The following is a 72,089-nucleotide window of genomic DNA, read 5'->3' as shown; positions in this document are numbered from 1 at the left end:
ACATAAGTAATCATATTTGATGTTATTCTATTTTTAGATCTTTACTTCATCCAGAGTCCAAGGTACATTTCGAAGTCATTTGGTACCAAAAGGAATAGTGGAAGAGATAATGTATCAAAAGAAGTTTCAAAAAATCAATGACAAGCATGTGTCTTCTTTTATGAACAAGAACTAGCTCGATGCAGCAAGCAATGGTGGATGAGACTGGTATCTCCAGAAAGCATATAGTATACTGTTTAAGGCACTAGCAGAGAAATGCCAAAGTACGAAGCATAAAGGTTCGTTACTTCCAAAACCAATGCAAGTAAAGTCTGCACGCCAACATGTGAACTCAGAGGTGTTTGAGAAGCTTGGTTCACCAGTACATATTGAAGCAACATTCGTTGCTAAAGACAAAGAGATACTCTTTAACCAGCGTAACAATATTTTCTTTGATCTTGAAGCTTGCAAAGGTACGAAGTTTAGTTCTTTGAGATTAGTCAAGAAGAATGTGAAGGAGTTCTAAAATTTGTTTTGAAACTGGATGAGTGTGAGATTTTAAAGAACATAAAAATGGAGAGGGTTACTATCACTCTAATGAACAAAGCCTTAGACACACAATTACAAAAGATGATGCAAGATATTTTAGTGTTCAATCGGAGAATAACATATTGCCACTTGGATCTTTTGAGGTATCTTCTTTATCATTGGAAATGACTGTGTATTACATTGAAATAATTTAAACACGGAACTTGTATTAAACATGAGCTTCTTCCTAATGACACAGGTGGATAAAGAAAACTTTGTAATTTTACATTAGGTGTTTTATCAAACTACAATTCCATCACTGAATAGTGAGCAAAGAAATGGAAGGGCCCTTCATGTGCCTGGGTTCGGTGACTATAAAGTGGAATGGCACATGGCAAGTGATTTGAAGACTCTAAAATGCATGTATAACATAAGCAAAGGTGCAAATGTAAAGAGTCCATGTCTATATTGCATGTCAAGTGCCAAAGACTTTAGATCGTGTACTATGGAACAAAGCTCCTGATGAACAGGCATTTAAAACATAAAGATTTCAAAGCAGCGCTTGATATTCCTCTATCCAGAGTGCACATATGCACATTGCATGCACTATGTAGAATTGTAGAGAAGCTGGTGTATTTGTACATATGCTTTGCATGGACATTAAAGCCTAAAAAAGAATCTTTAAAAGCAATCAAAGCAATAGAAAAAGCACTATCAGACATTGGCTTGCATGGGGGGCATGTTAAAATTGAGGAGGACGACAAGCGATCACAAGGAGGCAGCAAAGTACCAAAAAAACTATTAATAGGTGGTGTGAAAGCTAAAAGATTTTTGTCATACTGCCTCAAAGACTGTTGAGATAAAAACAAGAAAAAGATGTTTAATCGATGGAAAGATCTACATAATGCAGTAGTCAAGGACATTGGAACTGAAGGTTCAATCCAAAATCAGAAGGCAGATGTGTGAATTTCACTTGACATGATCTTTGCATTCATGGAGAAAAAGAGCTGGAGCAATAATGAGATAAAATAATTTGAAAACATATTAGAGACTTGGAGGAAGGCATTCATTGCAGGATGGAGTGATCAACATGTAACTCATTACATGGTAAGAACTTTAAAAACTACTGCAATCTCAATACTGTGAGACCAACTAATACATACAACTGATTTTTTTATGTTTTGTCATTGATTGTAGCATATACTATATAATCATACACCATATTTCGTAAAGACATACGGTTCATTGTCAATATGGTTAACTCAAGGCATGGAGAAGTCACATTACATAGCAAGAACAGGTTACTTTAAGCACACTAGACATGGTGGTGGAGGCAAGAATCGAGCCAATAGTCTTTTAGAGTTACATCAATGGACTTACACGAAATTGATTCAGAAAGCAAAACAAAAAGACACATTCAAGTCCTCATCATTGACATGTGCAATACAATTGATTAATAAAGAAAAACGACAATGCGCTTAGAATCAGTCAACTGCAAGAGAGCGCCATCAATTGTGGCATTGCTCAAGAGTTAGGGTTGGGAGAAGGTAGTCTAGATGAGGTGGGATTGATCTTCTTCAGTGGTCTTCCTTCTTCGTCTTCCTTTTCCTCTTCTTCCTCTTCATCTGTCGGGAGATCTATTTTTGGCATTTGCACCGTTGGAGACAACAGTTCCGACCGGCTTTTTCTTGTCCTTATTAGATATCTTTTTCCATATGGATGCAATGTGTCTGGGTCTGTAATTCCTACTACAATAGCATGCACTATATATGACAGGTAGTAGGGGCATCTTAGTGCTTCGCAACCATACCCTTGACCAACACCCGCAATGCAAACTGTTTCTCGACAAGCACCACCATACCCCTGACCAAACACCCGCAATGCAAACTGTTTCTCGACAAGCACCACCTTCTCTCATGAGCATTTAAAGTGTCCACCACAAAACCTGGATAGTACTTTGAATGCGAATAAAGGGAAGTTTGCATTGCCTTTTGAGAACTCCTTGTGAAATATAATGATCTGCATATTAAAATTGTAATCATCATCATGACTCATGTCACTGCTTGCTGTTGTCAATTTTAAGCAAGTGTCGTAAATTACACGTAACTTTTGATGATTCAAATGTCTTATATATTGAGCGAGAGCAACATCCTTTCGATGACCTGTTGACTTTAAAGTGGAAGCTCCGGATGATCGTGAGCCTCCTGCTCTCTTCAGGAAATCATCATATACAAAAACCTGGTACCAATGTTATATGTTTAATTGACACAATCGACAAAGTCCACGTAAATCAAATTCTTATAGTTTGAAAAATCTTCGGCTCTATTACCTGTTGATTTTCATCACCCTCAAGCATGGATCTTGTCCACAAAGGGATTGTGGACTTACTGTCTTCATGCATAGTAAGTGCCCAAAATTTGCCCATATCTACCAAACCAAGACAGTTGGCAATTACTGCAACCTCCTCCTCGGAAGGCAATTGGGTTTCATATGTCCTAGCTTCATCGAACATCTTCTTTAATATCTCCTTGCCAGGCACGTACTCAGAGTCCTGGACTGCAGAATCAGCTAGTAGATAATTGTCACTCCTTCCTCTATCCAGCCCATGTCTGCTTCACTAAAATTTGCTACTAAAATTTGCTAAGGCAGCCAAGCAATAGTCTTCACAAATATTGAAATGTTGCATAATGTATGTTAATAATACATAATCAACTTGGGCTACCATAGTAAAGCTGGGCAAGGAAGGTAGTGACAGCTCCCCCTGTTCATTCTCATTAGATTGACTGTCTTCCAATGAAATAGGTGCTGCATCGAAGGGGATAAGGGATGCATTAGCCTCAAAGGTTTCCTTTTCGGCCTCTGCCCTCTCCTATGCTGGGTCTATAGCCACCTCTTCTGCAACCCCATCATCCTCAATTGGCACTTGAGTGCTTGCCAAAGTCACTATCTCAGGCTCTGAGTCCTCAGTAAGAAGATGTAGAAAACAAAGAAAACCATAACTAAATTGGAGCAGGCGACACTTGTTTGAGTGTATTGGGCATTTCTCCTCTACTCTATTGTTGCAGTGGGAATCTTTTCAAGACAACAGCTAAGCCTCCTCTTCATCACTTTGTCTGTTGCAAAATCACATGGATGAACATATCGTTCACCATCGAACATAACGATATTGGCAGAAACACTGTCTTCATACTCCTGCTCACGGTCACCGAGAACAATCCTACAAGAATTAATGACGTTCTCAAGAGAAAGTTCCTTGTTGAACATTAAAGACAACTCATGCAAACGCTCGTGGGCTTGTGCATTGTACAAGAACATAAACAACTTTTCTCCACAAGACTCTTTTACCTCGTCATCCGATTCGTAGACAATGTCAAACCCTTTCGAAGACATGTCTAAAAAAAACATTTCAGTCAATTAGAACATGCACGGTTATTATACATGGGGTCAGTACCTGGCGATAATAAGGAGATTTGGATACACACATGCAAGCCCCCCTATCGCTTGGTACTAGCACCAAAAAAAGAGGGGTCAGTACCAAGCGGTAGAGGGCTCACGTGGAATTCACGAGCCCATCACCGCTTGGTACTGACCCCTAAATTTAAAGAGACTTAAAGGGGTCAATAAGTTTTTTTTGAGATGAAGCCTTTATATATTAAATAAAAAACATACAAGCAGCGTATTTTGTATTTTAGTTGTATTTTGTAAGCTAAAATAGTATGTCTTCCAAGCCTCAAAATTGATGGCCTGCCCTAACCTTGAACGTGAAAGCCTATAAACTTACTTGGCCTTCGTATTTACACATTTGCAAACGGATGAGGGGTCAATACCAAGCGGTAGAGGGCTCACGCGAAATTCAAAAGCTATCAGCGCTTGGTACTGACCCCTTAATTTAAAGAGACTTAAAGGGGTCAATAAGTTTTTTTTTGAGATGAAACCTTTATATATTAAATAAAAAACATACAAGCGGCATATTTTATATTTTAGTTGTATTTTGTAAGCTGAAATAGTCTGTCTTCCATGCCTGAAAATTTAAGGCCTGCCCTAAGCTTCGACTTAAAGGCCTATAAACTTACTTGGCCTTCATGTTTACACATTTGCAACCCACTACTGATCTAGAAAATTTGATTTCAATTGAAACCTTAGTTTCCATGGTGGCCTTCACCTGAAGGTTAAAATTAAAATGCCTTTGAAGGACGTTGAAGCCTTAAAATTTCAGGGCCCAATTTTTTTTTCTCCAACCATCCGAGTGGCTGGAGGTTTTTGCTTTAGTGGAGGGGGGCTCAAACCAACTCACCCCCACCTCATCGTGTGTGTGTGTGTGTGTGTGTGTGTGTGTGTGTGTGTGTGTTCCTTTTGAGTGCTTTTGAGAGAGAGAGAGAGAGAGAGAGGGAGGGAGGGAGGGAGGGAGAGAGATGGGCATACCTGCAAAGAAAATTGAAAGCTTCAGTTTTCCAAGATGAAGGGGCGATGGCGTTAACGATGTAGAGGAACGGCAATGTAGGTAACTCAACGTAAATGGGTGTCTCAGCTTATCATAGAGCCGATTAGCTTTGAGGATTTCCTATTAGACTTAAACCTAGAAGGATTTTAGCTTGCAAAGAAAATTTATGAAATAGTGTAAATTTTTAAAAATGTATGTCCCAAATTGCTTGATTTGCTGGTTTGAGAAGAGTCCAATGGGAATTGGGTACGTTTCTCAAAAATATTTTCCCCGAACACTGCTCCCAAGGGAGATTTGGGACGTTATCAACTCATACCACTTGTGCAGACATTTAAAAGGTCAGACGCATTAATGACGCGTCAATATGGTATGTACTATGCGCGTCAATATGGTATGTACTATGTGCTCACTCCTCTCCTTTCTTGCATGTGTTTATTTTTTTCACCTCTGAGTTTAACAAAATAGCAAGAGCCAAATGCCACCGCTGCTACATCCATCGTCCTTCGAGTCTCCGACTACATCAACCTCCTCAACGCCCCCCAAATTGAGCCAAATGCCATCGGCCTCTACATCCATTGCAGGTATTTTAGAGTTCTTTCAGACCCTCTATTAACGTTTTGTTGTCTGTTTTGTGAATGTTGATGTACAAAGCACTCAAAGTTTCATTGGGGTCCTTCTGGTCCCATATCGCTTAATACTAACCCCCTTGGCTCACGTTGCCCACGGGTCTAGTACCAAGCGATTAGCAAGTCTCTTGGTACTAACCCTCTTGTGGAATGTTACCCACGGGTTCAAACCCCGCAGGCACAAACCCTGCACAATGTTGGTCATGGGGTTAGTATAAAGCGATTAATAGGCTTGTGAATTTCTATTTAATTGATTCTCGCTTGGTACCAACCCCACTGTGATATCTTGTGGTCATGGGGTCAGTACTACCAAGCGATTCAAAGGCCTATGGGTTTTTGTCTATGCATATCGCTTAGTACCAACCCCACTGTGATAACGTTGGTCATGGGGTCAGTACCAAGTGATTATAAGCCCTCTAGACTCCTGTTTGTTTCATATCACTTGGTACCGACCCCATTGTCATAATGTTTTTCATGGGGTCAGTAGTACCAAGCGATCCAAAGGCCTTCGGAATTCTATCTGCTTTATATCGCTTGGTACCAACCCCATTGTGATAACATTGGTCATGGGGTCAGTAACAATGCGATTCTAAGCCCTCTGGGACTCCTGTTTGTTTCATATCGCTCGGTACCAACCCCACTGTGATAACGTTGGTCATGGGATCAGTACCAAGCAATTCGAAGCCCTTTGAAGTCGTGTTTGTTTTATATCGCTTGGTAGCGCCCATTGTCATAATGTTTTTCATGGGGTCAGTACCAAGTGATTCAAAGGCCTCCGGAAGCATGTCTGCTTTTATATCGCTTGGTACCGACCCCACTCTGATAACGTTGGTCATGGGGTCAGTACCAAGCGATTCGAAGCCCTCTGGACTCCTGTTTGTTTCATATTGCTTGGCACCGACCCCACTGTGATAACATTGGTCATGGGGTCTATAACAAGCGATTCGAAGCCCTCTGGAGTCATGTTTGTTTATATTGCTTGGTAACAACCCATTGTCATAATGTTTTTCATGGGGTCAATACCAAGCGATTCAAAGGCCTCCGGAATCATGTCTGCTTTATATCGCTTGGTACTGACCCCACTGTGATAACGTTGGTCATGGGGTCAGTAATAACAAGCGATTCTAAGCCCTCTGGACTCTTGTTTGTTTCATATCGCTTGGTTCCGACCCCATTGTCATAATGTTTTTCGTGGGGTCAGTACCAAGCGATTCAAAGCCCTCTGGAGTCTTATTTGTTTTATATCGCTTGGTGGCGACCCCATTGTCATAATGTTTTTCATGGGGTCAGTACCAAGTGTTTCAAAGGCCTCCAAAATCATGTCTGCTTTATATCATTTAGTACCGACCCCACTGTGATGACGTTGGTCATGGGGTCAGTACCAAGCGATACAATTTACTCTGGAATCCTATTTGTGTTATATCGCTTGGTACTGACTTTTTTAAATGCGTTTCTCATCACGCTTTGTTTATTTGTTTAGATGGCTCCTACCAAGGTAACTGCTTAGAGGCTTGAAAGACTTATTGAGTCACTGTAGGCGCAAGGCAGAACAAGGAGGTATGAAGCTCACAAGAAGGCAGTTTTGCAGGAGCTTCATCGCATTGAGCGACACATGCAACCTACGATATCGAGGCTCCCTTTCCAGATGATTGTGCATCAAATTTGTGAGAAATGGAGTATTGGCATGCTGTGGAAAGCATGTGCATTATTATGTCTTCAAAAAATCACTTAGGACTGGATCATCGAGTTTTTTGAAGATGCTTACTTTCTCACTGCTCATGCCCATAGGCTGACAATAATGCCGAGGGATTTTGATACCCTTCGTCGTCGATTGCGGTATAGATACGACCAGATGCTTGTTCCTGTTTCTGTAAGCGATCCTTGAATGCGGCATATCCTTACAGTCTCCTCCCTCCATCCTCGTACAAGGCCATCTGAGAGCTCCCGTGCCCTCACAAACAACAGGGACACCCGTTCACAGAATAGGTTAAGACTAGAACACCCCAATGATGATGCCCCTCAGCAGGCAGAACCTCACACACAACTAGAACCATAGGCACAACCACAACCGGAGGCTAGTGCAGCCAGAGCCATAGCCCTCCGCTGAAGTTGAATTTGTTGCAGAAGAAGAAGATGCAGACACAGGATAGAGAGGGAATTAAGTCTAATTGAAGCAGAGAATATCAGAGAATTGAGAGTTTTGGAGGCTGTTACGCCGGTTAAGCGGCATTTTCACTTCATGGCCAAAGACTTGTCAGGCATCTGGATGGATTCAATTTACGTGTTTTGAGGAATGACGCAATGGAAATCACAGATAACATCGTCAATATTTTACTATGGTATGTATAGTATATATAATGCATGATGTATATAGTATGATGCATGACTGAGCTATAAGTACCAGTGGACTAATTCTTTGCTCTTTTCATTGTTGCCTTTAGGTATTGTATATTACTACTACCAGAAGAGGTCAAAAATTGTACTACATATACTGTGGATCCTCTCATTTGCGCGGCATTACAAAATGACAGCTCATCATTTTTGATCCTTATGTCCCGGTTTGAACCAGTGAACCTTGATTTGGCAAGACTTATTTTCACGGCTTACCATGAAGAGTGAGTCTCATGTTAAGTTTTAAATTGACATCAAATATTTGGTAATCTATATGTGTTTTCTTTAATAACACCTATGTCCTCTTTGTTTTTTTAGCCGCCGACACTGGAGTTTGCTTTTGTATGACATTGAGAAAAATACGTATTATTTTACAAACTCTATTCAACAATATCATGGCCGCGTTAGAGAGAGTCCCTATTGACATTTCCCTCATCCCACAAGCATGTAGATTTATTTAAGCAGGAGGATAAGCTGATGCTTGTTTTTTTGACCTCTCAGATATGTGCTCAAAAATTTGTATATGCATTGGAACATCTCTTAATGAAGCCGAACCTTGTACAAAACATGACATATCGTAGGATAAGGGTGCCAGTCCACCAACCCAGAGATGTAAGCTATGTGGATGGAGGACGGCCCTAAATGCCTACCTTTTAATAAAGAAAATTTTTTATATTCCTAATGTAAGTGATGTTTGTAACGTAGACTTGCATAATCTAACGTAGCTATAATGTCCCTAACAAAGCTTTTCTCTGTGTACCGGAAATAATTCTGAACAAATATGCTCCCTTACACGTAAAACAATAATTTAGGACCAAAGCTGTACAAAGAATTATTTTGGCTGTCCATGATCGTGCAGAAGAAGAGATCAAGAGGGCAGACGAATTTGCAAGGGAAGCTGCAGAGAGAGTACGTCGGTGAGACAAGGAGCTGCAAAGAGAAGTCGAAGCACATGTGGCTGCTCTCAATGATTATGATAGGCTGCAAGCTGAGGTGGATGAATGGGTGGAATCCAGGAGAGGCACGTCGAGATGCAGGCAGAGAGGGAAAGAGAAGAAAGATTATGGGAAGAAATGGAAAGACTGCAAGAGGAGCAAAATTGAAGACCGCGCCTCAGTCCCAAGCACAATCGAGTTCTCAATCACGGCGTCGCTTCCGTACCCCAAAGTCTTCTGATCGACGTCAGCATCATTAGACTTTTATTTACATTTGTAACATTAACATTAATTTTGTAAGAGACCTAACATTGTTTTGTAAGAAAAAAATCTTTCTTATCTTAAATTTCTTTTGGAGTTACAATGTTTTGATTGTCATCATTCAATGACTAATCAAGTGAATAGTATGAGAGACAGATTCTTTATAGAAAGTCATTTTCTCTTTACGCCTTGGCACCTGTAAAAAAAGGATTTTGTTAGTGGTATCTTACATAATGTTCTGCACAGCATACTAAATGGTGAATGTAAATATAAATGGTTTACCTTTTTAGTATCCATTGTAAATGTATAATCTTTTGGCAATTGTTCAATCTCCTCGTATGTAAGTCTTCTCTAATTTGAGAAAGATATATTTTAGATAATGTGTTAAGCATTGTAAGCAACTGCCCTTCCAAATATATCTTCATTACTAGAGGTGTATTCTCGGGATTTGACTCCAAATCTTGATCTAATGGAACAAGGTTGCCATTAACATAATGGTATTTGGTGTAGTGAAAAGTTGCAATGAGGTTTTGAGAGCCAATAATGTAATTGCAACTATTGACTTCTTCTCCAAAACAGAAATGATGCCTTTTGTCTTTCTCCTGTCCCAACCATTGTCCAAAAAGTCCAGTGCTTTACTTGACTTGCAAATAAACATTCTTGAATTTTTTCTTATTTCTTTATCAAAGAAAAAGTCAACAAACACTTCGATAGGCATAGAAATAGTAAGCTTGACATTCTTTATGTTGCAAACAGATGCCTTAAGAGACTTTTGTATGTCGTGATACAACCTGATCCTATAACTTTCACTAGTTTGTGAAGTTGGCAATGGCTAATCTTTGCTTCCAAATAATGGGAGGGGTAATGGAGTCAAATGACCCCATCCAGAAGACATGTTTCGTTCAAAGTACTGCATATCATAGAAAAATATGCCGTGGTCGGCAAGATCTCTATGAGTTCTTCCTTTGTAAATTTGTTCTCCTACATATGTATGGAAAGCGTCAAAAATCCCACTTATACTCTCCACTGGCCTGCCAGTCTATCCTATTGGATGGATAAATATCTGCATAAAACCAAAAGATTAGACATTTTTAAAACAACAATTAGACACTTTTAAAACAATAAGGAGACAGGATTGAATGGATAAACAACTACATAATAACAACAATTAAACACTTTTAAAACAAAAGAAGATTTGACTGAGATACTACTCACAGTTGGGACGATATCGTGGAAGACCAGGATGAAATTTTTTCAACCTCAAGTCTACATGTTGGAAAACATGTTGTATTAGTACCTCTGTCACACGCTTGCTAGATTCACATACCTTGAACTCTTTAACTTGTCCCTTGAATGGCTCCACAAATTCATTAGCATTTCTCCTCTTCCTCTTCCTTCTCTATAAAAGTACCCAGCTCCTGATTGTAATTGTAGATGGTATCCATATGGTATCCATGTCCCATCGTCCGTATTATAACTATTGAATACAGTAATAGTTGAAATGCTAGTACGAGGCTTTCTACAAGTTGTCACGTTGTCATTTTGTGTAGCAAAAGACACACGGAAGAAGAAGATGAGAGCTTAATTTGGAGGAGACTTAGGAAAAGAAAGAACGACTATGTTGGATGAAGAAGATCTGAACTAGTTTTGGAGGGAAACTTAGAGATTCTCTATCATTAACTACCACTATCTTTTAGCTTACGTACAAAGATTCGGTAGTATTATTTTATTATTATTTTAAGTTGAGTAAATTTTATTTTAAGATGCATTTTGAGCATAATTTTACTTTATTTACTTGAATTCTTGCTTTAAAATATCAAATTTCTCTATTACGGAAGCCTCTTCCTCATTGGTTAAGCGCCACTCTCTCTCTAAAACTTAAAGGCCCAAAAATGAGCCCACATTTCTTCTAATGAGATGGGATGAATTGATGTAAGAATTTCACATGGAAATCTTGTATAGATGAGGAAAATAAAATGTTGTTGCCAATGCATTATCTTGGATAATGTATCAAATGAGTTTCATTATAGTCAAGAATGAGATCATTCATAGAATACATAAAGCTCAAAAGATGGATCCATATGTTCAATAGTTATGGAAAAAGGCTAACCAAGTATATGAGGAATTAGCTCTATCTGATTTATTATCTATAGTAAACGTAGAATTACCATTGAGAATGGAATTCTCAAGAGGAACGTCAAGGTATGCGTTTCGGACTCAAATAATCTGAGGGTATTAGTGACGTGAGAATGTCATGATAGTCCATTTGCTAGACACCCAAGAATAAAGAAAACAATTGAGCTCATTAAACGTTTCTACTGGTGGCCACAGTTAAAGAAACATGTTAATCATTATGTGACACATTGTTTACAGTGTTAGGTTACTAAATTTGAGCGTGCAAAGTTGCTCGGATTGTTATACTCGTTGCCTATTCCAAAGAGGAAATGGCAGAGTATTTCCATGGATTTTATTATAGGTTTGTCCAGAACCAAGAAAGGTTATAATGCTATCTTTTTCATTGTGGATAGATTATCTAAGATGGCACATTTTGTTCCTACTACAAACACGGTTGAAGCTCCACAAGTAGTGAAATTATTTATTGCCAATGTGTTTAGATTACATGGCTTGCTAGAATCCATTGTGTCAGATAGAGATTCGTTGTTTACAAGTAAATTTTATCATGTTTTTAGTAAACTTGGCATGCAATGCTACATGAGTAGCGATGAACATCCATAGACTGATGGTGGTCAGAGTGAGAGAGTTAACCAAGTCTTGGAGAATATGTTGAGAGCTTATGTTAGATAATGACAGAGTGATTGGGAAAAATATTTTCCTTTATTGAAGTTTGCGTATAATTCACACAAGCATTCCTCTACAAACTTTTCTCCATTTGAATTAAATCATGGGTATAATCCATTGATGCTAGGTACAATTGGATTACCTCAACAACCAGTGCAACTGAATTTGTGTCTAAAATGTAGTTAAATTTAGCTAGAGCTCGAGATTATGTCCGTCGGTCTATGGATCGAGAGGTTAAATATGCTAATCCTAAAAGGATAGCATGTTCTTTTAAAGAAGGGGAGAAAGTGTTTCTACTTGTTCCACAAAGAACGGAGACACTTCGTGTGGGTAAATCTATTAAGTTGTCACCTAGATATTATGGGCCATGGACAATTTTGAAACGAGTCGAAGATGTGGCTTATAAGTTAGACTTACCACAAGACTGATGTGTCCACCTAGTATTTCATGTGAGTCGATTGAAGCATTATCTTCACGACAATGATAATTTAGTTGATGGTATGATTGCTTTGTAGGAACTTGATCACAAAGCTCATGGACCATAATAGATCCTAGAACGAAGAGAAATACGATTGCAAAATCGTACGTTCCTTGTAAAATGGAAAGGACATCCTTTGATAGATGCAACTTAGGAAATGAAATTTCAGTTTCGAAAGTGTTATCCTCTAGGAATCATCGAGGACGATGATTCCTAGAAGGGGGAAAGAATGGTACCTGTCTTTTGCATGGAGATCTTACACAGTAGAGGAGATCCCTTATCTCGAGGACATGACTAGCTATATTCCAATGAAACTCGAGTTGGTTCTAGATCAACATCCTAGATAGTCTCAGCATACCATATATTCAGAGTACTTGATCAAATAGAAAGGACGGTTTGAGGTTGAGGCTACATAGGAGTCAGTGCAGTCTAAAGAGTCACTTGCTTGATTTATTGTTGAGGGAATCAATGGTTCTTAAGGGGGGAAGTATGTTATGTCCCAAGGCTAACTAGGGTTAAGACCTTCAGGTTAGGTTAACCATAGCCTATGGGCAAGGCATTTTAAGTGGGGGTAAGTAGCTATTATGAAACATGTGCTATGGTTAGGTGAACCATAGGCTATGGTTAGGTTAGCCATAGCCTATGGAGGGACAAGGCATCTTAAATGGGCCTATTATGAGACATGTGCTATATTTGGCTCCTAGTTTATTGGAGGCTTGTATAAGTCACTTCATAAGTCAGTTTGAGAGAGAGCTCCTTAGACCTGGACTCGAGGCCTTGAGACTACTCTGTGCTTACATCTGATGGGTGTGTTATTGTGGTATGGGATGCTGGTAGGGACTTTGCATGTGGAGCCATGTCTCTAATGCTACTATCCCCCTGTGCTCGGGGGTAAGCCAGAATGGCTCTACGATTGGGCAATGAGCTAGATGCCCGAGTCTTTGTGTGTTTTTCTTGTTTGTTAATGTTTAATCGAAGGGGTTGCTAGCCTTAGGGCTTTACACCTGGTCCCTGAAGGAGTATATTCAAAAGAAGTCTACTTCCAAGAATAAGATCACAAACAAACAAAATATTTGACGTAGCTATTTCGACCTTGTGTCACGTTTCCTGCATGAGTCATGTTACAAATACTTTTGTCTTATAGAAAGTTCTAAAAATTCACGTGCCCTACATGTGTGCTCTCTCAAATACCTTGACTCTGCATGAAGGCCCTCAATAGGTATTTTTTGTACCTCTCACGCCAACTTGCCGCACATGAACTCATAGGCACTTTTGGATTTCCCATAGAGAGTGATTCGCATAGCTGAGACGGAACTTGCTACCATTGGTAAAACAAGTTTGAAAAGGTTAGGACCTTCACTTATCCCTTTATGGCCAGTGGGAGATCGAACTTGGGTCTTTTGGATTTTCCATAAAGAGCAATTCGTAGTAGTCATACTCACAAGCACTTTTGTCTTGCTCATGTGAACTCATAGGCACATTCATCTTGCTTACCTAAACTCGTCGGCGACAACTACCAATTGTCCTATGGTTTTCTAAAACACCTTTGCACCTTGCACAAACTTATGTTATGATGATCAGTCCCAAAATAGTAGTTCCCAACGTCAAAAACCGTCAAATGTCTATAAGAGCTATATGGCCAAATGAAAAACACATTAAAGTCACTATACAACCCAATTTAGATCTATATGATTTGCCCAAATTTGTATGACCAAAATATTACTACCTTCTACCACCTATATGTAGCTCTACTATTGTATGTTATTTTACTACCAAGCTAATAATGGTATTAGGGTTACACAGAAGGGATCTAAGGAGGATGAAAGGCATCCATGGTGCTGGTGTCGAGTGGATGAGAGAGAGAGAGAGAGAGAGAGAGAGAGAGAGAGAGAGAGAGAGAGAGAGAGAGAGAAAGATAAAACAAGCTCAATAGAGAGAGAATATAATTGCTTGTACAATGACAAGCTTCATTGATTGATAAAAGTGAAGTTACTCACCACTTACAATGCTTTTTGTAGGTTTGCAGCCTTATCTTTTGACCCATATAAATCACACATACTAATAAGAAAGTGTCACATGGCACACTTATCTTATCTATTTATACGAGTGGGTTCACACGTGTACGTGGACACATAAAAACATATAAGCAATGGTTTACACACACAAAGCTCTAAATACCAACCAAAACCCCCTTGGAGAAAAGGTGGATATACTCATTGCGAAGACTTTCAAAATTCTCTATAATGGCCTCTAAACTATACCATATCTCTAATTAAGACATGCTCTCTATGCCAATTCAATGGCTTAAGTGTGAGCATGGCTTAGAAACTCAACCAAGTACACTAGACTTGCGTATGAGGGTGGTTTAGAAGCTGCAAGTCTAAGCATGGTTGCATAGAAACTTAGCAATCTAAGGGACAATGGCACTCACATCGTGGAGCTCGCATGCTAGGCCTAATTCGTGGTAGCTCCATCCATTAGCAGAGCAACATATATCAACGCTCAAAATACCAACGACATAAGTGTAGAGTTGCCAGCTTATCATGTCACCCATATAGCTCAACTCCACACAATGCACTCCAAGTAAGCTCCTAAATTTGTGGAGCTTCTTTGCGCCCAACGCCTTCGTGAAGATGTCACCCACCTATTCCTCTGTGCTAACATATACCAAATCTACATCACCTGCTAGAACCTTCTGACTATGACTATGCACCTGAATGTGTTCATCTTAGAACCTTCTCCCTTATAAAGTGACTATGACTATGCACCTCAGTGTGTTCATCCTACCATAGTATACTAGGTTACTGGCAAGTTGTATGCTAATAATGTTGTCATAATAAATGATAACAGTCCTATATACGAGCTCACCCATATCACCAAGTAGCTTTTGAAACCAAGCTACCAAGGCAACTATTGGTATTTTCTTACTGCCCCAACTCATAACAACACTCCAAAGAAAACATAAAGCTGTTGATGGATCTCTTGTCTTTTGTGCAATTCTAGCAACCTAATTAGCATTATATACCCATATAGATGTATCTCTGTGCCATCCTCATAGAAAAGTGTATAATCAAGTCATCATCTAGAGGATGAGATGGTAGTCGATTTGGAAATCAAAACCAAAAGCAATAACAACAAGAATATCAATCTCATATAGGTGGAAGAGGTGACTCTAGAGGTAGGGGGAGCCAGAGGGGCCGCAGCAGTGGCAGTAAAGAAATCAAAATGCAAATAACATAGATTGCTATTACCATGGAAAACCAGGACACATGGCAAGGAGTGCTATAATGATATCAAAAGTGGAAAGTTATAGCAAGGAAACTATGTATCACATCAAACAAATAGGGTGATAAAAGAAGTGAGCAACTATTTGTGATGTAGCATATGCTCAGTCCCATAACAAGAGATGTGTTAGGATCGAGAGAGATTCGGTATGTGGATTCTGGCACCTCTAACCACATGACCAATCATGGTGAGTGGTTTAGAGACATGCGAAAACTGAGTTATATAGAAATAGATAATGATACTACGCACCCCATTGTGTATCTTGGTAGAGTGTCATTGTCAATCAGGCTATGTGGAAATACGTGATGATATTATGCACCCCAATACACATGTTGGTAAAGCTCCATTATCAGTGCAGGATGGAAAAATCAAGTACTTGGTAGATATACTTCATGTTCCAAACATTACGAAGAACTTGGTTTTTGTTGGAGCAGGGTCTGCAAGTGAGGGTCAATCCTCAAGAGTGTTTTATGGAAGACCTCAAAAATCAGTGCCGCTTGGTTGTAAAGGGTAACATAAATGGTAGGATGTGAGCATGTCTAAGGTGAAGGCATTAATCCTTGTGCATGGGACATGTGTCATTAGAGATATTGACATATAACACAAACACAAACACAAACACAAACACAAACACATTGGTCATGTGATTATACAATGGTTGAAGTCTATGCATGCCACAAAATATTGTTGCAAGTTTGTTGAAGTTTAAGGTTGGTTGAGAAGGAAAAAGGCACGTAAATAAAATGCCTAAGATTAGATAGTGGGGGAGAGTATTTTTTGAACAAGTTCAATGATTTCTTGAGAAATTAGGGAATCAAGAGATAACTCATGTGTAGGTACACTCCACACAACAACAACAAAATAGTGTTGCGGAAAGGAAAAATAAGCACATTGCAAAAGTGGAACATGCCTTGATATCTAAAAAGAATATAAACAATATGCCAAATTCTTTTTGGATAGAAGTGACATCAACTGCTATTTACATTCTGAACAGGATCCCTACCACCCACTGTGGCATAGCTATTCTAGGTATGACGCTTGAACATAAGTTTATAGGTATAAAACCACATATGTCTCACTTGAAAGTGTTTGTATGTATTGCATATGTGTGTTAAATCATTCCTAGGGTTAACAAGAGCTGCCGCCATTATCTTACATCAAGGAGTCAAGGTAGATACACCAAAAGGTCACACATTCAAGATATGAAGAAATGGTGTCCAAATCTACAATTTGGACGGGCGCCCGTAATGGTGTGACGGAATACTTAAGGCGATTCCCGCGTCAAGAGCGTGTGGTAGCAAGTTAGGATGAAGTACCAAGTGATGTACTTCATGGATATATTATGAAAGTAGTCATTGTAATAGCATTAAGCCTCTTATGAGCCTAAAGTGCCAGGCCGGCCACCACAACTTAAAGTGAGTGTGAACACTTATGGCCATGTATATAAGTAAGTTTCTCTCATAATACAACATACTTTTCCATTGTACAATTGAGTCTTGTTCTTGCTAATCTCTCTCCCTAATGCATGTTAGTGAGTGTGCGTGAGTGAAGTGAGGTGAGAGGAGGGATGAGTACCCATAGTGCAATGCGGTGGTGTGACAACGCTCGTGGGAGAGGCACGGTGGAATTGTTTCTCAAGGAGTTGTAGAGCTTAGATACCTCAAGGGTTACAAGCTCGGCCATTGGAAAGATCCTCACGACAGTTGCGATTCACTAGGTAATCTCTTGTTGGATGTGTTTCAAGGGGGATTAGGGTGAGCCATAACATTTTTGGCACCACTACGGGGGAGCCATCCCTTGGCTTTTTCCATTATTTTTTCTCTAATCTACGCATTATCTATTGCCTACTATTATCTTGATGAATGGTTTCCCATGAAAAAGATATGGATTTGATGGTGATTTGTGTGTGATTTGGTGTAGAATAGCTCTCTTTTTTATTTTTGTAAAGAATGCTTTTTGCTTAATTTTTAGCTTAATTTGTTGTTTTTGTTGTTGTTAATGTGGTTTTTCATGTTCTTAGGACTTGCACATAGAGTGTATTAGGTTTAGTTTGCATCCATTGCATCAAACAATGCAACAGAATGCATTTTTTAGTGAATGTTAGCTCTCTTTAGTGTTAAACATAGAACTAAAATCATTAATTTTAACTTAATTTGTGTGTTTTTTGTTGAAATTGTTTGCATTAGAGTGTTAGCAAGCATTAGGAGTAGCTTAATCCTTCAAAAAATTTCTCAAAACCATCAAAAAATCCTTGAATTCGACTAATTTCTCTTAATGGACTGGTTTTTGTCATTAAGAGTAACTAATCCACTTCAAGAGATAATTTTTTTTAGAAAATGTGTTATTTGGGGTCTAAATTGATCATGTCAGTAGTCGAAATTAGTGTTTTGGAGTGTTTTGAGGGCATCTACATGCTTCAAAATACCTAATTACATCAATTGGAGGAATTTGACTCTCTTTGCTTAATTTTGTCTTAAAAGAAGAGACCAAAATTAAGAGTTTAATTAATTTCTTATTTTAGATTAATTTACACATTTGTTGATGCACATAGCTTTGCATTCCCTTTCTCTATCCAATGATGTGCTCAATTGTGTGAATTAATTAGGGATTAGTGGTTAATTAGAGTCCTTAATTAGTGTAAAAGAGAGAAAAATTAGTAAAAGGATTAATCTTTGATTAGTTCTTAATCACCTTTTTACATAACTCATTAAGGCTAATGAGCATTCAATGAGTAGATGCCCATGAGTTGTCAAATTGTCCATTTTGGGGATCATTTATGAAAGGGTGTAAGGGGGTGTCATAAAAAGATTGACTTTTTGATTCCCACTTACCTTTTTGGAAAAATGCCCATATCTCCTTAATTTTAAATTAAAAAATATCCCCCCCAAACAAGGAAATTCGTATTTCCTACTAGACTATAAAAAATAAAAATAAGAAAAATGGTTCATGCGTGAATCATTTTCTGCACTCTCACACCTTAAGGTCTCATGACCTAAAGGTCTACGCCCAAAAAATAAATAAAAAATAAAAATTAGTTCACGTCCTAAGTGGTTCACGACGTGAACCTGTAAGTGTTTCATGTTGTGCAGTAGTCCTCGTGCTCACAAAAAAAAATCAAATTAATTTTTCTATGAAGTCCGGTTCACGACATGAAACCCTAAGCATTTCATGGCGTGAAACACTAAATATCTCACGGCGTGAAATAGTAAAAAAAAAATCAAATTTAAATTTTTCGTGAAGTCTGGTTTACGACATGAAACAGTCCAAAAAAAATCAAATTTAATTTTTCTGTGAAGTCTGGTTCACAGTGTGAAACCCTAAGCATTTCACGACGTGAAACACTAAATATCTCACGGCGTGAAACAAAAATTTGATAAAATCCATGAAGTCCGCTTCACGTCGTGAACTACATCCTGTGCTAGTTCAGGACATGAAACGGGGGTCCATTTGGAAAACACTCATGTTTGGAGGCTTGATCTCCTAAATCGTGAATCCGATGAAGGCGCTATGGTGCTCATCGGAAAGCCAACATCGAGCTCTTCAATTTGGTCTAGCCGTCCGAAGTCAAAATCGATCGTTTTGGCCTTCGACCAGCAGCCTCAAAATTCGACCCAAAATTCGAGGCAAAAAACAGTCTGAAATGTACTAAAAATCACAAAAAACAGTGCGAGAACGACTTCGAATCATATTCGGGCTACTTTCTGAGGGTCTAAACAATAAAATCACGAACAACTGAGAGAAACAAAGTTGTAGTACTCCAAAAATACTACAACTCTGTCATATAGAGTTTTTCCAAATTCCTTTTGGAACACCTTCAAATACGTGTTGCGAAACAGGGAAAAAATTCCCAGATTTTTTTTCATCTCTTGAGACAGTGATGGAAAATAGGTTTTAGAACCTTCTCTTCCATCTGGGAAGTTACTAGCATGCATTAAAAAAAAATCCCTAAGAGGTCATTCACATGTAGCGTCTAAGCTAATTAGGGCAAACAGACACTTGCTTGATCCAACGAAGAGTACGCTAGGCCTCTTGAGGCTGTAATGGACTGTGAAAAAATATAAAAAGCAAAAAAAAAACACGTGTGCTTACTCATTAAGGAGCAATCAGGCAATCGAACATGGCAACGATACGTGGGCCGATATCGTCAACTGAACCCAATGGCTGAGCCATTGAGATCTATGCTCCAAATGCACCTCCCAATACCATTTGCCATGCCAACAACAAGAGTGTCATTGGGTTTTGCACCTCCTGTCACTTCAATCCCACCGGGCTTTGGTCCTTTACCTAACATTCCCACCAATCTTATAGGTAGCAACCCTTTTCAACCCCTGGATGCCCACACCTTAGATATACTGACTAGTCTAGAAAGAGGGGTGTTGCCCAAGGAGTGAGTAAGTCTCTACCCACAAGAGCACTCACATACGGCCTCAGCGACTCATATAAAAATACGACCGTACAGATTTTTAAAATTATGGGCAAATATGACGGAACAACTGATCCTGTTCAATTCATACAAATGTTTGAACAAGGATGTGAGGCCTTTGGAAATCCCAACTACCCTACCAAGGTACATGCATTGAACCTATGCTTAGAGAGGGAAAAGCTAGTCGATGGTTTATCATATTGACGCCGACGATCAAGACCAACTTCAGAACCTTGAAGTCAACCTTCATCCATGGCTTTTCAAGACAGGGTGATCGGTGGAGTGCAGCGAGTTATAATCCTACCACACTCATGAGATGCAAGTAAGCATAGATGTGTTCTTTGATAATAAGAGATGTCTTTAAAAAAGCAGAGATGTCTTTGATGAGATGAGTAGCTGATATACACCAATGAAGGAAAAACGATAAGACGTAGATGTAAGAACTAATGATGCTACCCCACATGCAAATCACTAATGATAGGTGCTTAGTGGACCTAGATCTAGTGTTAATTCATTGTCAGGCAGGTTAAGGACAAATGTAGGTACACATGTCTCACATAAAGGGAAGGAAAAGATAGATCAACCTTTTGGGCCTAATCTGTCAGTAGGTCATTTATATGTGGGGCTCTGAGCATAGCCTTGATGAGGAGCTTAGCATTTCTTAAGTGGGTGTAAGGAGAACTAGGACTATTTTGAGGATACATAATTATCCAGGTATATGCAAGTCTATAAGGGTTAGATACCCTATTTTTAGGTTAAGATAGATCAATATACAACCCATCATTATGCTTACATGGTTAAACCAATACAGAAGGTAGAGCCCTCTTGTTTTGAGCAGGCACTTGGAAATAAAAAATGGGAAGATGCCATGGATGAGAAGGTGACAACATTAGATGCAAATGTAACATGGTATTAAGTGCCCTTGCCTAAGGAAAAGAAGGCAATTAGATGTAAGTGGGTGTATAAGGTCAAGCATAACTCAGATGGACTAGTTGAGTAGGTATGCGGCAAGATTGATTGTGAAGGGTTATGCACATACCTATGACAGTGACTATGAGAAGACATTCAACTTGGTTGTGAGAATGGCAAAAAACCATAAGAATGGCAAGCGTGAGAGTTGTTATTACCAAGGCTGCGAAGGCTTGGTCTTTACATCAGATGGATGTAAATAATTCTTTCTCACATGGTGATTTGCAGGAAGAAGTATACATAGTGATTTGATGGATGTAAAGAATTCTTTCTCACATGGTGATTTGCAAAAAGAAGAAGTATACATAGTGCAACCACTGGGATATGAAGTGATGTACACATAGATTTTGTGTACAAATTATGTAAAGCCTTGTATGGCTTAAAGCAAGCACTCAGAGCATGGTTAAACAAGATCACAAAGCATCTTATTACCATTGGACTTCACATATCCAATGTATATTTTTTTTCACTTTATGTGAAAAAGATAGATAGAGGAATAACACTATTAATCATTTAAGTGGACATACATGATGTCAGGAGGCTTTTGAAGTACAAGTTTGAGATGAAGAATTTAGGCAAGTTGCAATATTTCTTAACTATAGAGGTGGTGAGATCACCTCATGGAATTTTGTTATTACAAGCAGTATGGCTTGGACATATTATCCAAGTATTTCAATGCCATTAGAGTAGAACACAAAGCTTTTCGTAGATACATGTGAGCTTTTGGAGGACCCTACTATGTGCAGGCACATAGTGAACAGCTTGATCTTGTTGAAATATACAAGTGAATAGGGTGTGTACGGGAACAAGCCCTTAGCAAGAAGAGGCTGTAAAAGAGAATCTGTAAATGAGTGAAGCAGTGAAAAGGTGAGAGGTATCTACTGGGAGAGAATAAAGGGTAGCATGAGAAGATTTAGGATGTGTGGAGATATTCTCGGAGAAGTGAAGAGGTGGAGAGAATCAAGCAAAAGAGGTGGAGTGAATCAAGGAGAGATCAGTGGGAAACTCTATGAATTGAGGCATTGGCCTAATGAGAATTTGCTAGTTTTTGATTATCCATGCTTACATTAAGCTATCAGTTGATTGCTCACTAATTACATCTTAATTATCGTCTAATCTCTTTTTTAATGATGTTGATTCTAGCATTTGATCCACCATAGCTCATCACATTGCTATAAATTTAACATGGTATCAGAGCCTAGCTTAGAATCCATCAAATTTATGAGCCCATTATCTTGCTAAATCACATAGCTAATCATAATTAGTAGATAATCAGGTTTTTTACCTCTTCTTTCAAAGAGCTTCTGTACCCCCAGCTGGTGGAGGGGCTTGATCTCCCTCCAGGCTTAACAATAGGCTTCAAGCCTTTAGCCACACATAGCCACAAGCCCCAAGCTTCAGCCCATCAAGACAAATCAGCAAACTGCCGCGTAGACTGCAGATTTCTCCGTTTTTTCAAGCGTCTGTTTTCTGAAGGGAAATGGAGATCTTGTCTGCACCAGATATAATGGGTCTAATTACTCTTGGACCTAGGGGTTTTCAAGGGTGCTCTACAAGCTGGTGAAGACAGTTTTTGATTTCATCAAGTCTACAGTGAGATCCAAGCTCTCCCCATCAAATCTGCAGAGTAGGTGACTTTGGTAAAACACAGATTAAGCATTCAATGTTTGGTCAAATCTTGTGTTTCTTGGCTTAATCCTCTACTAGGCTAATTGCTATTGATGGCCTTGAAAGGGGTTGAGCTCATTTGAACTCTAAGGCCCCAAATATTGTCTCCCCGTATACTCTATTTTTTGCACACAAAATAGAGGATTATTTTGCTAATCAGTGATTAATCAAAACTAATCACTATATTTTAGTGCAATTGAGGGTTCAAATTAACCATTGGGTATCTGATACAGATCCCTATAACTTCAGATTACAATTCGGAGATGGTTTGATACTCCAACCATTCAGTATAGATTTGTTACCCTTAGTTTAATGTAATTTCTGGTGAATTTATGCTGATAAATCTTTTGTAATCATCAGCTAAACACCAGATTGAGTTGTAAAAGGGTAGACACTGCCCTTGAATCTTGAAATTGGATCAAGAGGTAAGACCCCTTCACATCATCATCATGAGCACGGCACAAGAGATAGCCAAATTTAATGGGGAGCAGTTTTATACATGGAAAACAAAAACCATGCATCTGCTCTTCATGAGGAAAAATATGTGGGGGCTAGTTGAAGGAAGAAATGAATGCCCAGAGGTGAGTGGGAAAAATGAGTGGAAGAGCAGGAATGAGAAAGCATTAGGACTTATCGCACTCAGTTTAAATGATGAAATCATTCATCACATCACAAGGATAGAATGGGCAAAAGATGCATGGGATGAACTCAATAAATTATTTGGCACTCAAGCAAAAAATTCAAAGATAAATCTACTAATACAATTCTACAAACTAGATATGAAGGAAAGTAAACCTTTAATCACACACTTGAACAAATATAAAAGCATTAAGCAACAACTGGGAGCCATTGGCAAAAAGATAGAAGATGGTGAGGCACTAGCAGTGCTTCTGAAGAGTGTGGACAAAGGTGAATATGAAAACATTGCAGCAACCTTAAAGAATGTACCTGAATTGAAGCTGCACGAGATAGAAGGAGCTCTACTAGAGCAAGAGACCAAGGTCAAAGAGAAGAAATGGCTGGACTCAACAACTGGAGAAGAAAAAGCATTCTTCATCCCCCGAGGAGGATTCTCTCGAGGACGGGAATGAGGAAGAGGTAGAGTAGGAGGAAGGACCTTCACTTACCATAACTGTGGAAAGCCAGGACACATGGCAAGAGACTGCTATACAGCAAACCTAGTGGAGAAGGAACGACATTAACAAACTTCATGGAGGCTCCTAATGAAATGGAGTCAGATCATCTTTTCTGAGAGAGAGAGAAACCCCACAACCCAATGTAACCTGCCCCAACAGAGTAAAACCACCTCTGAACCACCAATGATGTAGGCCATGTGGTAGATGTATGTGTGAGCACTTTAGTCAAGGTCACCGGCACGTGTAGTAGCCTTGGACACATACACATAGAGAGTGTGTCAAGGACTATGAGTTTAGGGACTTGAGGCACTGGTCACGGACTACCAAGTAAGAGGGAAACTTGGTATAGGGTCCAAGTGTGCTAGGAGTATTCACTGAGGGGAGGTGTTGAAATATACAAGTGAATAGAGTGTGTGCGGGAACAAGCCCTTAGCAAGAGGTTGTAAAAGAGAATCTGTAAATGAGTGAGAAGCAGTGAAAAGGTGAGAGGTATCTACTGGGAGAGAATAAAGGGTGGCATGAGAAGATTTAGGATGTGTGGAGATATTTTGGGAAAAGTGAAGAGGTGGAGAGAATCAAGCAAAAGAGGTGGAGTGAATCAAGGAGAGATCAGTGGGATTAGATGCTTGGATGTAAACTCTATAAATTGAGGCATTGGCCTAATGAGATTTTGCTAGTTTTTGATTATCCATGCCTACATTAAGCTATCAGTTAATTACTCACTAATTACATCTTAATTATCATCTAATCTCTTTTCTAATGATGTTGATTCTAACATTTGATCCACCATAGCTCATCAAATTGCTGCAAATTTAACAAATCTACATGACCATTACGAGGCCAAATTTAAGCTATGTTGTTGGATTGTGAGTCAGTTTATGTAGTCTTCTCCAAGGATGCCACACTTAGATGTGGCTAGATAGATTCTCACATACATAAAGCCCTAGAGGGTGAACCTCCCCCAATATTCATCTCTTCACAAATGAGGAGAGAAATCAATTCTTGAAAGTTGAAAAATTTCTCTCGAACTCCAATTGAGGTTTGAAACTGATTGTATTCTTTTCCAAGCCCATTCAAGGTCACAGATGCCATATCATTAACTACTAGTGATCCAATAGAAGCAAGGGCATCTGTACCATAAAGTGAATGCAGGGAAAAGGGAGAGCTTGAGTTCCTTGGAAGCAAACACACACACACACAAGAGAGAGCAAGACATAAGAGAGAGATGGATGGTTAAATTTTCTTCTATCTTCTTCTCTTATCTACAACCATGAACATAAAGAGATAAGATACATGCTATATGGAAACGTATGCTCCTACTATAACACACAATTGGATGTCCATAATGTGACTATATAAGCTCGTGTTATAACTATGCCATACTCTAGTAATCCAAATATGGCATATCACAGTCTGTTGTCGATTGGCAGCATATCAACCATAATCTCACCAACCATGCTAGTGGCATAAGTGTGAAAGCTATCACCCAGGTGGGTCATCAATGTTTACAGCACACTAGGTTGAGCTCGATATCTCAACACATCCATACTATAATTAAGGTCAATATCTCAACATATTTATACTAGTTGAGCTCGATATCTCAACACTATCCCTCAAGCTTAACTCCATACCCTGTACTCTAAATAAGCCTCCAATGTTAGAAATACACCAAAATATCATGTGACATTGGGGATACGGGTATCTGGTCATTAGGTTTATAGCCAACTTGGTGTGAACCACTCTAGGTGGTGTGAACAACCTCTTAGTTAGAGTCAAAAAATAGTGTTTAATGCCAATAAAAGGGTATTGTACTTGGTGTTTCATTCATCTCATATCTCATTCATTCTTAATACAATCACCTTGTATTGTGCCCAACTTGATCTCTCTTTCTTGCTCAAGCTCTCTCTTCTTCTTCCTCCTTAATCATGGGGAGAGATTTCATCCTCCATAGCTCCATGGTTGATCTTGTGATTTCCAACATGGTATCAGAGCCATGCTTCTTAGTGTTTTCCCTAATCATTATCAAACCCTAATCATGATTAGTGATTAATTATCTATTTTATCATTTTTTACCATTTATTCTCATGTTCGGTCATCTCCCTCTTCTACCCCCTGCCATTGTAGCCTTGAATGCTCCTCCTACACCCAACCAAAGAAAAAACTTCAAGTTGGGGATTCACAACACCTCCTATGTGCACAGTCCATAGCCATCCTAATCACCGGATTCGCACATGGTAAAGCCGACAATAGATGATTTACAAAAAGACCCAATTATTCGGGAAAAAAACGCAATGGCAGCTTAATCGCTTCACATCAATGAAAATCCGCTCGTCTCCCAAAGTTTTTGGGTATTGCGAATACACCTACAACGCTAGATTTTTGAAAGAAGCATCACACAAATATCTACAGTACTGGTCTTTCCTCTACACTTGGTATCTCACATGAAGTTGGGTTACAACATCTATAACATTTTTTTCTCACAAGGTAATAACCAATGAATATACATTTCTTTACCTTGGAACCCAACTTACTTCTCACCTCATCTACTCACTTGTATCTCATGTAAAGTGGGGTTACAACATCTATAACATTTCTGCTCACAAGGTAATAACCAATGAACATACATTTTTTTTACCTTGGGACTCAACTTATTTCTCACCTTATCTGGTACTTATATATTATCAATGCAATTGCAAGGGTGCCAAATCTAGTTTTCTACCATTAAACTTTTTTTTTAGGTATCATGCCATGAACTACTACAGTGGACATCTTCTTCATGAAATAAAGTATAGTAGCTTCTTTAACCTAAAAATAATGAGGCATCCCTTTTCTCATTCTTCAATGTACGAATTTTTTTGTAATATGTATGTTTTTTCTTTCCACAACCTCATTTTACTACTACAGGACATACATGCATGTAAAATGCTTCTTTATCCCATGCTCTTTCAAGTAGTCACTAAAATCATTGGAGAAATATACTCCCCCACCATATGATCTTAGGTATGTTATGTACATGTCTGTGTCTTTCTCTATCACAGATTTAAAGCTCTGAAAGTGAGTAAGAACTTCACTTTTCTCTTCCATGAAATACATCCATACTTTCCTAGTGGCAACAAAAGACACATAATAATGGTATAGTCTAATTGATAACGTCTTTGTTGGTCCTTAAACATACAAATGCACTGCATCCAAAGGTTTTGGACTTACATGCTTATCATGCAAAATTGCATGCTTAGTCTGTTTGCCCAATTGGCATGCTTCACATACTATGTGCTTTCAATCCACTTTGAACTTTGGTAAACCTGTAACAATACTTTGGGCTTGTATATTCTTAATCCAATGAATATTACTATGTTCAACGTGTTTATGCCAAATATCAATGTCTACAATCACACATGTACCATGTGCAAACATTACAACCCTCACTTTAGGCATGCTTACATCCAATGTAAACATGCTACCAGCTCTTTTTTCCTTTATAACCAAGCGATACTAGTTATTAAAATCTTCCACATAACATCCATGAGGATTAAACCTCACTTGCACACCCTGCTCTATTATTTGCCCAATAGAAACTAGGTCCTTTGTTATGTTCAGCACATGAAGCACATCAGCATGGTACTTCATTTTGACATCCTCTATTATTTTTCCAATAGAAACTAGATTCTTTGTTGTATTCAGCACATCAATAAGATACTTCATTTTGCTATTCTCTGCATAGATAAAGGGGCTTTCTCAACATGTGCAATCTAGTGCATTGTATCATCACATGTTTCCACATAACTTGGTTTTTTCAAAATCCCTTAATTCTCTATACCACTCAACATGGTAGGATGACATCGGCATTCTCAAGCTTGGCATTAGCATTTATCTCTTCACCGAGTTCACATATATGCAATTATGTGACTTTTCTATGTGTGTGATTGAGTAATGGTTGTAATATTGGGCATTGACTTCCGACGTTAACACTAGTTCTGTAATTGGACACTAAAGTGTCCTGAGGACACTTTAGTGTCCTGTTTCTCACCAAAACTTTGGAATTTTTTGGGGAACCTAGAAACAACATTTCTACACCTTGTTTCAACCATAGGTCGGTTAAAAGTCAAAAAATAAAGGAGATTTTTCATGATGTCAAAACACAAGCTATATTAGAAATTTGACAAAAAACTCTAACTTGAAATTTTCATTGAAATTTGAAGCTGTTTTGTCAAAAATCCCATAAAATGCCTATAACTTCTTGAATAAATCATGTTTTTCATGTTTGTAAAAGTCAATTGGTAGAACTTGGGGTTTCAAAACAACACAATCTCCTTACAATAAGAAAAACACAATCATTCCCTTACAATAGTTTTCTTGTGAGCTCTCCTTCTTCACTCTTCTTGCTTACTATTGTGCCCTTACTTGCTTGATGGATGCTTGTTTGAATAGGTGTGATTGTAGGTTTTCTTCTTGCAGTAGCTTTCTCTTCTCCTCTCTCATTTTGTGAGTGAGAACCATCGCGAAGGACCATCTCTTCTTACCTCTATCTAGATATTGAGAGCTCTCCCTAGCAACGGAGTGAGGATACATGGATGAGCTAGCGTACCCATAATGGAAAGTTATGTTTACAACTCGAAGGCAAGAACCATCGCGAACAACCATCTCTTCTCGCCTCTATCAGAGCTCTCCCTAGCAACGGAGTGAAGATGCATGGATTAGCTAGTGTGCCCATAATGGAAAGTTATGTTTACAACTCGAAAGCAAGAGCCAACCGCACATGCTACGCCAAGGCTAAGGTAAGCTCTTGACTTGAACACTTACATATGTATGGTTGACTACAGTCATCATTTGTAATTGGCATATGGTTATATCGGTTAGAATACACACATACAAATCAATTCCATACTTGTTTGCATGGTAATATGCCGATTCTAGATGGATCAACTACTTGTTGTTATGAATTTAGTTGTAATTTCAATCATATAGATGTGGCAATAGAAGGTGTGTGAGAGTTCTCGAAGGCGTAATGTAATTTCTCCTCTATGATTTGTAGGCTAGGAGTGAAAACGTTTCTCGCTAGTGAAGACATTTTTCACTAATCACAAGATGTGTGAATAAGAAGAGTCATTGCTGATGAATCAACAAACTTTTGCTGTTTCTAGCAACAGTTAGCCAAGAGGAGAAATTCAAAGAATGAGATAAATCGAAAATTCCAGGAATGAGAAATTTCAAAGTCCTCTCAACATATGCTCATTTCATGTCAAAGGTTCAAATTTCAACCCTAGATTGGCAACAACATATGTCATGTCTAATCTCACTAACCCTAGATTGGCAACAACATATTTAGGGCAAGCATTCATGTCTAATCTCACTAGTTGAGCAACCTTTTTTGGGGGGCGAGAAAGTGGATGTTGAAAATACATGCCATCAAGATGTTGACATTGCATGCCATCACTTTCCACCATGGGAGTGGGGAGATTCACACCCAGTGGAGGGAGGCCCGGGGAGCTGCACATGCCATCACTTTCCCCTACGAAAGTCCATAGATTCAAACTAACACCTCCACTTAGGGAAGCGAGGGCACTACCATTGGGCTGCAGCCCAGGAGGCTATTGAGAAACAAACTTATGCAACTAGTTAAAGTGTCCACTTGCTGTACCAATTTGCTTATCGTCTACACTGATGGCATGACCTAGGTCTTTGTTGCATTTCTAGCCACCACCACCAGAATCCTACACAATCTTTCTAGCACAACCTTGGCAATGCCACACCAACACAATTAATAATAATTGACAGGTTTTGTTGTATCGATCTTTTCATGGTAAGGGTTCATTACAAGATATGCCTTAGGCGTGTTCACACAATGATATAGAGTATTGATAAAGGCCTCAATGTTTACAACCAAGATAGTGGTTGTGAGGTGGCCACTATCTCATTATGGATTAAGGTGCTAGATACTTTGAAAACATAAACACTTACATAAAGCAATGCACATAAAAAACCTGCAAGCCCATCAGTGAAAAATGCATCCTTGCTAACAGCTTCATTATTGAGGCTGCACTACCACTATGGAGGGCTCATGTCTTACCCCTTACAATGTATGTACTTTGTCCAAAAGTATAAGGCAGTTGAAGTAGGGTTACCTTCCCAGTTAAATACCTGCTTGCTTACACATACCTGTTGTTTGACTATGAAGTGCTAAAAAAAGTGCACGTTATTATAATCATCCATGCTATTTATGCTCTTCATTGATGCACCAATGACGCAACAAAATAATCTAATCCAAAAAAAGCATGTAGATACATCTTTTTTCTTGGCAAAGAAGAAGTGACTCAATGGCAGGAAGAAAATAAAGGTTATTTTTTCAGAGACGTTGCAACTGCTGGCCGTAACAAGCTCAAAGCTTTCTCAATGTCTCGCATCGCTGTTTGTAAAGAGTCAAGAGAGGCAGCATAAGAGATTCGAATGCATTTTGGATCTCCAAATGCATCACCGGGAACAAGCGCCACCTAGCAACACACCAATGAGAGAGTTCTTTATAATCACTTTTAGATAATTCCCTCTTGGAAACAATGACTCCTTTAAGATACTGATTTGCTCCTAGCTTTCAAAATCTGTGAGCAGATGACACTCAACGACCAGATTTACACCTAGCATAAAATGCCTAATCTCTTCTAGATGAAAAGATTGCACATGAATGTCACAGCAAAGACCATGTGAATGATCTTCTCTAAAATTGTCATACAACACACAAAAAGTAGACAAGAAGAGCTTACACGAGCTTTTTCCAAAAAGAATTTGCACAAACTTTCAGCATCATGAACCGCGCCAAATCCATCTGCCTCGGTCCCATAGTAGGCACTGAAATCAGGGAACAAATAGAATGCACCCTGTTGACAAAAAAATATAAACAGATTATATGACCACCCGTCATGAATCACATGCAGGAGCTTGCGCAGAACTATGAGACACACAAATTGAATGGTGATGGTGTACTCAATCCCCACGTGCCACCCACCAAATGCCCTAGTGCCCATCATGGCTTGCAAGGCCAGACCTTCCTGGTAAGATCCATCTCCCTCTGCCACCCTATTGGATGTGCGCTAGCCTGGTCTCTGTCTCGCTGCCCACTCCCTTTTGCCCAATGCAAGTGCCCAAATGTGCTGTCTACGACATCTTCTTACACCTCTGAACAATGATGTGACCAGGCTAAACCCTACCGTTAAGGATTACTGGGTATCCACCTCCATTCACAGCATAATTGTCAAAACATAGCATTTTTTTTTCCAAGAAAAAGATCCTTCTATTAGTTAATGACAAACAACCACGATGGGCCAAATACAGCCACGAAGGGCTAGATACAACTCTGCCTCATGTACAGAGCGGGGATCAAATAATCAAAAGGGGTGGAGAAAGGTGTACTTCCCCTCCAGCTGGCCGCTCTGTGAGGAGAAGGCTATCTCATAAAAGAAGACCGGGGGGGGGGGGGGGGGGGGGGGTGGTGGAACCACACAAGTGGTTTGTAATGACAAGTGGGATCACCTCCTCTATCGGTGAGAAAAGGGCCATGCCTCCAGAGCCTCAAGAAAGCTTCCCGCCGCTTCCGCATGCGGTTAGAGCCTCCTTGCAACTTCCCCCACTGACCGCAGAGGGTATGGATGATGTCGAGACAAAATTACAAATGCTCCTGATGGACTCCGCTGGGTACCCTCGATGGCTTCGTTGCATCTAGCGCGCCATATGTGCCAAGCTGCAATGCTACTGCAAATCTTCCATCCTTGACATGAGCTCGGTCTCCAATGGTCAGTAGATAGGGCTGTGACTGATACTGCCAAAATGAGGAGGTGAGAAACCTTAAGGGCAAGCCCCCCACCATCCTCCCCGTAAGCCCTAACAACCTCAGCCTCTGTGGCTCAAGCGACGGTGCCCCAAGTAATGATCTGGGTCGAGGCCCGATCCATCGTGAAGATGCAGAGAATCCACTGCCAAACTTGTTGAGCCTTCGGGCAATCCCAAAGACACTATCGCTAAGACTCGTGAGGGTGGCCACACATCATCCAAGCTGCTAGCCAACCACGTGCCAACCGCCAAGCTCTCGTGTGCCATCAGCCAGAAAAAGAGGGTGATCTTTTCAGGCCGAAAACTATCCCAGAGCCTCTTCTAAAAATCTGAGAGAATAGAGACAGTGAGCAAACCACTGTCCTTGTCTGCTCCATGGACTGCTAAAAGGATATCATGCCTGGTAAACACGCCTAGCCACAGTGGGGGAGTCGGGGGGTGCATGTGAGAGAATTGGAGCACCTACTCTCTCATACACACAAAGCTCTACAATCGCTTGAGCACACGATAGTTAGAGCAGCTAGTGTATTGCCACACTAACTTGTGCATGTTGCGTGCCATGCACAAGATAGACAAGTATAAGTTACAACTATACTTACAGACTATATTAACTAGTTCCCCACACATGACCACTTAAAAGTTAAAACTTAAGGTGTAAACTTCTAACTTTTTGCTTTTTGAGTTTTATTTGATAATAACTATGTGTCAATGCGCATTATCGCTTGTAGGTCAATGTGGACGAGTTCAAGCTCACACGCGACTCTCTCAAGAGTGTCCACAAGGAGGTAGATGAGGAGAAGGAGAGATTGTATGCGGAGCTCGAGGAGATTGATTGATGAGTTTCTCGTACTCATCGTGGGCGCGCAACAACTCAGCCTAGTAGCAGAGGAGTGCGAGTAGACACTCACTGATGCACCTTTCATCCCGGCTCAAGTAGCACAATGCAAACCTACACACGACGAGGTTCTGGTAGTTCTTCCTCCGTTCCTACAAATGACGACGCTCTAATTACCTTGTCACAAGACATTAGAGAGCCTAAGTTTGATGACAAGGGCAACATTCTTAGCGAAGGGACTTCCACAAGTGCTCCGATGGATGGAGATGATCCTAGCGAGAGCTCTGATTTTGATAGTGATGACTTCTCCATCTAGCCTCCTCCATCTAGATTCTATCCCCAACCCTCTAGCCTCTCTTTTTTGTACACTTCTTCTTGTCTTACTACTACCTGCGCCTAGAGCGCCTCACATTGTATGACTTAGCCTATGTATGTTTTCAACTTGGTTTTAATGGAATTTTGGTTTGTGACTGTCAGAATACGCAGCGGAGATGATGACCAAATCTGGGAACACGAGCAAAAGCAAAAACGCAGGTAGAAAAACAGCACAAGAGAGAGAGAGATGTAGGCGTGTAACTCTGCTCTGATATACACAAGAAGATCCCGAGAACTGATACAAATAAGGCATGGGGGCTGAGGACCTATATATACCCCCCTAGAGGGTAGTCGGCCAGCATCAAGAGTGCCCACGACTGATAAAAAAGACCCACGACTGCATAAATGCAGTCGGCCAGCAAACAGGTGCCCACGACTAATCAAATCTAGTCGGCCAGCAGCCCAGTAGCCCACGACTGATCAACATGGAGTCGGCCAGCACTGGGGTGCTCCTGGCATCACCTGGCAGCCCTCCCAAGCCTCAGAAAAAATGGGAAAAATAGGGGAAAAATACGGGGAGTGAGGAAAAATGATAAAACACCTGATAAGGGCGGGCACACCCACAACAAAGGCCCTGGTGTATAAATCTAGACAGGAGATGACTTCTAACACCCCCTCTCAGCTCCTGGCTGTGTAACCAACCACTGGGAGCTGGGGTGCCGCCTGAGCAAATCCTGAGAGCGACTTCGTGAAGAGGTCCACCGTACTGTCCTCCGTTGAACAGAACTCCAGCAAGATGTCATCAGCAACGATCTGTTCACGAACAAAGTGCCTCTCGATGACCATGGGTTCCTCCAATGGAAGCCCAAACCTGCCATGCAACCTCCTCCTGCTCCGTAAAACTGCTCCTCGGCCATAAGTAGATCCCCTCGTGTCTGAATCTCCTCCCCAAACCGAGTCACTCCAACCGCGGAGTCGGACTCCATCCAACAATCCCCCTCCTGTGTACAAGAGTCCATGATCCTTCGCATGCTGACTGTGAACTGGGATAGTGGACGTATCCCCAGTAAGAATATGACCAGAAAGCCTGCAGAGATCCTGTAAACCGGAACGGGAAGGAGTCATGTGCCTGGAAGCACCACTATCGAGAATCCACTCCCGAGTATCCGTTGCGGAGAGTCCTCCAATCTCCTCCCTGCCTGAAGAAAATGAAACATCGGTGTCCATCACCTCCAGGTGCACAAAAGCAGGAGTCTTCATGATTGCTGAGGAATCTTCTCCCTTCTCGGTCTTCCGCTTGGAACACTGCCTCCAGTAGTGGCCTTTCTCGCCACAATCATTACAGGTCCTCTCTGCCTTTAGCTTCTCGCGGTCAGTGTCGGACATCTTCTCAAAAGACTTCTCCGATGAAGCCTTCCCTTTGCCCGAGTTACGGCCTTTCGACCGTTGGCCAGTAAAGGCCTCCGAACCTCCACCCTGAGGAGGGTTCGTAAATCGTTCCTCCTGGTCCAGGACCATGGGCACAAGCTCCTCCCACGTGATGGTGCTGAGCTTGCCTGGTAATCAAAGACGAATAAAATGCTGAGTACGAAGAGGGCAAATGTGACAGCAACGTGATGGCCATGTCCTCTGACGATATCTCCTTCCCAGCCTGAAGAACTTCCTGCTGAAGAGCCTGCAGCTTGTTAATATGCTCCCGCATCGTCGACGACTTTGCAGGGCTCATAACCCGCATCTGTACTTCCAAGGAAATCCTCTTCATGGGCGATACCCTGTTGTAAAGTGAGGCCAAATGCTGCCATATACCTCTGGCCAGCGTCATGTGCTTTACATGATTAATTACCTGTGGTGTGCAATTGAGGAAAATAAACGAACGGACCCTGGCGTTGACACGATCCCACATCTGTGTCTAGGCCTCCCGGTCCTTTCGGGTTGACGGTAACTCCCCTTCCTCTACTTCCGGCCGTGGAACACCAACAACGACGAAATCGGCGAGATCGTAGGACTCCAGAACGGATTCCATCATCACCTTCCATATGCCGTAGTTGCTCCCGTCCAACTGACAGTCCACCGGGAACGTGGGGAGTGTCGGGATCTTCACATGTCTCTCAGCCATCTCAAACAGATCTGCCATTGCGGGGATGTCCTCTGAAAAAGGTGGGTGGGTGGGAACAAAGAAGAACTGATACCTGCAAGTGGCTGTCCAGCAAATCAGCCCGCCTTCCTCTTGCTTCTCCTCTTCCCGATCAGCCCAAAACAGTCCACCAATCAGCCACAAAACAGTCCCCCTCTTGCTCACACAAATCCCAAGACCTATCTAGAGCCTCGGCTCTGATACCATGTCAGAATACGCAGCGGAGATGATGACCAAATCTGGGAACACAAGAGCAAAAGCAAAAACGCAGGTAGAAAAACAGCACAAGAGAGAGAGAGATGTAGGCGTGTAACTCTGCTCTAATATACACAAGAAGATCCCGAGAACTGATACAAATAAGGCATGGGGGCTGAGGACCTATATATACCCCCCTAGAGGGCAGTCGGCCAGCATCAGGAGTGCCCACGACTGATAAAAAAGACCCACGACTGCATAAATGCAGTCGGCCAGCAAACAGGTGCCCACGACTAATCAAATCCAGTCGGCCAGCAGCCCAGTAGCCCACGACTGATCAACATGGAGTCGGCCAGCACTGGGGTGCTCCTGGCATCACCTGGCAGCCCTCCCAAGCCTCAGAAAAAATGGGAAAAAATAGGGGAAAAATACGGGGAGTGAGGAAAAATGATAAAACACCTGATAAGGGCGGGCACACCCACAACAAAGGCCCTGGTGTATAAATCTAGACAGGAGATGACTTCTAACAGTGACAACTTGTCTTCTCTTTGAAATTGAAAATACCTAAGTTTGTAAGCATTTTTTTAAAACACCGTATTTTATCGTTCAATAAGAAAAAAATTATATCATACTCTATTTTCCCGTACGGTATCGTATCATACAAAACAACTATGTCCAACATGAATAGCCTTAATTCCTAATTAATCATCAATTAGGACAACAATTAGGTCATCAACACCATCTTCATCAGGATCATCATTAGCAGCATCATCATCACCATAAGGGGTTTGGATGACTTGTCGACGGCTAGTAGCACTCAATCCGTAGCTAGCAAAAAGTCTAGACATCTGCAAAGCGGCTGGGCATTAGCATGAAGGACAGCAAGTCTTGGCATAAAGTGAAGTAAGCATAGCAAAGAAGGGTTAGTTTTGTCCAAAAGCTTGCCGACAGCACCTACTCTCACCAACCAACAACCTTTGTAAGTATATAAGCCAATAGCCATCATTTGCAAGAATCAAGTAGTTCATTCATCAATTTAGCATTCTCCTAAGTCAGTAGAACATATGTAGGGCCAAAGATCAACCCCTTTGGGACTAACCAAGGGCCTCAGCCATGTACAATCATTAAGCAACCTTTTTGTACTAAATAAATACACAAAACCCTCACACCAATCTCTCTCTTCTTCATCTCTCCTCTGTCTTAATAATGTTATTCAGCATCTTGTTCTTAATCAGGCTTAGGACTGTGGATCAATACAGCAAAGCTTCCACCCATGAAACATTGGTAATAGAGCATTCATGCTCAGCCCACTAAGCATAGTCCCAAGGAAGGTGCATAGTTCCAACAGAAGAATGCAACAGGCTAGCAAATGGAGTGGTCTGCAAATAGGCGAAGCCAGAGGAAGCATTCCCTGAGGGTATGTACACATAACCAGTACATCATTAAGCACCCAGATCAGTTCCGAAGGCCTAGCAATAGGCATGATCAATTCCAGCAAGGGACCCACCGCTATGTTAAGGGTAAGGGAAAGCAGGCATGGGGACAGCATTGGAACAAATGCTCAATTCTTCAGCAAGACTTGGAAGTGGAGATCAGAAGTGGGAGGTGTTCAGACAAAAATATCAGTCAAAGTCAATTAAAGTAGCAAGTGGAGATCAGAAGTGGGAGGTGTTCAGACAAAAATATCAGTCAAAGTCAAAGTCAATTAAAGTAGCAAGTGAAAGTCAAAGTCAGTACTCCATGGAGGAAAGATGACAAAGTGTCCACCCCGTCATCAAGTTTAGCAGGAGGGGATGTCACGTGCACGCCTGTGCCATGGCTAATCTCCAGCATGAACAACCTTAATCCTTGATTAATCATCAATTAGGACAACAGTTACGTCATCAATACCATCTTCATCAAGATCATCATCATCACCATAAAGAGTCTAGATGACCTGTCCGACGGCGGCCAACAAGAAGTCTAGACAGCAGGTGGCAGGCGGTTGGGCATTAGCATGAACAGCAAGTCTAGGCATAAAGTGAAGTAAGCGGAGCAAAGAAGGGATTTATTCCTTAGTTTTGTCCAAGAGCTGGTTGACAACACCTACTCTGGCTGACCAGCAATCTTTGCAAGTATATAAGCCAAAAGCCATCATTTGTAGAAATCAAGTAGTTCATTCATCAATTTAGCATTCTCCTAAGTCAATAATATATGTAGGGCCAGAGGTCAACCCCTTTGGGGCTGACCAAGGGCCTCAGCCATTAAGCAATCTTTTTGTACTATACTAAATACAGAAAACCCTCACGCCAATCTCTCTCTTCTTTATCTCTCTTTTGTCTTAATCATGTTTATTCAGTATCTTGTTCTTAATCAAGCTTAGGGTTGTGGATCAATACAACAAGGCTTCCGCACATGCAACAACTACATTCGGTCAATATGAGTATTTGGTAATGCCTTTTGGCCTTACAAATGCTCCTACTACCTTTAACCGAATGATGGATCGTATTTTCAGGTCTTACCGAATGTGTTCAGGAGTTTTCTTTGATGATGTGCTAATCTTCTCTGAATCCGAACAAGAACACAAGCATCATTTGGCCATTGTTTTTTAAGAACTCCGTAACCATAAGCTATATATTAATGCCAAAAAGAGTGAATTTTTCCTGGCTCAAATTCACTATCTTGGCCATTTTGTTTCCAAAGATGGGGTTCAAATGGACCCTACTAAGATCCAAGCTATTGTTGAATGGCATGTATTAACTTCTGTGCATGAAGTCAGAAGCTTTCTTGGTTCATGTTCATACTATCGCAAATTCATTAGACACTTTGCTCTTTTGGCTAGTCCTTTGCATGATCTCATCAAAAAGAAGATTGCCTTTTCAAAAATTAAAGGATGCCGTAAGTCATGGACCAATACTCATTGTACCAGATTTGCACAAACCTTTTATTGTCAAATGTGATGCATGTGGTGATTGCATAGGAGCAATATTGAATCAAGAAGGCCATGCAGTGGCTTTTGAGAGTTGAAGGTTGCAGCATGCAGAATTGCGTAGTACTATTTTATGAGAAGGAACTAATGGCCGTGATACATGCTCTCACCATATGGAAGCACTATCTTTTAGGTGTTGAATTTATGGTAAAAATTGATTGTCAAAGTCTTAGGCACTTTCTCACACAGAGAAAACTTTCAGAGAAGCAAATGCAGTGGGCAGATTTCAAAGATATATGGGCTGATTAGCAAGCTGGAAAATCAGTCCATCCTTTCTCAATTAAAGATGGCTTTTTGTACAGACATCAGGCTATATGCGTAGCCAAGCAGCTTTGTCAAAAAGTTTGGATGAAGCTCATGCAAGGGCATAGAGGTATTCTCCCTACTACACAAGCTTTGGAAAGGTACTTTTATTGGCCTTCTTTAAGGGCTGATATAGAGCACTTTGTTCGTGAATGTGTGGTATGTCAAAAGGTTAAGTACGAAAGGTATAACACACTTGGTCTACTTTAGCCTTTGCCCATTTCCCAAGAACCTTGGGATAGCATAGCAATGGATTTTATCACAAATCTACCTAGATTTGCAGATGATAATGATGCTATTTGGACTATAATTGATCGCTTCAATAAGCAGGCTCATTTTATTCCAATAAGGAAGACCATCAAGCCAAACCACATGGCTCAACTCTTTCTTCCTCATATCTTTAAGCATCATGGTATGCCCAAAACTATTGTTGGTGATAGGGATCCCACAACCACGAGCTTATTTTGGAAAGCTCCTTTTGACAACATGGGTACTAAATTGAACTTCTCCTCTGCTTATCATCCACAAACTGATGGGCAAAGCAAGATAGCAAATTCAATGGTGCTAGACTTGCTTAAGCGCTATGTTTCTCAACTGAAAACAACAAGGGGAATCTGACTATCTCCTAATTTCTTGGGATTATATCACTAATATCTTTTACATGCATGAACATGGGTGTACGACACTGCATGCACCCATGGCATGTCTTGGCCATGCTTCCCTAGAGAGTGCCAATTGCATTTTGGAGACCCTGGCCATGAAGGAGCATGTAAACATGGCCACCTGAGTGAATGCCAATCGCATCTTGGAGACCCCGGCCACAAAGGTACATGTGAAAGCGGCTATGGGCATTTGATGGATCTTGGAGAGCCAAATGCCATAGTCTGTAAGGATTTCAAGTACATGTGAATAGATGCGGTTTCTTCCAAAATATGTATTAAGATGCATACATTGTGTGCATGGTTTATTTTAATTTGTGTAGTGTTTTCTATGCCTGGACAATGTCTAAATTTCATCGCATGTGGGGCCCATGGATCCAGGGACGCCTGGATTGCGCCCATGGGCCAATGTGCTGCACTAACTATCTTCTATTCACCTGGAGTGTGTGGATTTGTGCACAAGAAATATGTATTTGAAGGCCAATGAAGAATTATAACCAAAGGCGTTTACATTCATTAATAAAGAGGCCGGGCATTCACTCATTAAAATGAGGCCGACCGTCGGGCACCTTTGTTGACGTGTGGGGCCCTGCAGGAGCTGGTCGCCCTCTTCTATGAAGCATATGAGCCATTAGAAGAACTTGTGGAGGTTAGAGAAGGAGGGGCTATTCACTCCCTGCTTTCAGGACTGTCCACTCTTTGCTCATGCATGTGCATGCTTATCCCATCTTTCCTCACGCCTACTTGATGCCTGGATCTAGGCGACTTGTTTTTAACCCAGAACGAGGCACAAATCAGGTTCGGCAGCAGTTTGGCAGCAATAGAGAGCTCCCAGGCATAGCAAATGTGTAGAGAAATGGCTGGATATGCTGTTTGTACAGCTCTAATGCTGCCACACAGCTTTGGGCTGCCTGAGAAGGGCTGAAAACAGGTTGTACAGCAGTAGTTGTGCCAAGAGGAGGCTGAAAACAGGTTGTACAGCAGTAGTTATGCAAAGAGGTGCATGAAACCACAAGAGAAGGGTATTATCGAAGCCCGGAGGTGAAGAAGAAGAAGTCTTGTACCTCCTACTGTGTTTTCTGTGAAGAATCAAGCGAGGAGACTCTTGGGAAGTGTTAGGCTTCCATTTCTTGAGGATTGATGGGCAATCTTTGAGGGCGGTGCTGGGCACCTTGTTGCTTGTGGTAGTTGGGCTACTTGCAAGTTGCAAGCTAGCTGATTGATTGATTTGTTTTCATTCAAAGTTTTTTTTGGAAGAAACGATGGTGCATGGTTGGGCCAGGCTACCTGTTCAATGTACTTGTATTAGAATACTCCCTTAAGGCAATAGAATTTACCTTCAAGGGGTAAGGGGAGGGGCGGGGGGTTGCAGCCCATCTTCTGGTCCCTAATGTTAGTGTCATCACTATAGTTTTGTGAAGAGTTTTCATGTGGATGCCTTGCTATGTTATATCAGAGATGTGTTTCTTGATTCATGGCTATGTATATGGTACCTTAACCATGCTAACGAAGAATTCAATCTTTAATTAGTGTAAGCACGCTTCCATCTTGTGACAACGCACCAGTTGAGTCAAAGTCATCCACTTGTCCCAACCAGTTTCCAACTATAGCTTCCTCTCAATCGTTTTTCTTCCGGTAAAAGGCACAGCCTGAAAGTGTAATTGGTTTTGAGGGTCAACAAGCCGACTCAGACCATTGGTCATGGAGTCATATTAGCTGACAAAGTGTTGAGACTTTGCTCCATCCAAACCTAGTGCCCAACCATAAAAGGAATCTCCATGGGATCATTACCTTGAGCATTAACTTGTGGGCGTCCACCAATGGTAGGGTTAAATGGCTCCTCCGTGGGAAGGAAGTGAAAGGTTTAAGTAAGGATATTAGGGTGGATGAGAGGGCCGAAGTCAAGTTTGCAGCTTTCAGAGACCAAGAGCTTGGAGATGGCACATGTAACGCTTGCACAATCTGTATGTATGAGCCAACAAGAAGGGAGAGACTGAATTTATAGTGATATTGAGTTTAAAAAACACTCTTACTTTAGTTTTGTGCTTTTTAAAAGTTGAAGTTTAAATTAAGCCCCGCTTTAGCCTCACTTATGCTTTTTTTAACCCCTTGCTTTTCCCTATTTTAATTATCACACCTCTTTTAGCCTTCTTTGTCCCACACTCACAACCTGCCCTGTACGGCCCTCTCCTCTGCTCAGTATCCTTTCGTGCGACTCCAAGACCACTGCCCAGACCACTGCCCACACTGCATCCCAAGCCTTAGGTATCTGTCCATCCAGGCTGCTGCCTGTTGGACTACACTGCAGCATGGCTGCCCAGGCGCTATGCGTTGCCTGAATGGGCTTTCCTAGCTGCACCTCTAAAGGCTGCCATTGGCTGGCCTACTAGGCACCTTTGCATAGGCAGCCCGGGCTGGTCCTTATGAACTCTACCATCCATATCTGCCAAGAAAGGGCAACTCTTCACAGGCAAAGGAATCTACTCCCGGGATTCCCTCGCACTGAGGAACAACCCATGCTTTCTTCTCCCTTCCTCGGATCCATGGCTTCCTAGCATGCCCTCGCTTGCAGAATGAGCAATAAACTGCCTACCAAATCAACACAAGTGTGGATGCAAACTAGCACAAATGAACTAGGCCTGATCTATAGATACAACCCCTCTCTCCCCATCTTCTACAAAAGCAGCCAGTCAAGGGAGAAAAGAACCCTCTTGAAGAGAGCATCAGACTCGTCCTTCAAGAAGCCCCAACAAGAGCGATTAATGCAAATTAGTCTACAGCTTCCTAGTTTAGGATTAAGGAGAAGCCGACATAAAGTTTTATTTCTTTCTTCACAGCCCTATATCTCTAAAAGGACATGCAGTTCAATGGTTCACCGATTTAGCAGAATCCTTTGTAAGTTTATAAGCTTTATTCATTCAGCTGAGAGAAATCATCAAGCCTTCTCTTGTCATTACTCCTCTCAATTTCGTGTTTCAAAGTAAACAAAACTTCCGAACGGTGCATGGTGCACCCAATGCAAGGGGGAAACTGAGGGCAGCCATACTCTACAGAGTATCACAAAGTTGATGACAACATGGACGATATTTTCGACACCCTTTGGAGGAACTCAAAGAGGATCCAAAAAGAAGTTGAGGAGCATTGTTAGGCCTTGTAAAGAGAACATGGATATCTTTACAGAGGGGCCAGAAAGGCTTACATAGCTAGTATCACCCATTCTTTGTAATCACCCTTCGCCCCCCGCCCCCCGCTTTCCAGAAGTAACTTAATCTCCCTCTAGACCTGCTGGCCACAAAAGGAGCCCAAACGACAAGGGAGGGAAAAAATCCTAGTAGACCATGGTGTAGTCTCTTGTTTATGTAAGGAAAAACATCAGCCTTTATGTACAAGTACTAAATAACAAGTTTTTTAAAAGCATCAATGCAATTTCTTATAGGTAGTGCACTACCTGTGGGACTGATAATTTCACGCCGTCTAATGCCTTCAATCTATCCACAAGGAAGTCCCTTCTTTCCTTGAACGCTTTGACCATTACAGCTACATGTTCGCCACCTGCATAACCAAGTTCCAAAGCTGCAAGGCCTCCTTTCTGAGAAATGCTGCTTGCTCCTGAAGTCGACTGCACAAAGAAAACATACAAGGAACTTTATTGCCCGACTCCTCACCAGACAGAGAGCATCAAGATAAAATCTGTGCAACATTACTAACCTGGCTCTGAATTCTGCCACAAGCAGTCACAAAATGCTTAGGAGCTGCCAAATATCCCAAACGCCAGCCGGTCATGGCAAATGCCTGTCGTTATAACCAGCACATCTTTTAGAAATCCATCCATGAACCCATGCAAGGGATCTCTAAGAAAATAACCTCAAAAGAAGTCCCCACAAACTGCTTGAACAGTCTGATACATGTCATGTATTTATGGGATTCCCCTGCCAGTGCTTGTCACCTAGCCAATTCCTAAGACTTACACCCCCTTCTGGGCCTTTCACCTTGATGCATGAATTAGTGCCCTGATGCCTGTTGGTCTTTCCGCTTAACATTGGCCACCTCAAACACTAGCCTAGCCTTCTATGTTCCCGGTACACATCTACCCTAAGAGCAATTCCATAAATATTGGACATGTAACACAGTGAGCCCTTCTGCCGAGTTGCCAGCATTCAGCTGCACTGAGTGCAATCCAAAATCTGCTCAAAAAAGGATCCATACCTTTGAGAATCCATTGACAGTGAGGGTACGTTCCCTCATTCCTGGCAAAGAAGCAAAAGATGTGTGGCTGGCTGGCTTGTACATGATGTGCTCATAAATTTCATCAGATAGTATCTGCATGCATCAATTCCAATTGTTTCTAAAGAGAGGTTTGTATCATTAAAAATAAATCTTCACTTTTGAATTGGGTTCATAAGGATTCACCAGTAGTCTCGGGTGCTTTGCAACGATCTTTGCTATTTTTTCTAGTGTTTCCCGAGGATACACAGACCCTGTTGGATTTGAAGGGCTACATAAGATCATCAATCTCGATTTCTCATTCAAGACAGCCTCCAATGCTTCAGGCCTCAGCAAGAAATCATCAGATAAAGCTGTTGGTACAATAATTGGTGCTGCATCTGCCAAGCGTGCCATCTCAGGATAGCTAACCCAAAAAGGAGCTGGAATGATGACCTGCAACATCCACGGAAAATGTTAGTTTGTTAACTTTCAAACAATTTGTAGCACGTGCATTTCAATCACTGCTTGTACATAGCCAGAATATAAAATGTGCAATGTGTGATGCAGGGGTGCCCCAACTGTTGTAGCTGATAAATTCAGTCAAGGAGTTGTGTTATCACCTGAAGCTGTGCAAGAGTTCGTCTTGACTGGAATACAAAGGTATGAGCACAGTCCTTTCCACAAAACACTTTTGATGTCTAGCTAAGATAAAATGTGGTGTGTTATCACCTGAAGCTAGAGTTCCTCTTGACTGGAAAGCTAGTGTAAAGGAGCTAGTTCTTGGTGTGTTATCACCTGAAGCTGTGCAAGAGTTCGTCTTGACTCGAAAGCAAAGGTTGATACAGTGATGTCTAGATAGGATAAAATGTGGATGTGGGGACATGTGAGGCAGCTCAACAATATATGCTCCTTTTCTATTGTAAGGTCAATGTAAAAGGGCTTGTGGATGGTCTACAACCCTGGTTATTGATGAAATCTCAACAAGTCCCAATGAGATTCTATTCTAATGGCCATGGGTTGTAGCTGCTAAATTCAGCTAAGGAGCTTGTTCTTGGTGTGTTAACACCTTACGATGTGTAAGAGTTTGTCTGGACTGGAAAGCAAAGGAGGTTGATACAATGATGTCTAGCTAGGATAAAATGAGGATGTGGGGACGTGTGAGACAGAGCTCAACAATATAAGCTCCTTTTCTATTGTATGGTCAATGCAAAAGGGCGTGTGGATGGTCTACACATCCACCCTGGTTATTGACATCATCTCAACAAAGTCCCAATGAGATTATATTCTAATGGCCATGGGTCCTCTTTACAAAGCATCCATGTAGCAGTTTTAGCAGATATTGCAGGGTGAAAAACACTCTGAAAGAGAACCGCTACGCCAGATTGACAACTTGTGTGGTGTCAAAAAAATGTCTCCCAGGTCCCTTGAAGATGACAGACATGATTAGCATGCCATTTTTGAAACTGCTCCATCTTGAGAGAGAGAGAGAGAGAGAGAGAGAGAGAGAGAGAGTTACCACCTACTTGTTAGCATATTCATCCCCAGATTCTGCTCTTTTATAGTGCCCATTTGGTCCCTTTTGCATGGCCCTTGCTTGTGGGCTGGCCACCCCTTTTTCTACTATTTTTCTGGGATTTTTCCCAACCTTTCTGGCATTTACCAGTCGGCCATGTCCAGTAGCTCCAGTCGGCCTGTTTTGCAGCTCCAGTCGGCCAGCATTCCAAATAGTGGGTGCTGGCCTCTCTTTTCTCATTCAGTCTTGTACATATTTTTCTCCCTCACTTATGAGACTATCTGTGTCTCTTGCTTGGGACTGTTTTGCTTCAGTATATTCAGCATAGTTTGCTCCATATCTCTCTCTCTCTTGCACTCTCTGTTCAGCACATTCTAGTGCCACTTTGCTTCCGCTATGTGCACTCTTTCATGGTATCATCACTCCCGGTTTAGCAACCTCTTTGCTGCCCCAGATTCAGCCCTTTCAGCACCTTCTCCTCTGCATTTTCTCTCAGATCTACAGCCCTTGCTGCTGCGTTTTCTGGACAGCACCTTCTGGTCACTTCTCTTCCAGTTTGGCTTCTCCAATTGCAGCCATTATGCGTTTTCTGATCAGCGTTTTTCTTCCCACTTGGAGATCGGACATAGGCGGCCTGTTTTCTTCAGGCCAGCAGCCTTTTGTGCTGTGTTTTCCTCTCCAGTGGCCTTTTCCCTTTGCAGAGGGGGTTTGTGGTGTTGCAGGCTTTGGTGGCACTCTTGGTACCTGTGGAGGACACTTCTTCTTCAGAGTTTGTGCATTTTTTGAGATTGAGCCCAAGCTTTTGTGATGGCTGCACCGACTTCTCTTCATATGTTTGCTGAGTCTGCCAAGTTGGATGGTTCCAACTACACCCTATGGAAGGTGAAGGTGAAATCGGCCTTGCGTGGCATGGATCTTTGGCATTGGCTTGTTACACCAGCCAATACCACCCCTCCCACCCTTGCTTCCGGTAGTGCGACTCAGGCACAGATCGATATTTGGCAGTCGAATGATCGACGCGTTTTCTCCTTTCTGATGTTGAACTGTCAGGATGTTGTTCTCTCTCATGTGCGTACAACAGATTCTGCACATGGAGTTTGGAAGGCTTTTGCAGCTCTCTATGAGATTAAGTCTCCGGGTCGGATTTTGGCGTTGGAAAAGCAACTTATGAACTTATCAGTTTCTGCCTTTCCATCTTTATCTGCTTTCATCTCGAAGATGAAAGATCTCCGAGACGAGCTTGCTCTTTGTGGCAAGGACATCTCCACAGAGGATATGGCTGTTCGGCTGCTCTCCAAACTTCAAGAGAGGTTTGATGCATACTTTGAGTCTCTTGTTTCTTCTCCTCGTCCTGTTCCAGTTACTTGGGAGAAAGTTCTCCCCTCCGTTATGCAGATTGAGTCTCGCTTTGAGGAGCGGACTGGCACCTCTAGTGGCCCTGATGGAGCTTTGGCAGTACGAGATAAAGGGAAGACTCAACAAAAGAAAGGAAAAGGAGATTCTAACAAGAACTCCAAGGATTCCGACAAGGATTCAAAGAATAAGGACATTAGCAGGTACTCGGCGTATACTTGCTCTTGTGACTTCTCAGTCACGGTCTTGGATTATTGATAGTGGTGCTACTACTCATATGACACCCCATGCCAAATCAGGTGAGATCACTCTGGGTGATTATTCTTATGTGCCAGTGCATGGACATGGCACTATCCCCATCTTCCGTTCTGACGAGGACAAGAGGTACTTCTCTGACGTTCTGTATATTCCAGATTTGGCTTTTAACCTTTTGTCAGTGAGTGCTCTTACAGCTCAGGGTGCGGAGGTGATCTTTTCTCGTTATGAGATTACCATTCGTGATAAGGCGACTGGTAGCATCTTGGCTGAGGGAGTCCAAGATAGTGGTCTCTACAAGTTGACCGCTCTGCTTTCTTCTGGTGCTTCTTCTGCTCTTTGGCATGCTCGGTTTGGCCATTTGAGCTAGGTTGAGGGATTACCGACCATCAAGGCTCCGTCTTCTGCTTGTTCCTCTTGTTTACAGAGGAAGCAACACCGAGCCGCCTTTCCGAAGGAGGCAACACACAGATCTTCGACATCACTTGCTCTCATTCATGCGGACTTATGTGGTCCTATGAGTACCGCGTCTTTGAGTAAGGCGTTGTACATGCTCGTGATGGTGGATGATTTTTCCAAATATACTTGGGTTTTCTTTCTGAAGACCAAGGATGAGACTTTTCAGCACTTCTGTGATTGGAAAGCTGAGGTGGAAAAAGAGACCGGTCACTCGGTCAAGGCTCTCAAGACCGATGGAGGGGGTGAGTTCACATCCCAAGAGTTTCAGCAATATGGCAAGACACATGGCATTCGGAGATAGCTTACTACATCATGTACTCCATCACATAATGGAGTTGCCGAGAGGAAGAATAGGACCATTATGGAGATGGCCCGTGCTATGCTTGAGCATTCTTCATTACCTCGACGTTTCTGGGCTGAGGTGGCTTCCACTGCTGTCTACATTCAGAACACGTCTCCTATTGCTGCTCTTTCCAACAAAACTCCATATGAGGCTTTCCATGGTGAGAAGCCCTCCGTTGTTCATTTCCGGACATTTGGATGTACAGCGTATGTTCATGTGCCTAAGGAGCACCGCTCCAAGTTGGACTCGAAGTCCCAGCGCATGAGTTTTCTCGGATACAACACTGTGTCCAAGGCATATCGTCTTTAAGGGGGGTGGTGAGCTTCTTCTTCCTTCACCTCCGTCTCTGCCTCCTCCTCCTCCTCCTCCTCCTGCTCCCGATGTTTCTATTACACCTCCAGCTGAGGATAGTCAGTCAGATGATAATGACCCTGCTCCTCCTCCGGCGAGTTCGAGCAGATCTGTACCTGGTTGGTATTATGAGACAGTTTGTGATTCTGGGTTACGTGAGCTTCCTTCTGCTCCACCGCCTGGTTCTCTTCGGCGTTCTTCCAGAGTTACAGGGAAACAAATTCATGAGGCCAACATGTTTGTTATAAGTATGCTCTTATGTCTACAATCATTAATGGTCCTTCGGATCCCACTTCTGTAGACGAGGCTCTTTCACATGAGCCTTGGCGTCGTGCTATGCAGGCAAAGCTGGATGCTATCGAACGGAATGGCACTTGGATTTTGGTGCCTCGGCCTCTGCAGTGTAAGGTGATTGGTGTGCGTTGGATTTGCAAATCAAAGTTCCGAGCTGATGGCAGCTTGGACAAGCACAAGGCGAGGTTGGTTGCTAAGGGTTATGCTTAGCGCCCTGGTGTCGACTTCGATGAGACCTTCGCTCCGACGGCCCGGATGACTACCATCCACACCGTTCTTGCACTTGCAGGACATCATAGATGGCCCGTTTTCCAGATGGACGTCAAGTCGGCTTTCCTGAATGGAGAGCTTACACAGGAGATTTATATTGATCAGCCGCGCCAGGATTTGTTGTTCCAGGCAAACAAGATCATGTGTACCGGCTGAAGAAGGCTTTATATGGTCTTAAGCAGGCTCCGCGGGCTTGGTACCAATGGATTGATGAGTTCTTTCAAAAGCTCGGCCTGCGGCATTCTCACACAAATTCGAGCCTTTATATCCTCCTTGAGAGGGGGTTGATTGTTATCATTGTGGTCTATGTTGATGACCTCATCTTTACAGGTTCTTATTCTATGCGGATCCGTTCTATTATGAATGCTTTGGAGACAGAGTTTGAGATGACGGATCTTGGCCTCTTGCATTATTTTCTTGGCTTTGCGATTTGGCAGACCTCGAAGGGCATTTTCTTCTCTCAGCAGAAGTACACTCAGGAGATTCTCGACAGATTTCAGATGACTGGGTGCAAACCAGTATCTTCTCCTATGGATATTGGTGAGAAGCTTTCTTCACTTGATGCTTCTCCAGGGACTAATCAGGGACAGTATCGGGTTCTCGTCAGTTGTTTGGTATCATTGACCTACTCCCGATTGGACATATGCTTCGCAGTCAGTTTATTGAGTTCTTTCTCATCCAAACCCCGTCAGCAGCATTGGCGGTGTGCTCTTAGAGTTCTTCGGTACTTGCGTGGCACTCTGGATTTTGGCATCTTTTATGGCCAAGGATACACTCTTGTTGGATGGTCCGGGCTGGAGATCCAGATACACGATGTTCGACCACTCGTTCTGTTTTCTCACTTGGGTCTGGAGCCATTTCTTGGCGCAGTAAAAAGCAACCTACTATGGCGCTTTCCTCTACCGAGGCGGAGTACCATGCAGTTTGTTATGCTGCATGTGAGGCGATATGGTTGCGGAGGTTATTGGAGGAGCTCGGTTGTCCTCCTACCGGATCTAGTCTTCTTTGGTGTGACAATCAGAGTTGCATCGCCATCGCCAAGAACCCTGTGTTTCATGCTCGTACGAAACACATTGAGATTCAGTATCACTATGTTCGTGAACGGGTTCTTGCTGGAGATTTTCGTTTGGAGTATTGTCCTTCCACAAAGAATGCTGCAAATTTGTTCACCAAGCCGGTTTCTCAGGCTTCCTTGGCTCCTCATCTTCGGATTCTCAGAGTTTGTTCAGCATCTAGTGCTGAGAGGGGGTGTTAGCATATTCATCCCCAGATTCTGCTCTTTTATGGTGCCCATTTGGTCCCTTTTGCATGGCCCTTGCTTGTGGGCTGGCCACCCCTTTTTCTACTATTTTTTTGGGATTTTTCCCAACCTTTCTGGCATTTACTAGTCGGCCATGTCCAGTAGCTCCAGTCAGCCTGTTTTGCAGCTCCAGTCGGCCATCATTCCCTTACTATAAATAGTGGTGCTGGCCTCTCTTTTCTCATTCAGTCTTGTACATATTTTGCTAACTCACTTATGAGACTATCTGTGTCTCTTGCTTGGGACTGTTTTGCTTCAGTATATTCAGCATAGTTTGCTCCATCTCTCTCTCTCTCTTGCACTCTCTGTTCAGCACATTCTAGTGCCACTTTGCTTCCGCTCTGTGCACTCTTTCACTACTGAGGTCCATACAATGGTGAAGAAATGAGAGAGGGTTAGCGAGTTGCCTTTCAATGCTTGGGGGAGAGAGAGAGAGAGAGAGAGAGAGAGAGAGAGAGAGCTTCTTGGTGCACAGTTATAGCCTCAAAATGCTTTTAAACATATCTGCTGACTTAAAAAGATACAATCGCTGAAAATGACTGAAACGAAACTTACCTCATCCCCGGGAGAGCAGACGGCAAGAACTGCTTGTAGAATACTCTGCTTGGCTCCATTGCTGACCAGAATTTCATCACTTGAATATGTGAGACCATTTTCATCTGTAATGCAGTTTCTGTGAATCTTTGCTTCATTTAGACCTTGCAAAAGCCAAAATGAAATAAGAAGACTGTTACAGACCTTGTAGTTTACGGCATATAGCCTTCCGCAATTCAAGGGTGCCTGCATTGGGTGTGTAGCGCGTGTAACCATTTTGAATTGCCTTTGCACCAGCCTGCAGGCATAATAAAACAAGCCTATTCTATTATCCTTCTAGAAGGCCCAACTAAACTCTTTTAAACTTAGAATTATTCCCACTCTTTTCTAGTTTAGGGTGGATGCTTTCCTCCTCCAACAAGTGTCTTTTTGCAATTTTTTTCTCTTATGCAGGGTGGCAGGTCTCACCCGTCACTTCTAAGCTTGCCAACCTGCTTGGTGGCATTCACACTTCAATACTTGAAAAGGGGGACAAAGCTCAAAACTAATGTGCAAATGGCCAATTCCGGCTCCTACCCTGCAAAACAGGACTCAAACCACGCATTTCCTATTATATTATACTTTGGCATGGGCAGTCTCATGCCCCTTCACACAACTGCCTCCATCGCAGCAATTGTCACAATGGGAGACCAAAGCTCATATCAACATGTCAGGGTGCACCCACACATTGCCTAACATATTCTAGTATGGCATGAAAGGTCTCCCCTACACTATTGTCTTGACCCACATGCTTGGCATAGTTATGAACCTTGATCATCAGACATGGAATCCTTCACAATGGGAGACCAAAGCTCATATCAATTGTCAAGGTGCACCCCCACATTGCCTACTGTACTCTAATATGGCATGAAAGGTCTCTTCCCCCTACACTATTGTCTTGACCCACCTGCTTGGCATAGTTATATGAACCTTGATCGTCAGACATGGAATCTCAATAGGAAGCCACAGCTCAAATCACAACTTCCATCCCTTCACAACTTCACAACTGGACATATCCATGCGCTTCTAGCAAGAACAAACCCTGGTCCCAGTGGAAAGCCAAAGCTCAAACTAGATCTAGCTTCATCTCCCACACCTGCTGGGCTTCAAACATTGGTGGATCCTAGCTGACGACATAGAAACAGTTTAACCGTGGCTTCGCAAACCCTCCAAAGTGACGCACGTAGATGCCATTTAAAAAATTTAATGAGACAACCTAATGCAAGGACTGGATCAAAGTGAGAGGAGCTCACCTCAGCGATGGGATCAGGGGTGTTGAAGTCCGGTTCGCCTGCTGCCAACCTGACAACTGGGATGCCAGATTCTACCAAAGCAGTGGCATAATCAGAGATGACCATGGTTTTGGAGGGTTTCAGTGCCGCAACTCGTGGGTTCAGCGAGGTATCAAAATTGGCTGAACCATTTTCTGGCTTGTTTGCTTCAGCAACCAATCTATGCCTCAGGCCATGAGGCCTTCGACAATTTGTCTTCCTGCGGATATCAAAAGCTAGTTAATCGTAATGAAGGCATGTTGAGATTAATGTCCCTTTGTGTTGTAACTAATCATAATAGATACGGCACGTTGGAATCCAATGTAAATATATAAACAATCATAGGACGAGAACCATACCGTTGAGCAGTTCTGACAGAGAAGTTGCTCCATTGTTCAAAGTGGCCAGTAAACCATGCTTGGCTGTGGCATCCCAGAGCTCCTCCGGTTCTGCTCAATTCAGAGCTGGGAGTCGTTTGTTTGCCCTGAAGAGTTGTCGAAAAATTTACGAAGTCGCAGGCCGCCAACGCCATTTTGTTTTAATGAGATCGGCACAGGGGCTTAGCTTGAAGCCAAACAAACTAGGGTTTTTACAGATCTTCCAAGCACACACAGAAGAGCCTTACCGCACACAGATATGAGAGAGGGGTAAGAGCGAGAGAGAAACACACACACACACAGAGAGAGAAGGAGAGAGACGGGTGGCGGGGGGAGAGCTGGGTGGAAAAGCACGTGTGGAACGTGGAGGTGGACGAATTGGAGCTTTCACTTACCTACACTACAGCTTGGCAATAACTCAGTCTACACTGATTTTTCTCGTGCTGACTTGTCAAAGGCGCAAAAAATGTCGAGAGGCTCCTGCCATCCACATTTGGCGTCCGTCCGAACAAGTACAACATTTGGACTATTCAAGGCGTCCGTCCCCATAGACTTGAACTGAGAAACACTTCTGTCATCTTGTGGGCTGGTGACATAATAAACCCGTGATAGACCTCGGCTCTAAAAACAAAAATAAAAAAACATTTTCAATCCTCACAAAAATGGGTATGCCACGTGCTCACACGCACTAGCTAGTTGGCACCTAGATACCAACCAACTTGAAATGTGACTCCAAGTGGGCAATCGTCTCTCCCGTTGCTTAATAGATGAACCTAGTTTGCTACATCCTTTTTAGCTAACGTGACATTTTTAGATTTGCTCTATGAATCACGCATCTCTTGAAAGTGCATTAACTACAGCCAGTTTTGAACTTATTAGTTCTTGTATGAACCTACTTGGAACTCATGAATGCCAACCAGTTTGTAACACCTAACGTGAACATGCCCGCATCGCATGAAGGATGTGTTGACGGGGCTAGTGGGATATGGGGCCCACCTCAAAAGCTAAACAGTGGCCCCCCATTGTTGGTTCATGTTATTGTAGGGAGGGAGGGAACATAGGGCTCCCCAAGTATCTCAGTCTTCATGGGCTCCTCTAGGGGTTTCACGATGATTACGCGGTGACTTCCACTATGTGATAGATATGTATAGTAAAGTCTCCTATTGTTGTACCTCTGCTGAGGTGCTCAAACATAAGGTGTTGTCTGAGCTGTCTCCGTTTGTTGACACTTGAGACCATGGTAGGGAACCTTGTTGGGAAGGGAGGTATATCTTCCTATATGTACTCTTCTCCTTCTTCTGAACCCTCCTATCCTCCATTTGCTTCACGAGGGCATGGCCTAATGGGGGTCTTTTTAGTGCGAGGTCCCGCTTTCTCCTTTTGCTCCACACTTGCCAGAATCTCCTTAGTGCTAGTAATGAGGACATCTGCTTCTTCAAGGTCTTCCGCTATATCTTCCTGGCTGATCTTGGTAGGTTTTATAAAAATTTCCTCTTCTGTAAAGCAGTAGTCTACTTGTGATATGGCTTAAAACTTTGGTGAGGAGGTTTACTACGTTGTTTTAGTGCTACGGGCAGGTATGCATATAGTTCTTAGTGGAGATAATAATATGCCCAATCATCTTTGAGATTCATGTGAATCGTCTGTAGCTTTATGAAGGTTAATCATGTTGTACCTATCCATGGGGTTGATTTGCATTATTATATCATGGACACTGACCTACCTATTAATTCATCTGACTTTTCTTTGAAATTGGTGTACTCCACCCCATTGTTGTTGAATACCTTCTCTTTGAGCATTGTATCGAAGGGGAGGTCTTTACGCTCGACCTATGTGTGCATGTGGCTAGGGGTAACTACATAGCCTGCCTGATATCATCATCTTTCATCATTACCCTCTTTGGGTCTTAAGAAGAAAGTCATTCATGAGGATACTAGGGTAGCTATACCAAATGGGCATAGAATCAAATATTGAGAAGGTGTTTCCCAGATCACAAATAACAAGCAGTCTTGGTAGAAAAAGATCAAGGTATCAATGAAAGTCATTTCTTTGGAGACATAATAGGAAAGAAGGAATTCTAATATGAACTGTGGTGGCCGCCCATCTTCCTTAAGGATGCCTAATTTATAAACAAATGTGATATGTGCTAGAGGGTAGGATAGCTCAATGTAGCAGGCAAGATGCCTCATGAACCCATATTATCTCTAGAACCATTTCATAAGTTGGGCTTGGAATGTATAGCACCATTCAAACCTCTATAGCCCAGAGAATAGAAAGAAATAAATACATATTGGTAGCAACAGATTATTACCCCAAATAGGTGGAGGCAAAGGCAATGAGAGATTATAAGGCAGATTCAATTGCCAAGTTCCTGTATGAAATCATGACAAAATGGGTGGAGGCAAAGGCAATGAGAGATTATAAGATAGATTCAGTTATTGCCAAGTTCTTGTATGAAATCATGACAAAATTTGGATGCCCAAATGAGCTGGTGGAGCGATCAAGGCACCCATTTCTTGAATGAAGTGATTTGGAAATTGATAGGGCAGTATATGGTCATCCATAAAAATTCCACATCATAGGCAAATGGATAAGCTGAGTCAACCAACAAGATCCTGAAAGGAATTTTAATCCAAATATTAAATGAGAACTGGGCCAAGTGGGATAAGAAACTGCACTCTGCATTGTGGGCCTTTCGAACAGCCTAAAGGACACGACTGGCCTCCCACTATTCAGTATGGTGTATGGTCTAGAGGCAGTGGTACCCATGGAATTCTTAGTGCCTAGTCTTAAGATAGCCGTCATAGAAAGGTTGAGACTAGAAGACTCAGAGAGCCATAGAATTTAGCGGAACACAGGATGAAGAAAGGCTATTTAGTGCCTAGACCATTGAAATAGTGCAAGAGGAGGAGGCTACAAGTAGATAGGAAGTTCATGATCTTTGAAGAAGGAGATGTAGTCCTTTTATTCAACTCAATAATGGGGCCACACCCTGGCAAACTGAAGATGAGGTGGACTGGACCATACACGATCTAGAGAAGATAAGAGACTAGAACTTTTGAGCTATAGACATTGGATGGAGTAACCCTAAGCAAGCCAACTAATGGATATAGGATCAGGCCATACCATGGTCTTACACTAGACATGAGGACTTGAAACCCAATTTAGACCCAAATTAGTAAACTCACAGAAGAAGAAAGGACCCCGAAAGAGATAGGCACATTGATGATTGATGTGTGCTAGGAAAAGAAGGAGCTAGATGTCGGACTGGCAATGCCAATAATAGGGGAAGAAAGGGCCGTATGCAGAATATCTTGAAGGGTGGAAAAGGAAATGATGATATTAAAGACCCATCTCTATCCACTCATTATTTCTATAACTTTTGTATGCCATGCATACAACAATCTCAAAAGAAGCAAAGATCATGGGCACAATCATGGAAATCCTAGTATTGTGAGTGCTAGTGCAAAGCCCAAGGACCCACGGTCTCAACAAAACCAAAAAATTCCATTTCATAAGTTGGGCTTGGAATGTATAGCACCCATTCCTCTCATTGTGACTTTGTGCTTCTTAGCTACTTCTACTCTCTACAACCTTGCCTCCTACATACCCTACTCGCTTTCTTTGTTCAGTGTCCCAAGTGCTAAGATGGTGGAGTTTAAGCACCTTAGCTCAACCCTACCATAGGAAACTAAAAAGCACAAGTGGCTGGAATGAGTTGGGCTAAAGAAGTTTGTAGCATTGCCATGGGGAGAGCTCCAAATCAATCTCCATGCAGATGAAGTGAAAAAGACAGATGAATAGATTTACTATCTGTGGAGGAGAGGCTACAGAAGAAGAAGAACATCAAGTCCAATAGGATAGTTCCGTTCACAACCGGCTACATGGAGGAAGTGTTCAAACTCCCAGCAAAAGCTATGATAAACATACCACCATCTGGTGAGATAGTTTGAGATATTGAAGATAGCAAAAGAGTACAAAATCACCGAAAACCTAGATAAGGATAGAAAGAAGCATATGTGGTTTGTAATAGAAACAATCAAACTATATTGCAAGTCTCAAAGGAACTACGACATCATCTAGGTAACAACAACTGAGTTCAGAGCCAAAGTTACATGGGTAGAGGTCCTTTAAAATAGCTTGAAAGCAATTTGAAGAGAAGCAACAACAAAACAAATACAGGGGCTCAAAAGCTTTATCCAAGATTAGTTGAGCAAGAGGAGCAGCAAGGGTAGCATAGGAAAAGTAAGCTACCCCCACTTTGAAACAGGAACAGTAGGATACCCCCACTCTGAAACCGGAACACCAAGAAGTCTTAGGATAAGTGAGCAAGACTCAAGGAGAAGGAGAGCAGAACAAGCACAAAACCTAAGTGGTGCCAACCTTGATCCCACCACTGTGGTGGAAACCCTCCTCTACCACCCCCAAGGAAAATCCTAGAGATACCAACGTCCATTGGATTTGGAAGCTCTCAAACAATAAAATCTTTCTTTGGAGATAAGAAATAGGGTTTGCTAGCAAGAAGCAACCACAACTAAAGCAGCAAGAGAGAGAGGGACCTGCATCATCAAATAAGTGTAAGGACTCTTGGCCCTAGGAAGGACTCTTGGCCCTAGGAAGGACCGGGTAAGAAATGTATGTTCCACCCCAAGCTTATACAACACCAGTAGAGTAGGTGACAACAACCACTAGAGCCCCTGCATTTCTAATTGTAATGGAAGCAAGATAATGCACATGAAGCTTACCTTACAAAGGTACATTGTAGAGAGCCTAAGCACGATCCGAAATCTCAAGATGAGTAGCAAAAGGACAAGGAGCTTGAAGAGAATAAACACGAAATTGCTGCTGGCCAAGGAAGAACCAACGGGGAGACAAAAGATGAAGGAGCAAGTGTGGCATGAGAGGTAGAAGTAAATAGGAACATCACTAAGGAACCATCATGTCTGGTGGCTTGTTGACCAAGCAAGAGCATGAAGTCAAACTCATCAAGGAGATCTTGGTCGATGCCACTACCAAAGCAAAGGAGGCCAAGCAAAGAGCAGATGGCATCATGAGAGAACACTTGGATGAGAGAACACCTACTGCAGGTGGTCTAGAGCATACAAGATATAGTTAACAAACCAAGTCAAGGTGGCCTAGAGGGGCCAAGTTGGTAGTGTACAACGTGGAGACCATGCCAGTGATGTACGAGCTGGACGCGGAGAGTATGAATGAGTGGGAGGAGCACACCACAGAGCAATGTGGCATGAAAAGCTTAGAGCAGTTTGGGAGGGTTACCTCAACAAGCTCAAAGTAGTACTAGAGAGCACCGTCTCCCAATATAGAGAATTGATTGTTTATGAGAAGGATGACATAAATTTGAATGAAGGCCAATGAAAGGAGGAGAGACCACAAACGGCACACATGGAGGAATGAGAGGAATCTGGGGAGGAGCCAAATTCACCCTGATAACCTCATAGAGAAGAACGAGAAGCTACGAAAAGAAGTAGAGGAGTGGAAAGATAAATTTTTGAATTTGAAAGTAGAAGGAAAAAAAGTAGCAAAACAACATGAAAAAACCTCCAAAAAAGAGCTAGCACTCGGGGTAGACACCCCATCGATAATATACCATAGATAGAATTAAGATAGCATGTGATGGTGCCAAATAACTAGAAGACAAGATAAATGAAGAACAAGTGCTTAGGGCTTACATAGAGGATCTAGATGGACTAATCAAGGAATTTAAGGAGCAACATGAGAAGCATGCAGAGGCCATCAACAAGGAGCAATAGGAGAAGAATGTAGAGACCATCAAGGAGCTGAAGAAGAAGGAAAAGGACAACACATCTAGGCTGACACTTGGACCAACACAAAGGAGAAAGAATTTACTAAATAACAAATGAACAATCTCACACAAGTCTGGGCTGAGCTGGCCACACCACCACAAAAGAGGCAAAAATTGAATAGCAAGCTTAACGAGAAGCACAAAACAGAACTATAGAGATGTGATATTAAAAACAAATTTCACAAAAGAACGTGAGAAGCAAAAAGGACTTCGGGAAGACAAAAACAGACTAATGGTGGACTTGATCAAAACAAAGGACAAAGTGAAAGAAAAATCATGATGGTGTGCAGACATATCAAGAACCTGGCACAGCGTGCCGTGAAAGCAGGAACTGTGGCCCTGGATAAACTGGAGAGAATCGGAGAATTCCTAGAGGAGAATAAGGAGGTGAAGAGTGTTGAAACAGAGATAATCTTGAGGCCATCTAGAGGATTTGCCATAAGGGAATAGGCCCCACCAACTCTAGGTTGGTCCAGGGGAGCGGTTCCGCCTCCTAATGGTTAGCTTAGGTGAGGTGGTAGAAGCTCACACAGAGAGAAGTATAGTAAGGGCGCGTCACCAATGGACCATCATGACTAACCTTTAAAGAACACCTTGGTTGGAATCACAGGGCATCCCACCATATGGTTGGAGTTGAGGCCAAGGATATAGGAGACAGAGGCAAGACCCTGAAACACATATATACATAGATGATGCTATCACTCTTGAGCTCTGAGCACCTCATGCCTTTGTCTCACGACGGGTAGCTGTGAGACACCATAAATAGAGCAAAGGGACCTATACATAGAGGTCAAAGTCATTGAAGTGTACTTCCAAAGGCCTGAAGAAAAACAAGGACTAAGGTACAGACACCTTAGCAAGAAGCAAAGGGCATACGGCCCTTGGCAAGCATAGTCCAACCCAATGGGTGGAATTTGTGTCTGTGCAAGCACCACCAGTCAAGAGACTCCTAGCCCCAAAACAAGACAAAGATGCTAAGTGTGGGATCTACCCCAAGTGAACCACTCCTAGCGGTTCACCCGCTGACAACTGCTAGCTTAACTCTCTAGCTAACAATTGGCAATGACCCAATATTCCATCATGATCAGGAGTGAAATTGGAATAACACTTTTTCTTGTAACTATCTTTTGGACCGGTTAATTTGATATATATATATATATATATATATATATATATATATATATATAGAGAGAGAGAGAGAGAGAGAGAGAGAGAGAGAGACCTTGATGAGAGAGTCTTGACTCTAGGTGACACAATATGGCATTATATTGGTTCCTTGCTAAATGAATGTAATGGAGGTTGTCTTGTTTGCTCATGCATTGATGAGTGAAGAGGTTTGTTCAGTGTACTAGGCCATTTAGCTATTGTTTGGAATATACATGCTTATGAACTCTCTTCTTTCTGCAATTTGTCATGAACCATAGTATGCCAATTTTTCCCTCTTTTATCTCTTATCTTGTCAGCAATCTCGATGTTGTTTGAACTCTAACCCTGTCACATCAAGATTTTGACATATCTCTTACAGACTAGTAAGATGTCAAGTTCCAAGTTATCTTGTCAGCAATCTCGATGTTGTTTGAACTCTAACCCTGTCACATCAAGATTTTGACTGTGATATCTCTTACAGACTAGTAAGATGTCAAGTACCAAGTTATTGCAATGGGCAAAGCTAGAAAGCATGGTTGTAAGATGCCAGTTGGGTCATCTTGAATCACTGAGTGTCAAGTTTGATATCTCTCTGCAGACTAGTAAGATGTCAAGTACCACGTTATTGCATTGGGCACAGCTAGAAAGCGTGGTTGTAAGATGCCAAATGGGTCATCTTGAACCACTGAAGTGTCAAGTTTGACCATTTGATGGTGACATTGTTTCTAGGACTTAGGCATGTGCCCCATCCTGATCTCTCCTTCTCCAAAATATTCAATTCTAGGATTGGCCCTCTTTCCCTATATCTTTGTTGAGCTAAGGCCCTCCTAGAATCTAGTTCATGTTTCTGTTACTTATAAATCTATAACTGTCTTAAGACTTCTTCGACTTTTATCTCTACCTCCATCTCTTTGCTTGTAGGAAAAAAGGTTTCCCTAGTTCAATGATGTCTCTACATTCCTCTTGGTCCTTGGAGTGAAAGAGATGGGATCTTGACATTGGTTCAAGGTTTCCCTCTAGATAAAAGTTTGAAGGGGAGGTGATGTATGCACCAACCCTCTTTCTACTAGGAACCTTGAGATATTACTCATTGCACGACCCTCATTTGGCAGAGTGAGCTTCTTGTTTTGTATCCGACTATATTCCAAATAATCCTTTAGCAATATTGAACAAGCCCCCGGGTAGTGTAGGGGAGTTAGAAATTCTCTCTGCACTTGCTCATTAATAATGTAAGCTTTCTGTATCAATGCTATTTTTCTTGGATGTAGAGTTGTAGAACTCTCCAACACACATTGTAATGTGTGCTGGGCTGAAGGGCCAGATCCAATACTCCTATAGTATGAAGATCTTGGGTAATTTGATGCGCTATTGTCTCTAGAGTGACTTCATCTCCTATAATTTTTCTTAATCTCAATTGCACGAAAGGGGGTTTTCAATAAGCCAGATATCAATCTTTGGACCAACATTTCGTTGATGGACCTTTGGTTACCCAAAGGTCGAGTTATTCATGGGCATGAATAACTTTGGTTTTTCAAGCCTGACTTTTTCACTATTAGTTGCATAAGAGAATGAATGGTGAGAATACAAATTGACCGTTATCTTAGTCCCCATCCTTCACACCTTGGGCAACCATACTTAAAATATAGGTCCATGGCTATCTAGGACCGCCCAAGCTTGTGCAGCTTGTGCAAACACTTAATCTAAGAATATAATCTCCATAATTAATCTCATGGCGCACCTTTCATAGTGATCGCACATGTAAAATATACAATGTTATCATTTTTTAATGTCAACGGCCAAATGAAGTGATAGTTGCCAATGGATGGCGTCGATGTGCAGAGGTATCCAATGACGGTTAACAGTGCTCCTCATGTGGTCCTCTTCCCTTTGCCTACTCAAGGCCACATCAAGTATGTCCTTCAAACATGCATAATGTTGTATGTGTTCCTCATGTGGTCCTCTTCCCGCCGCTGCTTGCTCAAGGCCACATCAACCCCTTTGTCTCCATAAAAGACTACTTTATGGCCTCTAACATCTTTCATGTTTGTAACCACTCCCTCCTATCCCACAATAGCAATGCAACAAAGCTGAGTGATGTTAAAAGCTATGCCCTGCAACCACAAGCAATATCTCTTGATTTCCAACCATCATGACCTTTCTACCTCTCATGCAAGAGGCCACTTGGATGCAAGAGGACTCTTGGATAAGATCATGGAAGAGGAATCTCCCTCTTGCATGATCTTGGAAGATTTTTTCCCGAGGGGCACGTCAAATATGGCTTGCCTAGGGTTGAGTGTTACAATATACATAGAGATTGTTTAATTAACTATTAATCATAACATACACAATTACAAGCATGACAAACTTTCCAAGCTTGACTATAGAATAGGGGCTATGCTAGCACACCCCCTTACAAGTTTTGACTAGCCCCCATTTCCACCAGATGCATGATAAAATTTCCAAGCTCGACTACAAAATAGGGGCTATGCTAATGCACCCCCTTACAAGTTTTGACTTGCCCTAACATCTTTTGCTCTTCTCAAACTACAGTACTCAGTTCCTTCCTTTTTGGTATGTGTAGGAAAATGAACTAAGTGTGAGCTAATGATTGAAAACAATGTCCCTTTCATTTTACACTTATGTCCAGCTTGTTTGTTTCTTTAGGGATTTTTGTATTGATTTCATTTGGTGCCAATGCATAATGACCATATCTTTTATATAACAACTGAATCATTGCTGGTCTTTTGTGTAACATCGCAACCGAATCATTGCTTGTTAATTTATATATATATGGGTGTTTTCTTATTTATATACGAGTGTTTTCTTATTTAAGAGACATTACATAAATTTGAAAGATTATAATGTTTCACTCACATGTCACTTTGCTTATTCTCCTGCATTGAACTCATGAGTGTTATCTTTCCTTGTCTTCAACTTTTATGCATTCTTTTTTCCCAACAATATACTCAATAAGCTAGTAGAGACAAACTCTTTTCTTGTTGCTTCTATAAAATTTCAACCCTTGGGATGAGGCATTATTCTATCCATGATTAGAAGCTTTCCTTTAACCCCAAAGTCAAGCATATACAGTGCAAAAAGAAAATGAGCTCCCAAGGTTTTACGATGAACTTATTGTGTTTATGCGACTTTCTTTTCCAGTTGGGAATCCAATAATAAGCAAAGGAGTGATGGGCATGTGTGGATAGAGCACAAAGGAATGCTTTTAAGGAATAGTGAGAAATGTTAGGGGCATTTACAATGTTGTAAATTGTCCTTATTCTAATAAAACAAAACAATCAAATCAAATGGTGTGGAAGGGTAAAATCAAAAGGGTTCCAATGATGGGTATGTTAGTGGATGAGGATACACCTTTGGCTTGAAAAACATTGGATTGAGAAGCCCAACTTTATTGGCAATTGTGATGCTACAATATTTTACTGCTATCCATTGAGGAGAAAAGACACTAAAAGGTGTGCTATCCATGTTGTTCATGGTACTTTGTTGACTATAAAGGAAAATAGGGATTTACAATCTGCAAGGTTTATCATAGAAGGTGGAATGCATGAAGGGAGTGCACATGGTGTGGATACATCACAAAACATACCGATACCAATGCCAAGGGAGTCACATATGGAGTGCACATTATAGTTGCATGGACTTCACACAAAGAGAGACAAAGCACGAGAATTATATACCATTCAAGCATATTTACTTTGCGTTCTTTTGCGAGTTCTAGAATTGCATGCATAGCTTTGTTCATCAAGTTGCACTTACCAAGATAGAGTTGAGTCAATCTTTACGAGAACATAAAAACCACACTGCCCCAACAATAGCTTGAGTGTTTTTTTGGGATGGTTTTGGCTCATGCTCACATGCCTATATATAAATGGGAAAATTTTGGTGTGAGTGTGATCTATTTTTATTGTTGCTTACCTTGCCAAGGCCCATGATTTTGTGAAGATTACTTCTATGTTAATCTTTCAAGATCAGCTATTTGATAAGTGATATGGCTATTTGTTAAGTGATATTTACTTAAAATATGCCAAATATACTAGCTTGCTTTTGTGACAATGGTACATGGCTATCGAACAGAACATACTTATGTGAGTGATATAAGCTATTGATAATCCAACTTTATCTCCTCGAGTAACTAATTTATAGATTAGTTACTCGAGTAACTAATTTATAGATTAATACGTGGATAGATTTGCATTTAGCTAAATGGACTATGGATAGATGTGATACTAAAAACTAGATATATGATTACATAGCTAGTGACTATAGTTTTCAATGTGTGTGTGTGTGTGTGTGTGTGTGTGTGTGTGTGTGTGTGTGTGTGTTTGCACATGTGTATGTATATATGTATATTTGACATGTGTAATAATTTTGAAGTACCATATTGTATGGACATGTTGGTTTGGAGTAGGAGACAATTTCAAGATGTTAACTTCCATTTGATTGAAGTATTATGCTGACACTTGTTTCCCATTCAAGAAATAATTGATCCTTTTAGTCTGATGATGCTCTATTGAGAGCCTCACTAAGACTTAATAGCTCAGATTTTCGTAATCCTCTCATAGCCATAAGTGTAGCCCATGAGCACTTGCTCTCCCTCAACATCTAATCATTAATCAACATCAATGATGTGATTGGTACTAATCCTCCTGTTCAAGACATCCAAATAAAGTTAAAGTTTAAAGACAGAGACTTTCAAAGAGCTATGAAGAATCAAAGTCAAAGACTTAAACATGGAGATCTTCAAGTGAATCAAAGTGATGAATGGTTCCTTTAGAATTATATAAATGTTATCCTTTACTCCAAATGGTTGTCTTCAATCCAATGTTCAATCCAAAGTGTGTTAAAATTTGTGAGGAGGGACTAAAGTGAAAGTTGCGATCTTTTAAATAAAGTTCAAATGATTAAAATGTTTCAATCTCTTGGTGGTATTACAAGATATATTTTTTTATTACCCTGTATTTAAATGTTGCTCATAAGAATAGCATTTTTGGTGTATAGCGAGGAAATAGCTATCATCAAGATATTGGAACATAATCATGGAAACAAAATCCAAGTTCCAAAATCCATCTACATTGAAGCTCACTCTTTGCTGCCTTATTCACATTATTTCTTCTTGTAAAAACCTTGAGAGAGTTAAGTTAGTGTCAAATTAATGTCCTAGGATTAGAGATTAGGATACTCATAGGAAGCCCTAAAGAAGGATGAGTTACGATTTCCACTTTTCCAATTTCTTGCCCCTATGGGCAAAGGGGGATTTTTTTGGCTCTGGGTCTATCACTCACTCACTCACTCTCTCTCTCTCTCTCTTTCTCTCTCTCTTTATCTGTCTCTCTCTTTCTCTTTCTCTCTCTCTTTTTATCTCTCTCTCTCTCTCTCTCTCTCTTTTTGTCTATCTGTCTGTCTGTCTGTCTGTCTCTCTCTCTCTCTCTATTTCTCTCTCTCTCTCTCTCTCTCTCTCTTATCTATCTCTCTCTAAAGCATAATAAAATTACTCCGATAAAGTGTGATACATCCTAATAAAATGATACAAGCTTAAATAAAATTACTACATGGAAATTATTCTAATAAAATGATTGTTATGGGCTACATCACCTCCTAAGAGAGAACTCTACCCATTCACAATCGGAAGAAGCAATAGACAAAAATCATCATTGGGTACTTACCAATGCTTCGAGCTCACGTCCCCCCTTGAGGCTCCGTAAGCTCGCTTTTGGATGCTCCACCCCTCTAATCTCCACCTCCACCATATCACCACAGAGTTGCTCACACCACAATGCAAGGCAATCTACCTCTCACTCTTCCACACTCCACCTCCACGCTGTCACCGTAGAGTTACTCACGCCACAATGCAAGGCAATCTACCTCTCACTCTTCCACACTCACATGCATAGAAAAGGAACATGCACTAGAGTACACTCTCATTCACTCACAAGACAAAGCAAGAGCTCTCATAGCACAAAGGGGGATTGTGTCTTTTCATTATGCGAATTTTCCTTTTATACAACTGGCCCTTATTCACACTTGGGCACCTAAAGCTTACTAACTAAGGCCTTGGGTGGCCATTGTCTCAAAATGTACAACTTTCATAGTGCCTTTACATGATGATACTTATAATGTCCTCAATTGGAGTAGCATCTTTGTTAATCTAAAATAGGATTAACATCCCCCCTACCTGATTTAGGTTATATGCTCAAAACCTTTACCTAGGCCAAAAGACCCGAACTCGTGTCTATAGAAGTTGCGACGAGACGGGACTAAAGCTTTTTAAGGGTTCTTCGGAATGCTGAGTGGAAAGTCTAGAACTCGGTGTCGACCATGTCTTCGAATGTGACATGCATGTATCTTGGAAGACACCTTAGGCAATGATAGTAAAGCATCATGCCTCTTTCAGTTGGCCCTTTGTTCATGTCAAAGTAAAGTTGCTCCACGTCAAATCCATCATGTCTTTCTTTTGGTGGATCAATGAGGACTACGATTAACTTTAGGAATCTCACAGCAGCTACTATATCTAGATCTGGGATTCCACGCCATGCTCTTATCCATGTGAGCAATTGCTGTCTTTGACTTGTTATATCTTTGAATGTTGATGGCAAGAAATGCGGGAAGTTGTAGTAGACATGAGAATCCCGTTTCTTTGCCTCTTGGAATTGTAGTGGAGTCAGACGCCTTTTGACTGGCATGAATAAAGGATCTACTCTTTGTGTTGGCATGAATAAAGGATCTACTCTTTGTGTTGGCAGCACAGCAAGGAACTCTGGTACTAATAAATGTATTTGGGGACTGCTAGGTACTCCTTTCACCATTCTCCTTGTATGCCAAAATCTTAGGGGGGTCACTCATAATTATGTAAGCGTAGCATGTGGGTTCAACAGAAGGGATTTTTAAAATCCATTTTTTAAACATTTTTTACATATAAAAGGGTATCATTTAAAGGGGGTATTCACATATTGAATAGAAAAAGGGCATGTTTTATTCATGAAAAATTCACAGATAAAGGATTTTTAAAATAAGCCTTGAACGCACCTGATACAGAGGGTTTATTTATAGTGAAGCCCCCGAGGCCAAAATTTGCTAGGTGGGGGTTGGTATCAAATGTGTGGATAGCCGTGTAGCCTCCCCTTGTATGCACTGGGTGTTGTTTTCGCCATCTTCGAAAAAAATATCTGATCATGAATGTAACAATTCTGATCTCTAGCAGATCAACCACATTATGGGTTGGCTAGCTTTGTGTGACAAGCCACATTTTCCCATACTATCCCTTCTCCTCCCACATCGATAACAGCTCGTCTAAATCTGGCATTAGGGCTCGGAGAGGGTATGGAACGTAAGGCCACCTCCTTGACTCCATGGTCGAGTATGCATCCGGTAGGATTCTTCTAGTAGGCTCAAAGGATGTGATTTGCATTAGCACGTGATAAAGGAAAGGAGATTGGACGTGCCTACTCCAATCCCAGAAGATTCCGAGGAAGGGAGGACTCAAAGTGACCTCAAGGCAAGAATGTTTGAGGAAAGTGACCTCAAGGCAAGAATGTTTGAGGAAGGAGCCCTCACTTGCTAAAGAACTTAGAGACATAGGCAGTCTCGCAGCCATACTGTCCACAACAACTGTCAAACACGTTCAATTTTTCAATCCATTCATTCCCTAGAATTGAATACGCGACAAACACGTGCAAGGAGCCCTCACTTGCTAAAGAACTTAGAGACATAGGCAGTCTCGCAGCCATACTGTCCACAACAACTGTCAAAATGCCACTAGGACCATTGCTATGCAATACACCAGCATTGTGGGAAGATGTGAAGGACTGGGTAGAAGGAAGATTGAACCCAATGTCCATGACAGAGGGGAGCAAGTCACCTCTGGCAGAGAAAAACCTAGTGCATGAGGAAGAAGGAAAACCCAAATTCGTCAAAATATCTGTCAACCAATTGGGTCAATATTATGAGAGTGATGATACGAATTCCACAATTCCAATCCACCACAATGGGTACCAAGCACTGGCTATCCTAGATGGAGGCATGAGTGTGAGCATTATTACCAAACGATGTTGGAAAAACTAGGGAAAACCAGAATTGGAAAGGGCAGATCTGATTGTCAAGATGGCAGATGGAACATCCTCAAGACCAATGGAGCTTGAAAAACATTAGGCTTAAGGTCTTTTCATTCCGCTACCATCATACATATGTTGTAATGGACTTCCTGCACCAGCCAGATTCATATGACATTATCTTGGGTAGACCCTTCATAGGGGAAGCCAAATTGGTGCATGATTGGGCATTAGATCAGGCGTATGTTTGATAGGATTTGAAGATTCTAAAAATTGATCTACATACATGGAAGACACACCCCATGGAAGGAAAATTGTTTGGAAATGATTCGGTCACCACAGAGCGAACCACATCCTTACAAGTCTGCCAACCGGTTGAGGAGAATTCACGGGAAGAGGAAGAGGCCGCAATGTATACATCACTTCCACCTCCGGATTTTGGCGAAAACTGGATGTATGTGCTTGTCACTATAGATGTGTTGCCCCCTAGAGGAACCTGTTACGTTGAATTGTGAAACATTCCTACCACCTCAGTGTGCATGGTAGATGTGCAACCAATAGAAGAGGAAACAAAGGATGAAGCCTCCAACATAGAGGGGCCTCGGTCACAAGGCCGCAAAACAGCACCCCACACCTCAGGAGATGGCATAAACAAAAGAGATATATCACTCGATGAAATGCCCTACTACGAAGTAAACCCACGAACACCCAGTGGCTAAGATATCTCGAGGTCACTAAGGTGCATGAGGAGTTTTCTAAGAATTGGGGTGAGGAGTTGAGTAAGATAACCCTAAAAGGAAAACGAGAGAAAAAGGCTATGCCATAAGAAATAAAAATGCCTACTCACTAAGGTAAGATGTAGAAAATGAAATAAAGCTCTGGTTGAAGCCTAGCACGAGGCAAAGAAGGCGATGGCTCGGACGAAGGATGAGAAGGACGATAAGCCAGACCTGCTCTCTCAGTACCAAACTATTTCAAAACATACGCCATTGATAAACAAAAGGTGGTCCAATTGATGAAAAGAGAAGGAAGATGGCCAATCCACATCTTAGCCCAACTGAAGTTAAGGAGGTTGATATTGCAGAGCTAGGGGAGGACACCAAACCTGTCTACATTGCTAAAGACTTAACTGTGGTAGAAGAAGAGCTCATTGCTTTCTTAAAATAATTCAAGGATTGTTTTGCTTGGAAATACACAAAAATGAAGGGTGTAGCACCCAAGGTGATTCAACACACTATCGTGATCATGAAAGGATCGAGACCATCCAGGCAAAAATCGTATCAGCAGATGAATCTAAAATATGTGGCAATTATAAAGGAGGAAATTGATAAACTCCTATGGATTTCATCTATGAAATCAAGCTTATAGATTGGCTTTCACCAATCGTGATTGTGCCAAAGAAATATAAAAATTGAGAATAAAAGGTCAATGTAGCCACTAGGAAAGACCACTACCCACTGCCATATATAGAACATGTATATTAGAATGGGCAGTAGGTGAAGAAGCCTTCAGCTTCTTAAACGAGTTTTCAGGCTATAATCAGGTGTCTGTAGCACTAGAAGACTAGCACAAGATGGCTGTGGGGGACATATTCTTATAAGGTTATGCCTTTTGGCATCACCAATGCCCCAACAAATTTTCAACGACGACTGATGTGCACGGCCTCCAAGGACTATTTGCAAAAGTTTTTGGAGGTATTAATTGACGATCTATATGCACACTTACACTGGACTGAGCACTTGTCTTGCTTGAGGAAGGTGTTTGAAAGATGTCGATTATATCGTATATCCTTAAACTCTTTAAAGTGTCAATTTTTGGTCAAGCACGGTGTAATCTTAGGACACATTGTGTCTAAAAATGGCATTTCCACTGATGAGCGCAAGGTAAACTTGATCTTACATTTACCCCCACTAACCAACTGCAAAGGTGTACAATGATTTATGAGCCACATTGGGTATTATCGACGCTTCATCATATTCTATGCTGAAATTGCCAAGACATTGTATAAACTACTCATTTTCTTGGAATGGATTGAGAAATGCCAAGAGCCCTATGATAAGTTGAAGAATTCACTAGCTCGTGCACCAATCCTCAGACCACCCAACTGAGATCTTGTATTCCACGTGCACATCGATGCATCAAACTTCACTATAGGATGCGTATTGGCGCAACCTGGGGAATTAAAATTGGATTACCTAGTTTGCTCTGCCAGTCGTCAAACTGAATGATGCAGAGATAAACTACACCACCACAGAGCGTGAAGGGTTAGCCATGGTTATGCTGTAAAGAAATATAGACATTACCTATTAGCCAATAAATTTATATTCTTTGTGGACCATCAGGCCCTATTATATCTGGTGAACAAGCCTTGCACCATAGGAAGAATCACGTGATGGTTGCGTCTACCTCCTGGAATTCGACTTTATGGTCACGGTGAGAAAAGGAACACAACATGTTTTGGTGGACCATATGTCTAGAATTCCTAATGGAGAACCAGCATTGATGATGACCTTCCAAATGCTTGTCTATTCAAACTTGACATGGTGCCTGAGTGGAGTGAGGAAATATCTAACTATCTGGCTCATGGGTTCCCACAAGATCGACCCTTAAACAAAGATAAGATGCGTTGGCTTATTGAGCTGGCTGCACCTTATCAATTGATTGCTAATTATATAAGCTAGGCAAGGACGATATCCTCACGATATGTGTGTGCGAGAAGATGAGTTTGTCACAATCTTAGAAGAAGCACACGTAGGAATAGCCGGAGGACATTTTACGGGAAAAGTTACAACTCACAAAGCACTTCAAGTAGGACTATGGTGGCCTACGTTATTCGACGACGCCATAGAATTTGTAAAGAGATGCGAGGAATGTCAACGATTTGCTATTCCACAACAAAAGGATAGGATGCTGCTCACCTCTGTGATTGTGAGACAACCCTTTGAGAAACGGGGTATTGATTTTGTTGGACCCATTAGTCTAGCAACGCATCTGTCTCAGAAGCCCGTTATGTGATTGTGGCTACAGATTATTTCACTAAGTGGGCAGAGACGAGAACCTTTAAAAGAGTTGATGCTCAAACTCTATGGCCAAGTTCTTATATGAATAGATCATTTCCAGATTTGGATGCCCGCTTGAACTAGTCAATGATCGGGGTTCACATTTGGAAGCCAATCGCACGGATTGGGAACACAAGCTGACTGCAGCACAATGGGCCTATCGCACATCATATAAGGTAGCGATGGGACACACTCCCTTCCACCTAGCTTATGGCATTGATGCGGTAATAATGCCTATGGAATTTTTAGTTCCCGGCCTGTGAATTTCTGTACAAGAAAGGCTCATTGAAAATGCATTAGCCGAAAGGTTGGTTGACTTGGAAAAACTTGATGAAACCCGGCTGATTGCCTCGCATGGGATTATGGTCGAAAACTACGAAGAAAACACTAGTTTGACCATAACTTGAAACATAAAGAATTGGAAACGGGGGACCTCATCCTCGTGTATGGTGTGGGAAGCACCAAGAAAAAGAAACTAAAATACAGAGGGTTAGGGCCTTTTAGAGTGTCCGAAATCACTCCTCAAGAGTTAGTCTACATTGAAACTATCGAAGGGGTAAAAATGGAAGGGTATATCAATGGAAGCAAACTCAAGAAATATTATGGACCCTTGACCCAAGAAATGCTCACACAAGAGTATCTCCTAAAACAAAAAAAAGAGCTAGTCAAGGAAAAGATCAAACAAGCTCAAGAGGAATCCAAGGTGAGGGAAGCCAAAGCAAAACAAAGACTCCAAGGGAGAATGCTACACATTAACATAGCTTCACTCACCTTGCTTGACAAGGATGACTTGGATATTGAACCTACACGACTTAGTGTAAAGGTCTCTACAAAGGAAGGTCACACGACAAGCATCACGCTCATTGATACGGGGTCAAGTCATAACTTGATTTCCTATGAGACATGGGTAGTCTTAAACAAAACCCCCTTAGAGGCAACTAATGCCGAGGTTCAAAGTGTGCATCCATCTGTTACACATAAAATGGGGCTTTTGAATGTAAACATCTCTGTCATAAATAATCTCTTGGTCGAGAAGGTGTTTGTTATGCATGTAGAAACAATGGAAGAGGAAATGCTTCTTGGATGAACTTGGATTTGCGCCAAAAATTACCACATCCAATGGGCAAAACGAGAAGTACAACTCAGTAATGGCAAAGACACCATCAGCGTGCCATTATGGAGTCCACTGAATAAGGGAAAACAGGCAGTGACATGCAAGATGGAATCTCTAATACCATGAAAAATAGAAGGCTTAACAGAACAAACATCCACATCGAAAGGTCTTCCCTCTTCAAGAGAACCAAAGCAAAGGGCAGCAAAAGTATCTAGGCAAAAAACAGTGGGTTCCCAAGGCCCAGCTTCAAGCATAAGGATACTATGAGACAAACAAAGTCTCATGGGTAACAAAGCAAAAAAGACATGCTACAAGTAAGAGACAAGGAAAACCAAACCAGGATAGGAAGCTGTATTCCAAGCAAGCCTGCACACAACTCAGCATTCAACCGGTGGGTCCGAAAAGACTTACTAGTGGCACACAGGGCTACTAGCAAGGAAACGAAATGGTATGGGTACCAAAACCCAATTCCACATGTACTTCCAAAAAAATAAAAGAGTTCCATAAGCATAGATAGGACCAATTCCCAACAACTAAATCAAATGGTAAGGAAGCACCAAAGTTGATGTGGAAAAAGAAACAAGTTCAACACGAGAGAGCGAGACTGCCAATGACATCCACCAAGGAGGAAAAGCTGAACCAAGCCATGGACTAGGGTGAGAAAGACGTGCACTCACACAGGCATAGGAAGCAAAACAGGTTCACCAAGATTCGGATGTATCACATTGTAAGAATATGGTTTGACACAAGAAGTTCATCATTAAAAATGTGTGATGATACTAGAATGAATATATTTTAAATTTAGTTCGCCCATGGGTCTTGCAAATGATCCATCATCAATTTTTACTACAAGGTTTGTTTGCTCTAAGATTCATTTCTCCCAACATTTCTTTGTAAAATTCTCACTCATGATCCAACATCTAGGATTGTATTTACTTGATACATGATGTGGTAGATAGGAATGGCTGCATTTCTTTGTGGGGATAATGCTTACTCTTGGTTCCCCATCTAGGATAGTTACCTGATACATGTTGTGGTAGATATGAATGGCCGTCATTTTCATAGTATTTGTATAGATTTAGGAGCATTACCCTCTTTGCTTAATTATTGTGAGGTCTCCACCTTTGGCTAAGACATGAAACAACTTTGTCCAATATGAAGGTTATACTATT

General features: G+C 41.5%; 1 protein-coding gene across 1 annotated transcript; it reads right to left on the bottom strand.

The window, feature by feature from the left end:
* Window positions 1–29,913: 29,913 nt before the first annotated feature.
* Window positions 29,914–52,113, bottom strand: LOC147604035 (aspartate aminotransferase-like). Its single transcript, XM_086795172.1, has 10 exons — window positions 51,694–52,113; window positions 51,317–51,554; window positions 50,229–50,322; window positions 50,046–50,149; window positions 43,557–43,805; window positions 43,353–43,466; window positions 42,855–42,938; window positions 42,595–42,765; window positions 30,675–30,788; window positions 29,914–30,407 (listed from the first exon to the last, which is right to left on the bottom strand). The coding sequence occupies exons 1-10, from the start codon at window positions 51,864–51,866 to the stop codon at window positions 30,255–30,257; spliced, it is 1,494 nt and encodes a 497-aa protein (XP_086651298.1). The 5' UTR covers window positions 51,867–52,113; the 3' UTR covers window positions 29,914–30,254.
* Between the last annotated feature and the right edge of the window lie 19,976 nt (window positions 52,114–72,089).

This window comes from Cibotium barometz, chromosome 62, assembly GCF_041138505.1.
Source record: "Cibotium barometz isolate CiBa-2024 chromosome 62, ASM4113850v1, whole genome shotgun sequence".
NCBI classification, from domain to species: domain Eukaryota; kingdom Viridiplantae; phylum Streptophyta; class Polypodiopsida; order Cyatheales; family Cibotiaceae; genus Cibotium; species Cibotium barometz.
The sequence above is the reverse complement of the archived record's forward strand: the minus strand, read 5'-3'. Positions and strand labels throughout refer to the sequence as shown.

Excerpts from the sequence above, each read along its gene's own strand:
- LOC147604035 (XM_086795172.1), bottom strand. The coding sequence starts at position 51,866 with ATGGCGTTGGCGGCCTGCGACTTCGTAAATTTTTCGACAACTCTTCAG. Across the intron at positions 43,806-50,045 it reads TCTGCTCTCCCGGGGATGAG|GTCATCATTCCAGCTCCTTT; the intron begins GTAAGTTTCGTT and ends TGGATGTTGCAG. Across the intron at positions 43,467-43,556 it reads CAAAGCACCCGAGACTACTG|ATACTATCTGATGAAATTTA; the intron begins GTGAATCCTTAT and ends TGATGCATGCAG.